The sequence below is a fragment of the Henckelia pumila genome, chromosome 3 (genome assembly GCF_033568475.1).
Source record: "Henckelia pumila isolate YLH828 chromosome 3, ASM3356847v2, whole genome shotgun sequence".
Lineage (NCBI taxonomy): Eukaryota > Viridiplantae > Streptophyta > Magnoliopsida > Lamiales > Gesneriaceae > Henckelia > Henckelia pumila.
This window is the reverse complement of record NC_133122.1, coordinates 41021670-41092247: the sequence shown is the minus strand read 5'-3', so window position 1 is coordinate 41092247 and position 70578 is coordinate 41021670. Positions and strand designations below refer to the sequence as shown.

Genomic DNA, 70578 nt, shown 5'->3' with positions numbered 1-70578 from the left:
CATACTTGAGTTGTTGAGCACTTATTTTCTTAACATCGAATGGTCCTATCCGTAAGTGTGACCCATACTTATAGTGCGACTGATCAGTCTAAGAAACCATCGTACGAGGCTGGTGGCGAACCACCCATACATAAATGGCAGAAACTGCCCATACATAAATGGCAGAAAACTGCCCATAAATGGCCACACTACTTCAATTTCCACCTAAAATATTTTATTTGCTCAACCATAGAAATTAAATCATAGCATAAAAATTGATTTCATGAATGCATGTACTTAAATAAATTGTGTGTCCTTCATATATATTTAATTTAATTTTCTTACTAACATATAAATATTAAAATAACTTAAATGCATAAAAATAATTAAATATATAATCAGGACACATGCAATTTTCTCATGGATGGTTCTGGACTGCTGGCCTTACACTCAAGCCCATTAACTTAAATCTGGCCCATTAACATACTTAAGCCCAATATCTTAACTTTAAGCCCAATTAATTAATCTAAGCCCAATTACATTAATTAAGCCCATTAAAATTACACTAAGCCCAATAACACTTAAACTGGCCCATTGGGCCCAAAAACCCAAAGACTGGCCCATTAACTTTTATGGGCCCAAAAGCCCATAAAATTAATGGACTAACTTAATTAAAATTTTAAAAGTCCAAATAAAATTATTTGGGAGTCCAAATAATTTTATTTCAATTAAATTGACTCAAAAACCCATTATTTCATAAAATATTTTAAAAATAAAAAGACTCGAGCCCGGCCCACCAAACCCGGACTCGGACCCACTTAACCCGACCCACTAACCTACTGACCCGACCCGGACCCAGGAACCCGACCCGGACCAAGCCTAACCCTAGAACCCGAAATCCTAGCCTACCTACCCCTTTCGGCCGCCGAGGCTTGGGCAGCAGGCCTTCAACGCCTGCTGCCGCCCTGCTCCGGCCACGACCGGCCGGAGCTCCGCCGGCAGGACCTTCCCAGGGTCCTGCCGGTTCGAGCCACACCAGGCCCCTGACCCCATGCACGCCCAAACCCCCAAGCCGTAGCCCTTTCTCCCAAACCCTAAACCGTGCGCAGCTGCAGCCTTCTAGCCAACCCCGTTCGGCCGAGCCCTTCTCAGCCCCAAGCCCTGCCATGGCTCGATCCTTAGGCACCCTAGGACCCCACCTGACCAAACCCTCAGCCCCGAACCAAGCCATGTCAACAAAAAAATTTGTGAATTATGAATCATGCGTGCAAACAAAAATCTTTCAACAAGTTTTCTGAAAAATAATTAAAAATTTTCGGTGCCTACCATAGCCTACATATTATACACTGATATAATGTTAAAATGAGAAGAAAATCATGCCTTTCACCGTAGAAATCGATTTAGCACGCACGTAGGACGTTTCCGGGACGACGGGCGAACACACCTTCGAAGCTTTTAAAAATTTGAGCTATGGAACCTCCTAGGCTTGAGGAAGACGATGAAGATGGAGAATGGAGGGGAGGGAGTGGCGGCTAGGTTGAGTGATCGGTTTGGTGAGGGATGGGTTTGGGTAGATTAGGTTTTGTTTTAATTAAAATAGGTTTTAGGATAATTAAAAGGTTTAAATATAAAATATAAATTTTAAAACTCTAACTTTAAAGTTAAAATCTGATAATTTAAATTAAACATATGAAAATCCCGAAATTATAAATTAAGGGAATTTTAAAAATACTAAAAAGTCAATATTTTGGCTAATTTTGGATAAAAATGGACTCCAAAAATTAAATAAAATTAAATACTTAAAATTTTGAGATAATAAAACTCAAAATACTATTTTAGGGCTCTAAAAAGGCTCATAAAATAATTTGGCTAGAAAGTTGTCATCTCGTCCGTCCACGGTCCAGTCTACGCGATCAAATAATAAAAATACTAAAAATTATAAAAATCACTAATTATGGGTTAAATGCTTAAAAATAAATTAAATCATGCATAAATAATTCACATAATTATTTAACCCATAAATCATAAATTTAATTAATTAAATATCCTAATTATGCAGGCGGATTTATGTAATTAAAAATACCGGGTGTTACAGCTTGAGCTTGTGAAGGACTATGATTGTGACATTAGCTACCATCCGGGTAAGGCTAATGTAGTAGCAGATGCTTTGAGTCGAAAGTCGTCAGTGGTATCATGTTTGACTGTATAGTTACCACTACAGACCGAGATTCAGAGGTTTGGGTTGGAGTGCTATCCGAGCGGCCATGCACCGAGCTTGTCAGTGTTGACGGTGCAGCCAGTTTTGAGAGATCGGATTAGAGAGGGACAGTCCACTGATGAGGAGCTACAGCGATGGAGACAGAGAGATGAGGCCAGAGGTAGTCTCTTGTATACAGTGGAGGATGGCATCGTTCAGTACCGTGGGAGGATGTGGGTACCGAACGTTGATCAGTTGAGAGCCGAGATTCTAGCAGAGGCTCATGCATCTCCGTACTCCATTCACCCCGGAAGTACGAAGATGTACCGAGACTTACAGTTATCGTATTGGTGGCCCGGGATGAAGAGTGACATCGGGAGAGTGGTGTCAGAGTGCTTGACTTGTCAGCAAGTCAAGGCAGAGCATCAGCGTCCAGCAGGACTTCTTAGACCTCTTCCTATTCCGGAATGGAAATGGGAGAATATTACGATGGACTTTGTGGTTGGCTTACCGAGGAGTGCCAGAGGTTGCACAGCGATTTGGGTGATTGTAGATAGACTCACCAAGTCAGCTCATTTCTTGCCAGTGAAGACTACTTATACTTTGACACAGTATGCAGAGCTTTACATCAGAGAGATTGTTAGACTGCATGGCATACCAGTGTCTATTGTGTCAGACAGAGATCCGAGATTCACATCTGCGTTTTGGAAGAGTCTGCACACAGCTTTGGGGACGAGGCTTTTGTTCAGTACAGCATTTCATCCCCAGACAGATGGTCAGTCTGAGAGAGTGATCCAGGTTCTCGAGGATCTTCTGAGAGCTTGTGTCATCGATTTTCGAGGATCTTGGGAGACTAGACTGCCATTAGTGGAGTTTACCTATAACAACAGCTTTCAGTCGTCTATAGGTATGACTCCTTATGCAGCACTTTATGGGAGGAGATGCAGATCTCCGGTGCATTGGGATGAGGTTGGTGAGAGGATTTTGTTGGGTCCAGAGATTGTGCAGCAGACAGCTGACATCGTGACGCAGATTCGAGAGATGATGAGGACTGCGCAGAGTCGGCAGAAGAGTTATGCAGATGCCAGACGACGCGATTTGGAGTTCGCAGTAGGTGATCACGTATTCTTGAAGGTGTCACCTATGAAGGGAGTAGCGCGTTTTGGACGGAGAGGCAAGCTTAATCCGAGATATATAGGGCCATTCGAGATCTTGGAGCGAGTGGGCACGTTGGCCTATCGTTTAGCTCTACCTCCAGGGCTAGCGGCAGTGCACAACGTTTTCCATGTATCCATGCTTCGGAGATATGTCTCCAACCCGTCGCATGTGTTGGATTTCGAGCCCTTACAGTTGCCACCGGATCTTGTATACGAGGAGAGACCAGTGCGGATCTTGGCTAGAGAGGAGCGGAGGCTTAGGACACGGGTCATACCGATGGTCAGAGTCCAGTGGCTGAATCACTCGGAGGAGGAAGCTACTTGGGAGACCGAGGAGGATATGAGGACTCGCTACCCGGAGTTGTTCGGGTAAGTACTTTAATTTTGAGGACGAAATTCAATTTAAGGGGGGGAGAATTGTAACACCCGGTATTTTTAAATACGTAAATTCGCATGCATAATTAGGATATTTAATTATTTAAATTTATGATTTATGGGTTAAATAATTATGTGAATTATTTGTGCATGATTTAATTTATTTTTAAGCATTTAACCCATAATTAGTGATTTTTATGATTTTTAGTATTTTAATTATTTGATCGCGTAGACGGGACCATGGACGGACGAGATGACGACTTTCCACCCAAATTATTTTATGAGCCTTTTTAGAGCCTTAAAATATTATTTTGAGTTTTATTATCTCAAAATTTTAAGTATTTAATTTTATATAATTTTAGGAGTCCATTTTTATTCAAAATTAGCCAAAATATTGACTTTTTAGTATTTTTAAAATTCCTTTAATTCAATATTTCGGGATTTTCATATGTTTAACTTAATATTTCAGATTTCAACTTTTAATTAGAGTTTTTAAATTTTATATTTTATATTTAAACCTTTTTAATTATCTTAAAACCTATTTTAAATCAAAACCTAAACCTAATCTACCCCAAACCCCTTTAGCCGATCCCTCAACCCCTCCATCAGCCGCCACCCTCATAAATCTTCATCTTCTCCACCGAGCAAGCTCCAAGAACACCATAGCCTCGGTTTTTGAAGGTTCAAGTCGGTTGTCATTGCCCCGTCGTCCCGGACTCGTCGCCTTCTCGTTTTCTCTACTACTTCGGTGAAAGGCATGATTTTTCTTCTTGTTTTTAACATCATATCAGTATGTATTATGTAGGTTAATGTAGGCATCGAAATTCCTTTAGTAATTTTTCAGAAAATCCATTCGGTTGTTCATGGTTTGCGCATTGTTCATGTATTTCATAAGCATGTTCACGTTTTTCCTCTCCATGCTTGGTTCGGCTGATGGCTAGGGTTCCAGGGGTGTGTGTACGTGGTCTGGGCTTGGGTGGCTCGAGTGGTTCGAGCCAAACGAGCCCAGGTTGTCACCATGTTCAGCCGAGTGGCAGTTTAGGGTTTGGGAATTGGAGGCTTCGGGCTCGGTTATGGGAGTGCATGGGGCTCGAACCATGGCATGGTTCGAACCGGCAGGACCCTGGGGAGGTCCTGCCGGCGGCGCTCCGGCCGGTCGTGGCCGGAGCAGGGCGGCAGCAGGCGATGAAGGCCTGCTGCCCGAGCCCTCGGCGGCCGAGAGAGGAGTAAGGAGGAGGGGGTCGGGTTCTAGGGTTAGGCTTGGTCCGGGTCGGGTTCTTGGGTCCGGGTCGGGTCAGTAGGTTAGTGGGTCGGGTTAAGTGGGTCCGGGTCCGGGTTTGGTGGGCCGGGCTCGAGTCTTTTTATTTTTAAAATATTTTATGAAATAATGGGTTTTTGAGTCAATTTAATTGAAATAAAATTATTTGGACTCCCAAATAATTTTATTTGGACTTTTAAAATTTTAATTAAGTTAGTCCATTAATTTTATGGGCTTTTGGGCCCATAAAAGTTAATGGGCCAGTCTTTGGGTTTTTTGGCCCAATGGGCCAGTTTAAGTGTTATTGGGCTTAGTGTAATTTTAATGGGCTTAATTAATTTAATTGGGCTTAGATTAATTAATTGGGCTTAAAGTTTAAGATATTGGGCTTAAGTATGTTAATGGGCCAGATTTAAGTTAATGGGCTTGAGTGTAAGGCCAGCAGTCCAGGACCATCCATGAGAAAAATTGCATGTGTCCTGATTATATATTTAATTATTTTTATGCATTTAAGTTATTTTAATATTTATATGTTAGTAAGAAAATTAAATTAAATATATATGAAGGACACACAATTTATTTAAGTACATGCATTCATGAAATCAATTTTTATGCTATGATTGAAGTTCTATGGTTGAGCAAATAAAATATTTTAGGTGAAAATTGAAGTAGTGTGGCCATTTATGTATGGGCAGTTTCTGCCATTTATGTATGGGTGGTTCGCCACCAGCCTCGTACGATGGTTTCTTAGACTGATCAGTCGCACTATAAGTATGGGTCACACTTACGGATAGGACCATTCGATGTTAAGAAAATAAATGCTCAACAACTCAAGTATGTATGTTATGTATTATGTTATTTATGTTTATTTAAGTAAGTTATGTTATGTAATTTTTAAGCATGCTCATTCATGTATATGTATGTATTAGTATTGAATTGATTTAAATTATTTTTAAACCCTTGTTAGTATGCATGTTGGGCCTCTAGGCTCACTACACTGTTATGGTGCAGGTGAGTACGTAGAGGAGCAGGTTACTCCTACCGGTGGTGAGGATGTATGAGCAGCGCTGCAGTAGCCCCGTGACCGTGACAGCTTCTGAGTCACCGTGCATGTTGCCATGATACATTTTGATTATTTTATTTATGCAGTATATTTTTAATTATTGTTTTGACTCAGATGGTTATTTAAAAGAATGCATTTTTCTTAAGTATTTAATTATTTATTTATTTAGTCGTGTTTTTATTTTAATTATTTTATTCTGTGCATATATGTATGGGCATATATGTACATATATTTGTTTAGTAGTATAAAAAAAAAAAAAAAAAAAAATTTTCCGCATATTTATTTATTAGAGAGTTAGGGTCGTTTCATCCCGGGTGGGCGAGTATAAAAGCCCATTCTGGGGGGCAAAGGAAGATAGGACTCTAAAAAATGGACAAGATATTCGTATATTTTGTATCTTCACTTACTTTTTTCGCTCGAGAATTTACCCATCCCCGCTGTCCCGAGAGGCTAATACCATCTTTTCGGGTCCAATCCATCCGGGGTATCGTCATCCCGGGTGGATTGGACCCGAAAAGATGGTATTAGCCTCTCGGGACAGCGGAGCAGGTTCTAGCCCGACTATCTTTAGGAAGTGTGATGATATCACATACCCGGGATGACGATACCCCGGATAGATTGGATCCGAAAAGATGGTGTAACTACGACATGTTAAAGAACCCGGGACTGGGGGGCAGTAACCTGGGATCTGCATGAAAGGCTTAACCTGGGAGGTCTTAGCATCCGGACCGATACAGGAGATCGAAAGGGGCCTGGGAGCTAGAACCTCCCGGAGTAAGCCTTCGGAAATTAGGAAAGGAAAGGAACACCAGTGGGGCCCCGGCCTTTCTATTTTTAGGGCTAGGAAACGGCCACGTTTATTTGAAGTATGTCAGGGTCAAATCACAAATCCAATCATTACTAAACACGAGCCAAAAGAATGGGCTCTGTCCGAAAATTATGGGGGTCTAAATCACACGTGATAACCATCTTATCACCCTAAAAGTTGTCAGTAAGGCCATACCCAGTAATCATTGAGGTCCCGGGTGGGCGAGTATAAAAGCCCATTCTGGGGGGCAAAGGAAGAGAGGACTCTAAAAAATGGACAAAATATTCGTATATTTTGTATCTTCACTTACCTTTTCCGCTCGGAAATTTACCCATCCCCGGGTAGTCATTTTGTGATAATCACATCAATTACTTATCTGGATATGTTAATTTCAAAGTCAACAATAATTAATTTTACTTTATATTTCTGTTAGATTCAATAATTTTCAGTTAATTAAAATATTTATTATATAATATACTATTTAATTTATTTCAATGTTTTCCAAAGAAACGAAATGAGAAATTTGAGAAGGGTACACAAAAATTATGTAAATAATTTTAAATAACCAAATTCATAAAAATAAAAAATAGACATTTTTATTTTCTAAATATTTTTTAATTAATTTTCAACTCAAACTTGTTTTTTAAACTCAAAATTTTCTTAATATTAAGTGAAATTTTCAATTAATTAAACAAATTGTATTTTTTTTATCATAATTACTATTTATTTGAATATTTTTTAAAAAATACATGATGAAAAAATTGCAACGTATGCACAAATAAAGTTTAACTAAATAAAAATACTTATTTTTATATTATTCAATTTATTTAAATATTATATATACATATATGATTCAATCAATATTATCTAAATATTATTAGTTTTAAATAAAATTCTAATACAAGTGATAAGGGGTAGAATAGCCATTTTTGCTTATTTAATAAACAATTGACCCTAATTTGAAAATTGATATGCCAATTGAGCCATTAATATTAATTCGTGTACCAATTTGTTATTTGATCAAAAATTCATGTATCAAATAATTTTTATTCTATTTATTTTTAAAATAACTTTTAAAACTTATAAAAATGTTTATAAATATTGATCTAAACGGAGCCTCAGAAGTCAAAAAGATATTATGTTAGTTTTATTTGGTTGAAAGTTTCATTATCCAAAAAAATATTTTAACATAGACAAGTATATTTTTGGTAATGTGCTAATCTCTTTGTGATTTTGATCTTATATTATCAAATTTTAATCTTGATATGTCATATTTTTTTTGTTTTTTTAATTATAATATTTTTTTAAGGCAAACAACATGTTTAGTGTCATATTAATACTCCAAAAAAAATGATTAAAATTATAAATATCATAAAATATAATATTAATAACATAAATATCTAAAATAAAAAAGAAAAGCAAACATATACAATAAAAATACAATTTTCCCTATTTTGATAAGTAAGAAGTCAAATTGTCACATCAACTTTTGTTTGAAAAAAATCTTAAAAAAAATATATAATATCCCACGATAGGAAAAAGAACCTTATTTAATAAATTTTTTTTTCCAAAGCATAAGTTTGAAAATTTGTCCCACTCAAACCAAATTCTTTTGAATTTGATATAAAATAATATTCAATGAACATTGTGCCAAAGACTAATATTTTAGAAAGGCAATTACCATACATTCTGATCATCAAAATATTTTTTTATATATAACAAATTAATTGTTCAACACATATCTGGTCGTAGTGCTATCGTATTGATCTCATTAGTTAGTTTTATACATTTTTATTTAATATAGAGTGTATTATGTAAGTTAGTTTCACATGGTTTATATCTGTAATAAAAATAAAATTTTTGATATAAAATATAATATTTTTGTATAAGTAGAGTTGGGTCGAAAATCACTATTATAAAATTGTGGCGTAAAACGCTTTTGTTGAAGTTTTTTTGTTAATTTAATATAAACTTAACGGTGTATAACTATTAAATATATCATGAATTATTTTTCATGTAATTCTAAATTACCAAACACAAGCAATTAAATTTTATGTATTGATATTTCGGTCGTAGACCGTCGTTACTCGCTTCACATGAAACAATAAATGCGGCCGTCAAAAAATAGAAAATGCAGAGTCAAAAGAAGGCAGCGAAGCAGACAAGAAACAATATAAAATGACTCTCCAAGATCAATATATCCTTAATTTGCTACGTGGATTTCTCCAAGATTCTGCTGGTATCTGGTAAGAAGTCCGTTTCTCTCTCCCGCCACTTGATTCCAACACTCGAGCTATGTTGTTTTTCGCTGGAAATAACGTTGTTTCTTGATGGGTATTTGAATTCTTTTTTTTGTGTTGTGTCTCATTTTGCAGGAGTTTGTTTGTTTTATCAAAGGTGGTAAAGAAATATGTCTTTCATTGGTGGCAATGGTCCTGGGGTACTTCAGAAGGTGATGCTGCTTCAGTATCATTGATCTTTCTCATTTTAGATCGCTTTTTTACCCATTAATCTGTATGTTTAGCTAATGAATAGTGGATCTGATTGGACAATTTGGCCTCGAATGTGGTCTTATCTGTTAGATTGTTAGTGATTTCAGTCAATGGTTGCAAAAAGATTTTTACTTTCCTTTTCCTTTTGATGCAGGCTAATGAAATGGCTGTTTCGATAGTTGGAGCCACAGGGTTTATCGGTAAAAGATTGGTGAAAAGATTGCTTGCAGGTATACATACTGTCACTCCACTGATTGCTTATCATATAGTGAATGTGTATAATCAATTTTCTATGCATCGTCTTCGAATTTCAGATGATCACCGTGTTCACGTCTTGACGCGGTCTAGACCAAAGGCCCTGTCATTTTTTCCAGGTAAGTATGTAATGAAGTTACATTTTCTTGATATTCCTTTTAATGTTCTTTAAATTGATTAGCTTAGCACGAGTTTCATGATTTGTGATTGTCTTGTGAAATGCAATAGTTAAGACGAATCTTGTAGTTTCTGTGGCTATTGTAGAGCTTTTGTGGTAAAATAAGAGAAGCTGCTTAAAGTCCCTTGTTTGTCTGCTCTTCAAATGAGAAATGAAAAGCTGGTCACAATCCTTTTTTAGTTACAAACCAAACAAAGGATATTGAATTTATCTAAGAATACAACATTTGGTTTTCCAACATCATTTTTCAAAGTTCTTTCTCATTTTAATGGATCCTCAAAGTTCGTCTAGTTTCGTGATTGTTTCTCACGGATTATGTAGTCGAGGAGTTTCCCAACGTGGTAATCGCGGAGCAGCCAGAGTGGAAAGACTCCATTCAAGCTTCAACGGCAGTTGTGAATTTGGCCGGACACCATATAGCCACAAAATGGACTCCTGAGGTATGTTTGTTGGGGCTACCCAAAATAAAATTTTGATTTTTTTGGTTTGATGGTGCAATGGGTGAGTTCTTCTGTGCTTTCAAGTTCTCTAGGTGACAGGTGCTTCTTTTTTCTTGCAATAAATGATTCTTAAATTGCTTTGAACTTTTTTGCTGTTCAATTTGAGTGCATGATAACACGTGAATAACCTACACCGCACGAGTTTGTTTATGAATAAATTGATCTTAATTCATGTTTAAAGGTGAAGAAAGAAATCAGGGATAGCAGGATTATTACAACCTCAAAGGTTTGCTTCATTATACTTTAAATTTTTGTTAAGTCGTGAATTTGATACCTTTGAATGATGGTATGACCTTGTATTTTATATTTGATAGCTTGGAAAAATCGAATTTTGTAGGTCGTGGACATAATTAATAGTTTACCAGATGAACTTCGTCCAAAGGTTTTTATCAGTTCATCGGCATGTGGCTACTATGGTATGTTTGAATTTCTAAGTTCATTTAAGTACTTTATGTTCATTCGAAAAATTTGTGATATCCATTTTCTTTTGAGAAATGAGATATGAAACCATCAATCTTAAATGTTTATCACGATGACTTCTTATGGAATAAATGCAATGCTAACTCTCAGGCACTAGTGAAACTCTTACATTTGATGAACAAAGCCCACCAGGAATGGATTATTTGGCTGAGGTAATTGAGGCTAAAATTTTCGAGGGTGATGGTTTTCATGAATTGTGTTAATTTTTGTATAAACATCAATATCAATATCCATTTATATGCATAAGTGTTTATGGTTTTCCAGGTTTGTAGAGAATGGGAAGCAGCTGCTCACGGAGTCGATTCAAATGTTAGACTCGTGGTATTGCGTATTGGTGTTGTACTCGGATTAGAGGGCGGTGCTTTAGGTCTGGTTTATTTCTTTCTTAAATCCTTTTTAATTTTCTGCTTGGCTTTAAAGTGTGTCTTCTTGTTGCATTCTGAATGCATCTCTTGAATCCGATACACTTGCATGAACAAATCTACTGAAAGTTTGGATGAATCCGTTTGAGTTTTCTTGGATTTGTAATCCATGAAAACAAGTGTAATTCATCAAATCTTCAAGTTTGTGTTTGATTCTGCTGCTAGCATCCTGGCAAGTGTCTTTTACACTATTCATACAAATGGTCTTGAAGTTACAGTTGATGGACTTTTGCTGAATCTCTGCAGCTAATATGATACCTCCCTTCAAGATGTTTGCCGGTGGTCCAACGGGCTCCGGAAACCAGTGGTACGAACTACGACCCCTAAACTTTGTCTCACAAGCAAATACAGAACCAGAAATTCGATGAGAGGATTACAGTAACTATTAAATGAAACTACATATCATATTATCATATAAAATGTTTTTTTTTGGGAAGTGGGAAGGCCAAACCAGTACTTAAGAAACAAATCAACCACCTGTTTGAGTGAAGCATCCGTCTCCTTGTTAGGTCTTCCCCTGCTGTTTGTCATTTGTGAACGCAATATTTTGGGTTTAGAGAGGGTTGTATCTCATGATCTTGTATTCGCCTATCACTTCGAGTTGCTTCTCTGGACGCCATAGTTTCTTGTTTGTTTGAAGCACAATCCCACCTTTCCTTGTATTCAGGTTTCCATGGATTCATATGGATGACCAAATAGAGTTCTTCATTGAAGCTATACGTAATCCTGCTTATACAGGTGTGTTTATTCCTCTAACGCTTTCTTTTCCTTATCTTTCCCTTTCTTTTTTTGGGTTGTGCACTTGTTTGTGTGGATGATCGACAAATTTTGACGGAGTAACGAGTGTACTATTTCAATCGATAGTATACTTAAATTAATAAATTAAAGCGATACTCAAGTAGGAGAAATATGATTTTCTTCTTCCTATTTATACTTGGGTGGAAAATCATGTTTCTGGCATAAAAATGGTAAGATCGAGATTCTTTCTCAAATCACGAGACTCCCAAAAAGCGCGAAATTCCCATGTCGAGGGACCACGGAGCTGTGGGTGTACATGGTTCAATCCGGGGGCAGAAACTGTGAACGGACTTGGCACGAACTTAACATGGACTAGGACTAATGCATTCATGCTCAAATTCGTGCAACTTTGTCAACTCTATGTTGTTATTTCTTTGGGACTCCTTTGATGTGTGCTTTGGTTTCAGTTCATGAGGCTCGATATTTGTTGACTTCTCTTCATATTTATCTCATTTTCTCCTTCTTAATCAATCTACACACTTTTTCTCTCATTCAATCCCTCGAATTTGCTAACTTACAACATCTAAAATGACAGGAGCCTTCAACACCTCTGCTCCGAACCCTGTTAGGCTTTCGGAACTGTGCACTCATCTGGGATCGGTCTTGGGTCGACCCTCTTGGCTACGCGTCCCGGCTTTTGTCCTCAGATTTGCTCTCAAAGAAGGTGCATATGTGGTATGATCTCCTCTCTCATTCTTCCTATGTTTAAAGTACTTAAATCTTAGCTGATACATTACATTGATATTTGGCACTGGTTTAAGCTTTTGGAAGGGCAAAACATGGTTCCCAAGAAGGCGATGGAACTCGGGTTTGTGTTCAAACATCCCAATGTGAAGGATGCTTTGAGAGACATCTGCATTCGATAGACTGAATTTGGTATTTGGAGTTTACAATAGGGACCTTCCTACTGGAAATTTTTGCATTGTGTGTGACCAATAAAGATTGATTTATGTATGGACTCTTCGTGTAAGTGTGGCCTTTTACGCAAATAATCTGGATTCATTTTAGGGGCAGGAGTATTATTTATAAATAAATTTTTTCGAGCCGGGCTGAAAAATATCTGTTTGTATTCGAAATTATCGCATTCAACCGAAAATGAACGGGCTCGAACTTGAAATCGAATTCAAATTATTGTATTCAATAGTTTCGCGTGCTTTAATATTTTATTAAAATATAGTTAAATAAATATATTTCAAATGTTTGTTTTCAAATAACTCGCGAATGAGTTTGAATATTTCGAGCCAAAATCGACTTGAGTCTTAATTTGAACCAAATTCAAGCCAAGAACTCTAAAATTTTGAAGCTTCGTTCGCACCCCTGTTTCAAACAGGGTGATGCCAAAGCCCAAATTACTCTATTTTTGTTTGAACTTGTTTTTCACCAAATCGGTCAAATATATTCTAAGCCAAATTTGAATACCTATTATTTTGTTTTTTATAATTTGCGAGCTAGTATTTGTGCGTACACATATATGTAGAAAATAGTAAATATAATATAAATTTATATAGCTGAATTTGTAATTTTTATTTTTATAACCTAAACTAAGTTGGGAAAGAAAACTACTACACTACCAAAAATTATTTATATAATAAGAAAGAAATAAAATTATAAATGAATAATTATTTTGAATAATTTAAAAATATTAATTAATTTCACTCCTTATAATTAGGAGGGGAAGTCCAAAAAAATCTCTAATAATTAATATAGTAATAGATGTGTGAATGCGCACATAACTGTGTTAAAAAATTTAGGGATGTCAATTTAAGTGGGTTCGGCCCGAGCCGAGTTGATGAAAAAATTATTTAAAAATTTCTCGACCCAAACCCGATCCAACCCGAAAATGATCAATCCGATCCCGTCTAACTCGACTAACCCGATTCAATCCGATTTATTATTATTTTTGTTATTTTTTTAACAAAATATTTAAATAAAAATTCAAAACACATGAAAATCTATTATATCAATATACAATAAACTTTTTTCAAATATACAATATATGAAATGTAGCAAAATTTTTTTAATTTTATATATAAAAAAGAAATAATAAAAAATTTTGAGTCATCTCGGGTTAACCCGAACCCAACCCAAACCCGATTAATTTTTTCGGGTTAGCTTTCGCGTCAACCCGAACCCAAAAACCCCCCGACCCAAACCTGATATTTTTCGGGTTGACTCGTGTCGGGTTGATGGGTTGTGTTGGTTTTTGACACCCCTATTAAATATGTTCAAACCATATTTCAATAAGGTTATATCACTGAGTTACAAAATGCACTATGTTCAAATCATATTTCAATAAGGTTATATCACTAAGTTACTTGGTTACAAAATGCATGCTTCTAAATTAGTCAATCCAAAAATGCACAAGGAGATGAGGTTTATAATAGGAATATACAATCAACCACTCAGTGAGTACTTCTTGCCAGAGAAGGCCTGAAATTTTGGTTCTTCTTTCTTTGGAGACTCTTGCTTGTTGCCTTTTGAAGTGCCCTACAGTAAAGAAAGACCGCAATCAAAATATGAAGGGATTACAAGAACAATGGTTTTTAAAATTTTTCTTATTTTTAGTAGCTCCAAAACTAATAATCATTATAAATAAATATAGTAAAAATGGAAATATCTATGTTGGTTTCACGTGACTGAGGGCAAGATATGATGAAAGGGGAGGGGGATTGGAGACCTTTGAAGCTTCACGAGAGCGGTCTGTATTTGAACCAAATACGAGCCTCCCTTGAGATAGGCGATTGTTATTTGGTGAACTGGAACTGGATGTCGAAGCTTGCCCACTAGCAGTGGAAGCAACAGTTCTGACAGTTGATGTAACTGGTGGAGGCTGGGTTTGCAGAGGTCCCCCATCTAACCTTCTCGCAACACCAAAAAAAGGACTGAATTTTGGTCCAGTCTCAGTCGAAGGCTCCAGACCTGCACAACCCATCCAAAAAAGGCGTCAAATAGTTAGAGCTTACACCAAGGGAATAGCTAGGAGTAGTTCAAGATAAACATCAACACATGCCCTTGATATGATAATTCCAAGAAGAGTGCCTGTCGATAGAGCCATCATCAGAATTGTACCTTCTGTTGGTGATTTGCCTGTTGGAATGGACATTGCAGGTTTCTTGGGTTCCTCGTAATCAAGAGGAGGAGCAAAGTCCACTTCACAATCCGTTTCAATGATACTTACGGCATTAGAAGGCTTCGTCTCGATGATATCTATGTAGTACTTTCTATTATTATAGGCTACCATGATACTATCCCCAGTGCTTAAGCAAGAAAAATTCCTCAGCGTCGTCTCCAAGCTGCAAAATTTTTTTTACATGTGTATCAAACTTGGGTCTTTACTATAAATAAGAACACTAAGGTTTTCATAACACAGCAATGAATATGTGCGTGTATGTGCAGGCTAGATTATGTGTCCCATATATGTTGGAACACTCACATAGCTTTTAGATTAGAGATATCCAAAAAGTCCTTCGTGTGGGGTTGCAATTTCACATATGTTCCCTTGGGAAGAGTCACGTTTTTCACTCGTACAACATCCCCTTCTTGTAATAAGAGATTCTCCATCATCTGCAAGATGACATGAAAACTAAGTGTTGTGTCCTGCAAAAGTTGTAACACAAAGAGTTGTTTTGGACCTACCCAGTGAGGCATGTACATTGTGCCTTCTTCTGCAGTGAACTCCAGAACCCCACAGTGGGAAGCCCTCTCGGTGTAAGCATTTTGAAGCTCAAATAACATAGGATAATCAATATGAAGTGATACTGCATGACAAGGGCAATTGTCAATCCATATTAAACCTACTACAAAAATAAAATATCAACAGAGTATGAACCACACAGGAAGAGAGAACTAACCGAGACGATCAAGAGCTGATGGAGGCATGATGACTGGAACAAGAATAAAAACAAATAAAAAAGAAATTAGCCAATGACATAAAAAAAGAAACTTGCCAAATGCCAACAACTGTACAACCATAAGTTGTTTTACCTTTGCCACCATTTTCTATGTGAGACTGCAAAAGTAAGAAAGTGGGAAAAATTATAATCTTCCGAAATTGAATAAATGGACAATAAGTAATGTGCAACATAAAGTCACAATATTAAGCGTATAACTAGTTCTGTTCCACAGAAAATCTTGAATATCAGAGTACGTAATCAGAGATACAAGAGTGCAATATATTGACTCTAATCGCATTGGTGATTTTCAAAACATGAATTTTAAATCTTTCAACTTTATTTATTTTTCTATTCAAAACAACACATTTCAAATCCTCAATTATATATAAAAGTCACTTAGGATCTATTCTTCTTAATCCAATTTCCAAATAAAATGCTTCAATCCAAACGAAACCAAAGAGTTTTAAAGGGAAGCCTTCCAACCTTGTCAATAAAGGAAGCAGGATAACACCGATAAGCTTGCTCGAATGATGCTCCATGGTATGATTGGTATCCATATTGATCAAAAAACTGCATCAACAAAATCAGTAAAATTGTAAAATAAATACATCTACGCATCTACCAGAAGACCTTATCACAGCCACCACAGGAGTAGAAGTAAAGTTTACGAAGTCAAAGATTTCTCCACAATCCCATTGTGTCACGATGTAATTAAGGAAGTGTTTGCAACCGATTATGAATTTGTTAATTAAAAACCCTAATTTGTCAAAAAAAAAATCCATAATCCTATATTTTAGAAAGTTGCAAACACTAACACAAAGTACCAGACACCAAAATCAGGTATGTGCCTATTCCTATCTTAAATAATCAAACAGATGGTATCCCCATTGGTTTCCATTAAAAAAACAGATCACTTGCGATGAAAGTTAAAACTGTCTGATACCCTAATACCAATTATTTGTTTATCGTCAAAATCGATACGAAAGATTGTGAATAAATCAAAATCAGAATTTTTCGGTTCCCAATTCATACCATGTCCATGTTTAATTTATCTCAGACAACAGCAGCACGTGCCGACTATCTCAGTTTTCCCGCAAGAAGTACAGAAAGTGCCGCAAATTATCAACTCAGGCGAACGATTTGAATGGTAAGTGCGGAATCCCAAATTCAAGTAGATTCTTTAGGTTTTAGGAAACTTGAGAATCCACGATTTGATTGCATTGCGAGAATCAAACTGGAGGGATATATAAAGACGAGAGTGGTTAGATATCGAGGAGGACTCTTCTTGAGCACGGGGGATTTGATTGGGCCAAGATTTCTTTTAGATAACACAGAGGAGTTCTTCCCGGGCCGGTGGACAGTTGAGATTAATTGGGCTATAAACCCGATTTCCATTGGGCCAAGATTTTGATCTCGTTCTGAAAGCAAAGCCAATTTTAAAATTTATAAAAGACAAGACCATTTTTTGTATATTAAGATATTATTATATATTATATTATCTATTCCTATATATTATGTAAAACCCCTTAGTGAGGTCTTTTGGTGTTTCCATTAAAATAATATATAAATAAAAACAAAAAACATACACACAACCAGGGGCGAAGCTAGGATTTTTATTCAGTGTAGGCATCAATATACTATAATTAATAAATAAAAAAGAGCACCGATTAATCGATAGTCGAAAATAATATTTTTTAAGGTTTGAACACATGTCTATACATAACCAGTAGCACCTGTTAATTGATGTTAAAACACCAAAAATATGACGAAGAACATAGCGTACAGAATTTTCAATAAAAAAATTTTGATAGAAAATATAAACTCTACATTCAAAAATATGCAAAAATACATTCTCGATTGCAAAAACAACACACAAATTTAAAAAAAAAATTGAATGATTGACTAACAATGAGAAAATAACCGAACCTAAATTTTTCACAAAAAATTGAATGATTTACTAACAATGAGAAAATAATCGAACCTAAATTTTGGTGAAATTTTAGATTTTATAAACAATATGGAAGGTGAAATAATAAGAAATATGAATTGAAAGAATTATGTTAATCAAAGTGTACGAAATTTGTGACTTGTGAGAAGAAAACATTGTAAAAAATTTTAAAAATTTGAGCCTAAAATTTGGATATAAAAATTATTAAAAGAAAGATATTATTGTTTTTTTTATCCGACATCTAAGCATGTAATTATAATAGGTAAAATTTTTAAAATTTAGGTAAAAAAAATTATATACATGCATATCACATATGTATATACATATAATCGCTTTCTTCCAATATCTCATTTTTTTCCCTCAATTATGATTTTTTTTCTTTTTTTTTTTCATGTAACTATTTTTTTTATTTTCTCACCAATTTTTGTATTTAATATACAATATAATAATTTTATTTGGCAGTTTTATTTTATATATAAATTTGTTATAAAAACGGATTATTAACACGCAATGCATGCAACAAAGTGGCTAGTTGTATCTATGGAAGCAATCTAATTTCGTGAAACGGATTTATGAATCGACTTGACTCATGAAATTTCAAGTCATGGTTTTTCGATTTTTGACCGGTTCAGTTTGATAGTTAAAACGATTTTTCAAGTACGGTTTTGAAAAGACGGGTTATGATAATTGATTTTTATAAGTACATAAAGGTATAATTTTTTTAAAAAAAATCTTCATTAAAAATATAATAATGATAATGATCTATACTATTATATAATATGAGATGGGCTCGGATTAAATAAGTTTGAGGTCATTGTATAATTTTTTATAAACCAAAAAAATAATTACAAAACCACTCCGTCTTATTTTTATATAAAAAAAAAGGTATCATAAAAGCTAAAAACCCATTTAAGTCAAAATTTTTCCTTCATCTACAACTATCATATACCTAATATAATATGTTTTTAAAATTTATATGGACTTTTGAATTTTTAAATGATTATATCTCATTTAACATAAAAAAATATTATACAAAGTATTTTTAAATTTGATACTTCGATATCAATCCTACAAAAATACAATATTTTGGGATATTTACTCTATAACCTCAAAGATCATTCACACGAATTTTTTTTCAAAAATATAATTATATTCCGTTCACATCCATTTATTATGTTACACACCCTAATCGTTCTCAACTACTAATATAATTATAATAACATATAAATAGCCAGCGTGAAATAAAAGGGACTTTTTCAAGAAATGAACACTCACTGGAAAATGTACAAGGAATCTGATTTTACCACAAATTATTGATCAAAAAACAAAACAAATCATACAAATCAAAACAAGATATATAAAATAAGACCATACATGCACAACTTAAAAACCACAACAAAAACACATTCTTTCGTCTTCAAATATGAGAGCCCTTTATCCAGAAAGCTGCAGACTAATTTTAATTTCTTGAAATCAATCAAACAATGCAAATATCGCTATTGGATTTTGAAAAAAAAAGTGTTTTTAAGGATGGTGAGGGGGAAGTGGTGGGAAATTGAATCCATATTTAGGGTGGTGGAAATACTTTGGAGGAAGCTTAGGCAGAGGAGGAAGCTTGGGGAGAGGCGGGCATGGTGGCTTGTACGTTGGAGTCGCCGGAGGAAGCGGCTTCACTTCCGGAGCCGGCTTGTATACGGGAACCGGCGGCTTAACTTCCGGAGCCGGCTTGTAGACGGGAACCGGCGGCTTAACTTCCGGAGCCGGCTTGTAGACGGGAACCGGCGGCTTTGGCTTGTAGACCGGAACTGGGGGCTTTGGCTTGTAGACCGGAACCGGCGGCTTTGGCTTGTAGACCGGAACCGGGGGCTTTGGCTTGTTGTAGACCGGAGATGGGGTGTAGACGGGGGCCGGCGGAGGGAGGGGTTTGACTTCCGGCGGGGTGTAGACGACGGGAGACGGCGGTTGCTGGTGGTGGAAGAGAGGGGGGAGAGGGGGGTAGGTTTTGAGCCATGGGTGGGTGCTTAGAGGGGGAAGTGGGGGCCATTGGTAGCCTTTGAGCCATGGGTGGGGGGTGAGTGGGGGGAGAGGAGGCCAATTGTGGCTTTTGAGCCAGGGGTGGGGGCTCAGAGGGGGGAGTGGTGGGTAGTTTAAGAAGGTTTTGGAAGCACACGGGGCGGTGGAGAAGTAGTGTAGATTCGTGGATAGTCCGAAGGTTTTTGTGACGGCGGTTTGGGATTTGAGCGAGATCTTGGCGGCGGCGGCGGAGGGGCAGGGAGCGGAGGCGGAGGCGGCGCTGTGGAGCTGGGCGTAGCAGTTGTGGTTGGGTTCGTGTGAGATTGAGATCTTGAATTTGCCGTCTGTGTCGATATCAGCCTCGCCCATTCTTTGGGTTTCGCCATTTTCCAGCTTGCAGTCCACGCTCACACGAAGCCCTGCATGCAAATATTTAGTTTAAATAAATAAAACATCAAATCTCTTTACAAATTTACAAATTCGTTTGAAACTATATATAGACATTAAACTTCTAGTGAAGCGAACAAGATCTTCTGAAACGGTCTTATGGATCCATCACATTAATGGTTGATTCGACTCATATATACAATAAAAAGTAATGTTTAATTTTCTAGTCTAGTTTGCATGCTACTGCGTTAGTCCGAAGTTTACCCAGAACGCACCAAAAGATAGCGGCTGCAGGTTCCCACGTCACAAAAAAAGGTAATATTTTTAACATAAAAAGAATTTTTGTGTTAAAAGATATAAATATATTCAAACATTCGGATTAACCGAGAGGATGTGTATATATATATATATAATATAAAAACCCAAATAGATGTGCATAACATTTAGCCTATACATATAGTAAAAGATCATATTATATCGTATAAGATGGATGCATAAATTCAACATAGTAACTCTTATATAGAACACAAATAATCAATAAATATTTAGATGACTAAAAAAAATACATTTTATCGAACTCAAGAAAATGTACGTTTGATCAAAACATAACTCGAAACTCCCCGTGCATGGCTTGTGTCAGATATATGCATGGAATTATCGAATGTAGCTAGCTGAGTTACAAATAAATAAATAAAATTTACCTGAAAATGCCTGAGTGGATTTAACGTTGTACGTCTTACAATCAGCACATTCTGCAGTCCCTACAACTTCCACTGCCACTGTCTTTTCATCCGCACTGCATAATCCCACTGCAAATATAATTAAACACACCAACGAAATTATGCCCCAACGCCCTCTTTCACAACCCCTCATTTTTCTATATATTTTCTAATTTTCTCGAATGCAGGTTTTGCAGCACAGAGTTCTTGGTTATATAGACCACATGATATATTATATGCTATAATTTTATTGGAAGAAAAAAAAATGAAAATAACACGGACATAAATTAATGGTGTCACATGAGTTTAGGTCCCATATATTGATCATAACTCCGAAAGACCAAAATAAAAAAAAAAAATAGTGTATTAGTTGGCAGACTCGGGGGTTATAATGACCGGCGATTTGGTATGGTTTTTAGAGGCTAAACCTCGTAGTTTTAGAAGAAAAGGGATGGGATTTATGGAGTTAAAAGGAGGGGGAAATGTGGGCACATGCACAGCTTAGCAATGGCCTTTATTATGCTCATTGAATGAGACTCAACTGCTCGTTTCGTCTTGTCTATCTGTAAACCTACTTGCCAACTCTCTTAAAGATCAGTAATGACTTCAAAAAAAAAAAAAAAGACACTGAAAGCTTTCAAGGGCATGGGTGAGCATAGTTTAAGCATTATCTTTCATCTCAATTCAAAACAAAAGTCGTGATGAGACCGTCGTCTCATGGATTATATTTGTCAAACGGATATCTTTTTCGACCATGAAATGATATTACTTTTTCATGAATTATACATTGATCTGATCGATCCGTTTCACATATAACTGTTTGAAGACCTACAAAAATAATAATAACGGACGGATGTGAACTAGTGTTTTCAATGCTCAAGATTACTATTATTTGTAGGCTATGCCTAGTTCAAGATTAGCATTAACTTGTGTCATATTTTTTGCACTCACCTGCATTAAATTGTAGCTTAAAAATATAAATTGTGCTATTATGTAATGCATGGAATATTGTTCCTAAAAAAATTATTCAGTATAAAAATGAATGAGTGTGTGAATTAGGAGCGTTACGTGCGGTGTTTAATTGGCCCACATTATTAATTTGAAATGAAATATTAAGACGTTCACGGTTCACTAATTTTAAAGCGGGTGATCATATATAAGAGAAACTTAGTATTGCTTATACGTTATAATATTATCCAAAACTATATGGTGATATATAATGGGCAATGCTATTTTTTTTATTCAACCAAAAGATATATAATTGCTTCTTATCCATAACGCATGCATGTTAGTTGCATTCGTTTCCTCTCAATTTTGCTTATTTTGTATTTTGTTAATTGTTAGTCTTCAATTCACAATATTAGTTATTTTTCTAAATAATTTATCAACACCGTTCTTCTCATCTGATAAAAAATTATTTTAGCCTCTCATAGTTGAATTTTCTTACTTCGTCTCTGTGTAGAATACATTTCTAAACAAATTATTGTAATATTTTTTTTAAATTGGTTAATATATATATATATATATATATATATAATTTATTTTAATTTTATTTTAAAATAGGGGCTTATCGACCTTGCTGTCTATATATTTATATAAAATAAACAACATTATTATTATATTTAGATCAAAATATCTCTCTTCATCTATAATTATGTTTTTTTTCCAAATAAATATTATTCATACGTCAAAGTACCTATAGATTCAACAAATTATTAACATCAGGCATTAAATATTATATTATTTTCCGCGGACAGAATGTGGATGTCATTTCTCTATGCATCAATTCAAGCTAAAAGATCTAATACTTTCCGGTTTGGAGATTTAAATGTGATATTAATGAATTTGGTGTGGCAGTTAGAATCTTTAATTGTTTGGCACCGAAAAATGTTTTTCTTTTTAATTCAAAAAAAAAATAAAATTGGACATTACAAAATAGTTTGATGTGATTTTGCATGTCCCAAAACGAAATGTATTGGTACCATAGCTGAATGTGGATATTATTAATATTAGGAAAAATTGTTTTTTTGGTCCTGTATGTTTGTCATTTTGCGATTTTAGTCCTTTATATTTTCAGATTTTAGTTTTAGTCCGCTATATTTATTTTTTTTGGCAATTTTAGTCATTTTTCTGACGTGGCGCTGATATGACACCAATTCAGTGCTGATGTAGAGCTGACGTATATAGTGTCACGTAAGCATTTTCGAATAAAAAAAACTGAAATTGCAAAAAATCAGAACATGCCGGACTAAAACTGAAATGTGAAAACATAGATAACTAAAATCGCAAAAGGACAAACATACATGACTAAATTTACAACTTTCCAATAATAGTTGACACTCCGCAACAAGAATTAATTTAGTGGTGAATGGTACCGATAATAAATGTCATAAGTTCAAACTTGATTATTCTTTCATGTGAATCAACCCCATTTCCGGTCAATTTAATATTTTTTTCCCCTTCAATTTTGAAATATATAATTTCCCATTATCGCGTTTAGATGGAAAGATTTCAAATCCATAGATTTTGATTATAATTTTTATTATTAACTTGAACAATACGTTAAAACTTTTAAATTTATATATTACTTGTGTATTTATACGTTAAATATCTGGTTTGAAATTCTTTCGTCCAAGCACAAATTTATTCTCACATTATTTTCGCACAAGTTTTGCTACCATTAATTCATGTCTATTTATCTGCTTGGGGGTTACTTTTGTTTTCTTTGTAAAACAACTAACAAATTCTAACATATAATTAATTTTGCTAAACACACACACACACACACTATATATATATATATATATATATATATATAATTAATGTGAAGGGACAGAGCAATAATTTGGGTTGATGAGAAAAATTACGTATGAAATCTTAAATTATTTTCTCAATAGAAACAACGTTGTTCCTTCTTAACCCTAGCTAGGAGCCTAGGAGAGCCATTGATGGTTTAAATTTTAAAATTTAAATGGTTACTGTTGGGTAATGAAGACCAACTTTATATTTTTGCCCTCCTTTAGTTTCTAAATAAATGTGAATGGTTACATCAAAAAAATTAGGATGTGAATTTATACATCAAAAAAATTTAATCACTACATACAGTGAGCATAACCAGGTCATATCTTAATTCATACATCATCCACCAAGACCACTACATCAAAATGCAATATATTATAGAATCATAGCCCCAAAGGGGTGTCCAAGTTGGTGAAGTAGGTGAACTCTTGGCTATAGGTCAGGAGTTCGATTCCTCCTGCCAATACCTTCTTGGACACTAGGCTGTCACACAGGGCTTGCCTAGTGTGATTTACCTGACTGTCGTAGTTTGCAGACTATTGCGTTAGTTCGGAGGTTTACCCAGAGCGCACCGAAAGATAGCGGGTGCGGGTTCCCACATCAAAAAAAAAATATTATAGAATCATAATTCATAAGTTTGATTTCCCCCGTCATGACCACTAAAAATGCTAATGGGAAAATAATGTCCTATATCTCAGACAAACATATCATCGTCTTAAGTGTATCTAAACCTTTTTTTTTAGATTACAATTAATATATCCTTCAGAACGTCCAAATTGATTGAGTACATAAATTTGTTATTTTATTTTTTTTGAAGAAATAGTATTCAATGCTCACAAATGTCAATTACAATATTACGAAGCCAATCTGGAAAACCAAAATAAGTTCAAATAAAGAGACGAATACATAAATTTTAGACCATCAATTTCGATTTTCCATACAAACACATTCTCATGCGAACCTATCGAATAAGATTTGCCGAATATTTACTTGGCTAACATGCAATTGCATTAGCCCAAGTATCTACGTAAGTCAAAAGACAGATGCAAGTCTTATCGTAATTAAAATTAAAATTAATTAAAAAGAAAAAGATAAACATGAACATAACTTGAAGTCTATGGCACGAAAGAATAAATGGCATCGTAGAATTTCAAATTCCACTGATCAATATTCAACAAAATGGTTATAATTTAACTGACAAAATGTGCATAACCTAAAAAATTGCTTTAGCAAAATTGTCCGCTTTCAGTGTTAAGTGTGTTACCACCTCTGTCATTTTGGTATATTTCAAATGGCTCCATTTTCAAAATTGTCTAAAACTAAAAGAAATATATAATGTAAAAATTATTTCCTCATACTACATCACTGAAGCGAAACCGCCGGACCTTTCGTCTTTCCTCGAATATTCGGATCCCTAAGCTTTCTTACAAGAATCATGGTCCCGTTGAATTGCTTCTTACCATCTCAACTGTTTGAGAATGATTGCCTACTTCTTCCTTAATTTAGTGGATGCAGACCGAGTATATGAAGTGCCCTGGATACAAAAAGGAACCAGATAACAATGTCAGAATTTGGTCAAGCCTCATTGTGAAGTAAAAATCACAAGAAACAAGGTATCAGGAATACCAAAAAATATCACTAAAATGAAAAAACATAGGTCCGAACTCCGGATAAACGGACTGAATAAATATTATATATGGTGCTGTTACACAAACCTGCAACCATTCATCCATTGAGGTGTCAGTCGCCCTAGTTCCAACTTCAACCTTTGGGGCCGCTTTCTTGGTTTTCTAATCAGCAAAAGAAAAAATGTTGTGATAAAATTGTAGATGATAATAGATTAATTATGAAATACGTTCAATCATCCTTGATCATATGCCTGCTGATTCAACACAAACAGACAGAAAGATAAACGCTTCAATCCAACTAGAGTGAACAAATTGCAACGGTCTGAAAATAACAGGTGACCAATCCATTATTGCATAAAACACAAACTATATAAACAAATTTCAAAAACATGATTAGGACATATTCTAAAATCTGAAGATAATTATAATTTTTAAGCAAACGCAGCAAGCAATTTTCAACCACTGTTGGAACAATGGCAGAAGATCAGTCGAATGACAAATAGGTTTCAGGAAATAAAACAAAACAAAGGCAATCATTTCACTCAGAATAGTTGAGGCTAAAGCAAATAGAAATATAGATTCAAAATAATCGTTGCCACCGAAGATGGGGATGATCGCCACATGATCAAAATGACGTAATTGTTCATGGCAATAGCCAGAAACTCATGAGTTTAATTTCGGCCAAAAATAAAATCATTTGCTGGCATTCTGGTCCATAGTAACATTCTGGATTTCTGGTATAAACACAAGATTGTACTGGTAATTACTAATAGGTAAAAAAAGAATATAGTAATTACCTTGGAGAATTGTTGTATTTGGCTACGTATCCAGAAAACGAGAAGACCAATAAGCGCGATTCCCAAGCAAAACAAGAAAACTGACTCAACACTGAGTAATCCACCCGCTTCAGTAACTTCAATAGTTCCATTATAGAAAGTACTCTGGTACGGATTTTGGTCAATCTCATAGACAATTGTCCCCACAAGATCAAATACACCAGGCTGCAGAACATTAATAAAGATACTATCACCAACCAAATGCATCTAAAAACTTGACTAGTACAGTTTAACAGTTCCAAAAGCTTACCTGTAAGAACTTGCTAACAGCGTATATATAGGGGAAAGTACCTTGAGCTGATGGAGGAACTGACGCATTGTTAAAAGCCTGGCATAGGAAACTCATGTCAAAAAAAAAACTTCAATCATAATAGTACAGAAGTGTCATTAGATGATCAATACCCAATTCTACATCTATCACTGAGAATAAATATCATAAATATAGAACTACAACAGGTTGAACAAGGTTCAGTTTCATATTTCCTCTGTTAAAGGGGAATCATAGAGACCTGACCAACAACAAATCAATGCACCATAAGTTAGAAGAGGACATGGGGTGGGGTTTGTTGTCCAGCAGACTTTTTCTCTTTAAATAACAACAAGATCACGAAGTGTATAAGTACGATAGAAATGTCAAGTTTTCTTCCCCTCTATCTTCAATCGTCCTGATCACAATGAAAAATCATTCTCATCTATCTAATTTAATATCAAATTTAAAAACTAATAAAAAAATTTGCTCAGAAGAGAATAAGTATATCTTCGGTTTAAAAAATAACCGCCAGATAACCAACGAGACAAGAACAAGAGCACCTATATCTAATAACAATGAATATTATTTCTAAACTCTCAAGATGGTTGACCACATAACATCGAAGAACAAGAGCCATATATTTTGAATATCATTTCTCACTAATTCCATAACAAGTGAAATGTGCTCGCATTTGTTATAAGCAAAGAGCAGCATAAAACGTCATAATCGAGAAAACGAACATGGTACCTGAGCAGAAAGATTCTGCAACAAATAACTGTGATCATAAGCAAGATATACACTGGCCTGGATCGCAATAACATTAATACTTGACTCCCCTGTTTCACCATTCAAAAAATGACAAGAAAACAAAAGTTAAAGATCAGATTGCTGTTTTGAATGACATGCAAGTAAATAATTAGAAGAGAGAAAATAAGAGGATATCAAAGAAATGACTACCCCCGGTTATCTGGAGAAAACATTTCTTGGTTTAGCAAATTACAAATAATTACCGTCATTTTTTAATCCGACTAAAAGTTTGCTTTCTTCCCCTGCCGTAACCACTGAAAATGACAGAAGAACTTATCACATCATTATTTCTCATCTATATGATGAAAAATTTCATCAAATCTCAACGAAGAAAGAAAAATTATTTATAGAGGAGGCAAGGTTAACAATATTCAAAATAAATATACCAACATTTAGAGGGGTTTTGGGGGAAAACACAAACAGTTTCCACCCAAGGAGCTGGACTGAAACTCCCACTGCCAAAGTCTTGGACATCCTCACCAACAATTCCAAGGTCATCCCCTCCCTCGATCACCGATGCAACAACATCTGCATCTGGGTCTGGCTCACATCTTGCAACTACCAAACCATAAAAATATCAGTCAGAAAACAGGTTGTTCTGATTATCGCCAATAAAGTTCAAGGGGGTTGTTCACCTAAAAGCAACAACTCCCAAATTAACCACTTCACGACTGACGTCCACAAGAACTACACATAATAATTAAAGTAGCTTTACCTTTATCATTTACATTTTACTAAAGTAAAGGAAGAAGATAAATATCTAGTGTCCTAGCAAACATGTGCATTTAAATACTGGATAAACATGACACCTTTTACCTTCATTACATATCCGATCAAAATTCACACAATGCCAAACTGAAATGCAAAAGCCAACATATATCCTCAAATGGAAAATTCAGCAGTCACAAGAGGAGAAATTGATCGAAGCAGAATTGAAAAATAAAAAAATACATCGATGAATAAATAAAAACAAAATCTCGATCTAATCAAATTTCACTTCCGGTACATCGAAAAACAAGAAAACATCCGAATTCAGTCTCAAGAGTAAATCTTTCTTCCATGCATATGGAGGCAAGAGGCAAATAACAAGAGCCCCCCATCCCAGCACCAAAAATAACCGAGTTCAAAATTGAAGCAACACAGAGAAGGTGGGCATTGAAAATTGAAAGGGATCTAGATCCGAAGTGCATACCTTGTGAAAAAGAAGAAGAGAAGAGAAGCAAGGAGAGTATCAAAAGAACCCTAGTTGTCATTTTCTTGTTTGCTCCGGAGACGGGAAAGAAGCAGACTCCGTGTGCGTGCCTGTGATTTTTCAAGAGTCGGACGAAAGTATAAAGGCCGGGGGCGAATTTGATAAGGAACGCATTTTGTTTAGGGCCTATTCTGTAATAAAAGGTTTTACATGGGCTAAAATGAAATGCTACAATATCATGTTAAACTAAAATCTTATATAAATCAATGCTCATCTTAACAACAATCAGTTGATGTATCTACTTACGTTAATATACTCATTTGACTACTTTGTAAATCCTACTTTTAGAATATTTTTAATTTTTAATGCTTACTTTTTTTTTTTTTTTTAACGTGATAACCCGCAGCCGCTACTTTTCGATGCGCTCTGAATAAACCCTCGAACTAACGTAATAGTCTACAAGTATGAGAACTGTAACATCAAGTTTCAAAACCCGAAAACTTATCCAAAATTTCATCATCATATGTTATATTTGAAGACGGTGATTCAAGTAATCTTTGTAAACTCTAAAATTTTGTTTACTAAAAAAAAACTCGTAATCACATGTTTTTAAAGTTTTCAAAACTTTAGAACTCATCGATTTCTTGATAATTTTAAAAAGGGATAATAGCCAAAATAGTCCTGTAAGTTTGCTTATTTTGTGATTTGGTCATGTAAGTATTCAATTTTGGGTTTTGGTCCAGTAAATTTAGTTATGTTTTGGTTTTTAGTCCTTTTTTATTTTACCAATATTTTTATAATCGGATCAATGATCAAATCAATCTAACTTAAAAAAGCGGTTCAACCGGTTAGACCGTTTTAATTGAACGATCGGATTGAAAAACTGTTTATATAATATAATTAACAATATATTTAAAATTATAAAAACTTAAAAAATTTATATAAATATAAAAATATATATTTATCGTAATTTTTGAAAACTAAATAACTATATAAATAACTATATAAATATATTCAAAATATTAGTTATAGTTATAAGTTTTTTTAAATAATTAATTAATTAATTAAAACATTCTAATATTAATAAATAATATTTTTAATGAAGAAAAAAATCTAAATAATCATGCATATATATAATAAAATATTAAATTAAGTGTTTAAAATAAAAAAACTAATTTTTCGGAAAAAAATTCGAAAAACCAGTTTTTCGATTCTTGATCGATTCTGCCAGTTCAACCGTTAAAACGGTTTTTTATAGTGTTTTGGATCAGACCAGTGACCGTTTCGGGTTGAACGATATAGTTCAGTTTTAAAAACATGACATTTAAGTGTTGATGTCACAACATACATATCATCATTTCTCAATGCAACGTGAACATTTTTAGCTGTTATGTTAGTATTTTTTGATGTCACGTCAAAACTCTACGAATAAAGGATTAAAAACCAATTATAACTTAATTTATAGGACCAAAACCCAAAATTAAATATTTATAGGACCAAAACACAAAATGAGCAAACTTACGAGACCATTTTGACTATATTTCATTTCAAAAACATATTTGGTTACACTTCATCTAACTTCACGATCTCAAATTTAACACGATGTTTGTAAATCGAAGGCCAATTATACCAATTTTTTCCCCACCTAAAAAATTGAGGAGTGCATACCTAAAGGCTATACCATAGTCCATAAGGGTATCTTTTCCAACACTTCAGTTAATAATCCACAGCAGTATTAATAAACGATGAAATAAATGCTAAGCTAGACGTTTCATATTCCATCCCATTTTCGGTGCACTTCAATTCAAAGTCATTTCAATTTTTTTTAGAAAATTTTATTAAAAAAGGAAACATAAATAGTATATATAATAATAAGAATGTCGTAAAATTCATAACAAATGCCTTTTTGGGAAATATCAAGGATATCTTGATAATTCGTTAAGTCTCTTAAACAGTAATAAATTAAATTCCAACAGATATGAAAGTCTCGATTATATATAAATAACTCTTTTTGTTTGTCTTATCATAATACTAAACAATGTTTACTTATATTTACAAACATATCTTTGTTAACTAAACCTAGTAAAAGTGTAATTTATTTGAATGAATTAAAAGGAAATAAATAAATAATCTATACGATATAATAATGAATAAGATCTTCATTGTATTATATATATAATATGAATAATGCTAGAGATACAATATATATTGTGTATAACGATATTTACAATAAATATATAATGAAATTTTATTATTATATCGCGATATTTTACATTCAATTTATAATAAGATTTTGATAAATGAAATTTTTATATTAAATTTTTTTTATTATATTAATTAATATATAAATTTAATTATACATATAACATTCTCATATAATATATATATTTGCAGTAAAGTTTATTTGCAGTAAAGTTTCTTGGGGGCTCTGTGAAGTGAACACGTGTACAATCTGACGCAATATTATTGCTGGTGAGCTCGAGTCCCAATGCAATTTCGCCCGTCTGTTTCCCAATCCTCAGACTCGCTCGTACCCGAGGAAGATCGAATTTCGTTCGGCATTTTCTTGTTCGCTATACGTTTCATGTTCTCTCCGTGAGTGGTGTGTGACAGCTTTTTACGCACGCACATACTGGGACACTCATTAATGTGTGTTTTCTGGTTCTTGATGTGACCAACCTCGTGTTCTTCACGTATATCTTTCATACCCTTCTTCGCATTTTTGAATCGATTTGGGTTTCTCGACGGGCACACTGTGGCCTGCTTTTGTTCTCTCTCTGAATCGGGTCGTCATCGGATACGAACGAGGTAAATTATCTGTGGACTAATGTGGGTTTATGTGTTTTCTTGCTTTTAAACATTTTGCCCGGGTTAATGTGTTTCTAGTTTATCGATTTTGATTCATGCATGTGTAGACGGACGGGTACTATCTAGGGGATTTGAGAGTTACATAGGATGGTGGGTTTTATTTCGCCGTTTCTTAATTCTGTGGATTTTCATACCTTTTCCTTGTTTATGATTTATGATTATGATATGATTTATGAAAGTATCCGTACGGAGGAAGATGAAGGAAATGAAATTAACTGGTCCAAAAGAAAATAGTTGAGGATCATTCTGAAAAGTAAAGCAAAGTAAATGAGGTTAACTTTGTTATCATTTACTCATCAAATTTTATATCAAAAGTTAGCAATAAAAAAGAAGGAATTGTCTTCGGTTTTGGAGATGGAACATGGTTTTTGTTAATGGGTTTTGCTTGAGTTGTCCTTATAGTTGATACTGAATGATATTTGTGTGTCTGTGTGGTGCTTGTGGGGTGGGGGGATGACACAATCGTATTTGTGTAATACCTAGCTGGATCTTGATAGATGCACATTACGGATTGAAATTTTAATCTGCAAGTGGGAAATTTTTAATTAGGTATTTAGGGCTTGCAAGAATGTCTGCTCTTTCCAGATTGTCAAACCTTTCCTGCGATGTATCACAAAATGGTTGTATCAAGACTGTTGATTCATCAAGCAGTGTTGTTGAGTTGGATGATTTTGATTTTTCAAAGTTACCCGAGCGGCCACAAAATTTGAATTTAGAAAGACAGCGATCATTTGATGAACGGTCACTCAGTGAGATGCCAATGGGACTTTCGCCTCATCCCCCTTCTAGAGCGGAGAATTTTAATCGAGCTTTTGACAATTTAGACAGTGTATTTTCACCTGTTAAAAGATCCGGATACGCGACTCCGCTGTCCCAATATGGTTTCGGGATGAGCTGTGAGCCAAACCCCATGATAGCAGAGGCTTGGGAAAATCTAAGGCGATCGCTGGTGTACTTCCGAGGTGAACCTGTTGGAACGATTGCTGCATTTGACAATTCTGATGAGAAACTCAACTATGACCAGGTGAACAGCAAAAACCATGGTACTTTCTTGTTGATTACGCCCACTGTTTACTCTCAGATGCAATATTATGGTGGATTTGTAGGTTTAATTTCTTTAAATTTCATGATTTTACTTGCTGGTTCAGCATGACACATTTGGCTAGAGCAAAACCACGGACAAACTGTATAACCTGTTTTATTCATTACCATATAACAAACAAGATCATCTAGGTTGCAACAAGCCATATAAAAGTTCTCCAACGCCAGTTACTAAGGTTTTCCTTAATTTCCGAATGTGCAGGTTTTTGTCAGGGATTTTGTTCCTAGTGCGCTGGCATTTCTGATGAACGGAGAACCTGAAATAGTAAAAAATTTTATCCTCAAAACTCTTAGGCTACAATCATGGGAGAAAAAAATCGATAGATTCCAACTTGGGGAAGGTGTGATGCCAGCTAGTTTTAAAGTCTTGCACGATCCGGCCAGGAATACCGAGACATTGATAGCAGATTTTGGTGAGAGTGCAATAGGAAGAGTGGCTCCGGTTGATTCTGGCTTTTGGTGGATCATTTTACTAAGGGCATACACCAAGTCTACTGGAGACACTTCCTTGGCTGAGAGGCCTGAATGCCAACGAGGCATGCGTCTGATACTCAGTTTATGCCTCTCAGAAGGATTTGATACATTTCCAACACTCCTTTGTGCCGATGGCTGCTGCATGATTGATCGTAGAATGGTGAGTTTCCAATCTTTATTAAGTCTGTTTTGTGAGTATTTTACCTTTGTCCCCCCATTTAAGTTTTATAAGAATTTATTGTCTTCAATAGCAGCACGAACTTCATTGGCAAATTATGTTTATTGGCTTGAATATCTGGTTTCATGGGGATCATCCACATATCTTCGTTTCTTTTCATGCATACAATTTGCTGATATTCATTTGTTTTAGAATTCATGAAGAATCCCATAATCAGTTCTGCTTTATAATGAAGGTCACTAATTGTGACATGAGCTTTTTGTCCATTGGATATATTATGAAATCTGGTGGAATTACGTCATCAATGAAGCTCAATTATAGTGTTCAAGAAGATCGTTCATACTTACAGCACCAGTTTATCTTGAATTTGGCAGTTTAGTAGTTCTTTTATTGTTTTATCTTTTATTCTTAGTTTAGGTGATAGTTGACATGTCTGCCTTTTCCCATGGCAATTGGATTGAATCAAGAAAATGAATAATACTAACCAATTTCTTATCATTTTCTTCATCAGACCAATAATTTCTTCTCTGGTGAATTTTTCCGCCTTTTTGTACTAAGGGTCTCCAGTTATATAATTCTTTGCAAATATGCGCTCTTGTAGGGAGTATATGGATACCCGATCGAGATACAAACTCTTTTCTTTATGGCTTTGAGATGCGCCATGGTTTTACTGAAGCACGATGCTCAAGGGAAGGAATTCTTAGAAAGAATTGTTAAGCGTCTACATGCTTTGAGCTATCACATGAGAAGTTACTTTTGGCTAGATATGAAGCAACTTAATGATATATATCGATATAAAACTGAGGAGTATTCCCACACAGCAGTCAACAAGTTCAATGTCATGCCTGATTCTCTGCCAGAATGGATTTTCGATTTCATGCCAATGCTTGGAGGTTACTTCATTGGGAATGTTGGCCCTTCAAAAATGGATTTCCGTTGGTTCTGTTTAGGCAATTGTATTGCAATACTTTCATCGTTAGCGACACATGAACAGGCTACGGCAATTATGGATCTTATAGAATCACGTTGGGAGGAGTTGGTTGGAGATATGCCACTTAAAGTTTGCTATCCTGCCATTGAGAGCCATGAATGGCGGATTGTGACGGGATGTGATCCTAAAAATACTAGATGGAGTTACCATAATGGAGGATCATGGCCAGGTACTCTCTTCATTTTGAAAAATGGTGCCCACAAACTCTTCCAAGCTCTCAAAGTCTGTTGATGTGAATCTAAGACTTCAAAAACTAATCTCTCTCACTTTTTATGATAACAGTGCTTCTGTGGCTCCTCACCGCGGCATGCATCAAGACAGGACGGCCCCAGATTGCAAGACGTGCCATTGAACGTGTTGAATCCAGGCTATCAAAAGATGGTTGGCCAGAATACTATGATGGAAAGCATGGCAGATACATTGGAAAGCAGGCTCGAAAATACCAAACATGGTCCATCGCCGGCTATTTGGTTGCAAAAATGATGATTGAAGATCCATCTCATCTGGGTATGATCGCGCTTGAGGAGGACAAACATCTGAAGCAGCCAGTCTTGAAAAGATCGGCCTCGTGGACTACTTGAACTTGAAACCAATTCGTCTCCGGTTTATTCATTAGCTCCCATTTTGTCAACGAGTGAAGCTTCGCTTTACTGGAGCCAAATGTGGATCCCATGTTTGAAGTTTAGCTTTTGGTAAGATAATTAACGAATTTGTAGCATGAAGGGATAATTTCTATTTTCTTAGGGAACATTTATCATATTTTTTCAAGTCAAAATGTTTTTTTTTTTTTTTTTTTTTTTTACTTCAGCTCCATTCTTAGTAGTGATTCACAATAATTTTTTAAACATTTTCAAACGCTGCCTTGAACTATTTTGCCCCTCGTTTAACAGTTGTTATCATCATATTACATCCAAAAATTTTAACAATTTATTGATAAAATAAAACCTAATAACTTAAGTCAAACAACCACTTAATACAACCAATTCATAGCCTTTTAAATGCTGTTTTATCACATTAGTGATTAGTCTATCGACCTGAAAATATTAGGTCTTCGCCAGTAATTTATTAGCTTTACTAGTAGATGGTGAACTTAGTACAAACGTACGATATCATAATCTATACTACATTATCCACATTTTTTTTTTGAATAAAGTTAGATTAAGTAATCCACATTTTTGTATTATAATAAAATAATATATTGGATATTTACTTAATAATCATATTTTTCTCAAAAAAAATCACTATTATTCTCTCTGGATTTTTTTTTAAAAAAATTAAATACCTTTTTATACAATACTTAACGGGAGAATTATTTCAACTTGGAATATTTTTTTACCTATTAAAAGGGAGATTATGTTTTTTTCTCAAAAAAGTTCCCAATTTTAATCGGATATTTTAACCAATAAAATAAAAAAAAAATGGAAGCAGACCACATTTCCTTAATTATTTATTCCTCGCAGGTTTTCACAGACTTTCCATTGAAGAAAAAAGTTTTTCCGTCAAACGAAAAGGTTTCCTTTGAATTTCTACATTATATATTAGACAGCCAACGAAAAGCGCACACACACACAGGGAAGATGAAGCCAACGAGAAGGCCGATCAAAGCGGTGTCGTCTTGGGTGCGGCGGCAGCCTCCCAAGGTCAAGGCATTTCTCGCCGTTGTTAGCGGCATGGTGGCGCTTGTTCTCCTTCGTGCAATTGTTCATGATCACGATAACCTCTTCGTAGCTGCTGAGGCGGTTCACTCGATTGGAATCTTGGTTCTTATTTATAAACTTATGAAGGAGAAGACTTGCGCTGGTAATGGGTTTTTTTGTGATTTATGTGTTTGTTGGTGTGGGAATCGTTGTTTTTAGGATTTAATTTGGTGGGATTGATCGAGGGGTGAAAAAGTTTGGGACTTAACTGATGAGGGATGATTATGTTTTCATTATATTTATGGTATCTGTAATTCGAGTACAGCTGAACGTTATGGATGGGTTTCGGTTTTCTTCTGAATCTTGTCAGTTTTTCCATTCATTTTTTGGTATTTTCGTTTGTGAAGGACAAAGTGCACTTTTAATCCCTTTTGCCCCCTTTTACTAGAAAAGGTATTGTATTGGGGGCTAGTTGTGTGCTAACAAGCGCCGTTCAACTTCAAGGAGGAAATAAGCACTAATTTCTGTTGCATCCCCTATTTCTCTATAAATTGGGATTTTAAATATTAAGGAAAGTGAAGGCTGCAATTCTTAAAAATCACTATCTTAATATTTAGAGGCCTTGTATTGTTGCTATTTATGATCTTTTTTTACCACAAAAATGTAATGTCCATTTCAATTATTCTCTTTGATTTGCTTTTTGTGTCTCTCCCTTATACTCATGGTGTCTAGTTTTTGTTGAAATTGTGGCAGGGATTTCACTCAAATCTCAGGAGCTAACAGCTATATTTTTGGCTGTTAGATTGTATTGCAGTTTTGTCATGGAATATGATATACACACGGTGCTTGACTTGGCTACACTAGCCACAACCTTGTGGGTTATTTATATGATTCGTTTTAAACTAAAGTCCAGTTACATGGAGCAGAAAGACAATTTAGCTCTGTATTATGTGGTGAGTTTTACGTGTGAATGATGTCATCCTTTTCTTATTCCTTTTCTTCCACGGCTTTGATCTTGTGTCTCAGTTTTATGGAAATTAGTACACCATGATCAAGAGTTACTTGAAAGTCAAAGCCCAAGACTGTTGGCTGTCATTGAGTTTTAATTTAGTAGAAATTTTATTGAAGAAATAATGCTATCAAGCACAAGAATTAAGTAGTTCAATCATAAAGGTCTACGTTCATGACACTGTTGAACGTTAAAATGGCTGAATTGTATTGGCCTCACTTAATTTTGAATAGAATCTCGAGTCTTGACCACTTTATATATAGCTAAAATATTTATGATAGATGTGGTGGGAAATTTTTCTTTGCTGTAACCTAATCATGATCAAATTATATATATTTACATATATATATATATATATACATATTTACACACACACAATTATTGAATCTTCCGAAATACGTTCTGTGAATTCTAACATCCATGAGTTGAACACGGAAATCAGAATTGAAGTTGATTTTTAACAGCCCATATGTCTTTGCAGTTGCTTCCTTGTGCAGTCTTAGCTTTAGTAGTACACCCCTCTACTTCGCATCTCTTCGCCAACAGGATTGCTTGGGCTTTCTGTGTCTACCTGGAAGCTGTTTCTGTGCTACCCCAACTTCGCGTAATGCAAAACACTAAGGTTGATTTAACTTGAATGTTGCCGTGTTATATGCACGATAGTTTATGTTGCTGCCTTAAATTTCACTATTTGTTGTGCATGTTCTTGTATAACATTGTAACTTCTCAATGCCAGATTGTGGAACCATTCACCGCACATTATGTGTTTGCACTGGGTGTTGCAAGGTTTCTGAGCTGTGCTCATTGGGTTCTCCAGGTTTGATTCACAAACTTTGCCACAAACAATTGTTTTAAGAATTCTCTAGACCATCCATTACCTAATCAATATTCTAAAATTCCATCATTGATCTTAACTTTTAAGAGAGTTTTGAAGATGCTCGATGGGTGCATGAGCATAATCATAGTCACCGAATATGTAGATATCAATATATCATATCCATTTTAAGATTTTCAGAACAACAGTGTTCAGTGGTCTTGTCACTTGTGATCCTGATATGGAAATAGGTTGGTTGAAATTATATGCTTATATCATCAACAATAAGTATTGTTTTAATCATAAATCGTCTACATAATTATCATAATATGTCACCCCTGTTATGGTAGTTAAAGTTACATACCTTTCCTCTTGTTAAGATACACCGAATTGAATCCTAGTATCCAATTTGTAAGGTAACTTTTCGGATTAATAAGATGAAGTACATCTGGTCATCTAGCTGTAGCATTGCCATCAATATTTCCCATTTGTCTTTTCCAGGTCTTGGACAGTCGTGGTCACCTGCTCGTGGCATTAGGTTATGGACTATGGCCTTCAATGGTTCTTATCTCAGAAGTCGTTCAAACTTTCATCTTGGCCGATTTTTGTTACTACTATGTTAAGAGGTGTGCAGCCTTCTGCCCTTGTATATTGCATTTTGTGTGTATGTGTGTCTTTAGCATCGTTTCATCGTGCTCGATTTTGTTATTTTGCAGCGCTTTGGGAGGGCAGCTTCTCTTGCACCTTCCTTCCGGGGTCGTGTAGTCAACATTTGCCAGACTAATTCAGTTGTTTTGGTGCACGCCTCATGGTTGATACTTGGGTGTTAAAATATGGTGGGTAGATATGTCGGGGTGTCGAGGTCGATTCTGCCAGAAACTGTGTTGGAGCCATTGCATGTGCCGTAGTTTGGTTTAGATGGATTTTTCTGTAAGAAACACTTGAATTCTAAATCAATGATCACCATCTTTTCTTGAACTTTGTCGGTAACTAACGGGGAAAAAATTTATACCTCCGTCCCATTTTTGCACTTAATCTTATGAATTTCGATTATAATTTTAGTGTTAACCATGAAACATTGAGAAATCTCAAATTCATAATTTAATTATTTACACATTACTTAGATGGATTAAAAATGATTCCAATTCATCATTTTATTAGATGAACTCAAAATATATCCTAACTACCGTGAATTACCATATAAACATAAAAAAATAGATTTGATGTTTGCGGTGTTACTTTTTTAAACAACAAAAATGCATTTTAAATTTATTGATTTGAAATACTTTCATTCAAGTGAAACCTTAGCTTTTTTGAGATTTGAGATTTGTATTTCGTATCTTAGCTTGAGCATTTTCAAGGGCTAATTCATGGCTAATTAATGGTCCACTCGATATATTTGTCATCTGCCTCGGTTATTATACTCGAAACTTAGTTCATAAATTCCTGAATTGGCAATTATTTCTTGGAAAGAGACTTAAAAAATTAATAATAAAAATTATATTATTAAAAATAGTAAAAGATGCAGTTATGGAGTCACAATGATGGAAATCCCAGTTAAGCCAAGGATCATGTTTCGTATCAGATATTTTTCGATTACGGATAATTCGGACAATTAGTTGAAACATCAGACATAACTAAAGATCTTTTCCCATTCTTTAGAGTTTCAAACTAAAGTTGGAAAGGGCAAGCAGGTACAAAATTTATGCAACAATTACAGAAACAAAACGTACGCATGCTTTAACCTTCTAGATACATACCATAAGCTAATGGAATAGAGTAGCATAGAAAATGATATCATTATATTACAAACAACATTTATATGCTCCAAATGATATGATCAAATTTCTGAGAAACTCTTGCCGTTGATGAAGTCCACGACTTGGGTGACTGTTTGATCGAGTGCCAGGGTTACTGCCGCCAAATTTTGCAAGAATTCCTCAGCTGTTGGCTTGTCGCCGTCAATGATATCAGTCACAGCCTTTAAGAATATTACAGGCACTTTCAGAAGATCCGCTACATAAGCAACAGCAGCTCCCTGAATATGCAAGACAAATCAACTATGACGTCCTTTGCATCAATGGGTTTGGGCATAAAGAAGTCTATTGTGCATCTAATGTACCATGTTGTCTACAAGGAATTTATTCTTCTTGTAAAAACGTCCCTAAATTCACTCCGGACCAACCAAAAAATGAATTTCATATCGATTCTCTGGCAACAAGATTGATGTTAAAGCATCATTTATTGTATACTATTTCCGCTAATATTCTGACAAAACAGGAAGTTTCATTTCTTTTAATTTCAAAATAAATACAATTCTATTTATGACAAAATTCAAGTGGAAGGATGTGAATCAATAATGTCCTAGAGAAAATTTGTGAAAATAAACTGAGCAAGGCTGAGGTGAGAGCTAGTAGATTCAATTGCTACAGATGTGATTCAATTAACTTCTGGCATGCAACAACTGCATTTGCAGAACATTCTTTATTACGTTACATCAAGCGACATGATAAGCTCAAAACGTTATGCCAACCTCCATATCTTTCACAGTTGCATCATTTGCAAGGATTGCTGCTTCATCCGCTGCGGACATATCCAAAGAATCACCAGTAGACAATTTGCCAACCTGAAACACATAAAAGATGCTATTTTATCTGCCGAAATGTTATTTCCTTTCATATAAATATCATTGGTGACAAGACACGGTATGCGCCTATCAAGCAATATATTCATAGTTGATTAGAGAAGACCATTTAGGGGAAACTTTACTGTCTACACTGCATCTTCTAAATTTCGTACATGCAAAGATTAATTCAGAAAACAAAAACTAGAAACCAAATCTCAATTCCTGTGAACACTCATACAATATTGGAAACACAAATAGATACCATCGACTTAGTCATTGTCAAAGAACCATCGAACATGCAAGGAAAGATCTGCTACTCCATTAGATTGAAAACTCAAGCCCATAAGATATTTTACAGTTGAATAAAAAAAATAAAGTTCAAGCATTGCAGAGACATGTCAAAGAGAAAAATTACCGATCTAATCAGAGACTATGACATTTATAGTTCTGAGACTTCTGATAAAGGAACTTTGAAAAGAAATGAGGAAAAAAATTTTAAGGTTCAAAATGATCATCAAATGAGCTCTGCAAGTAACTAACCTTCAAGTTCAGCTCCTTGGCAAGGTTGGGGGTGTAGAATGCTTGACGAGAGCCGACACCATACAGATCAAACACCTGGAGGCAAAAAAGAAGGCTCGTGAAGATCTGATGCAAAAATTAAACTTCTTCATTCGGGAAACACACTGTCCATAAACTACTGTTGCATGTTTGCAACCAGAAAACACCAGCAATGCATTATATCATTGATCATGAGGTAAAGGTCTTATTGACTTCCATCCCCAAAGATTGAGAAAGTGAGCAATAAATAAAAAAGAATTTACATCCACTTTCTCTGAGGTTTAGTTTAATAAAAGAGCACTACCTCCTGTTTAACAAAGGACACCTTGCTCCACACTGTTCCAATTATACAGTTCGGTATGTGGAAATTAATTGGCATTGGCACCAAAGCAATTATATGAAATATTAATCTCAAAGTCAACAGTGAAGTGGTTTGTCTTAATTCCATTACACACACCCCTTTAGTCACGCATGTATGCAGCATGTAGCATAGACCAAAAACTTTAGAGGTTTAATATCATTTTGGGAAAGCATGACACTGAAATCATTAAGGTGAAGCACCAAACATTTCCACAAGTGTGTAGGAATTAGAATCGAAACATTCTGATACATGGACAAGTGAAGTAACCAGTTCGGGAAATAATCACCCTATCTCCAAAGAGGAGGACCTTCTTTCATCATGTTCATATAAATAAATGACAAAAAAATGAGGAAAATATGAATGCAGAGAACTTACAGGGATGGGAATTCTTCTGTCATGGAATGCGACATCCGAAATAAGAAATACATCTCCTATGCAAGCACCTTTTGCCTGGTAAATTCTAGATATCAATGCAAAATTATGTTGAGAGTAATTCATTACCTGCTCTCTAAAATTATATTGTGAGTAATTTCTTACGTGCTCTCTACACAGAGAGCACGTCTGAGTTTCCCTTTCCGCTTCAGAAACATACAGATCTAAGTTCTGAAACAACAATTTAACTGCTACTTTACGTAGTACAAATCTATGTCAAAGAAAAGCAAAAGACGAGTACAAAGTTTGATCAAGCAAGATGATTATATTCCTCAATTGAAAATGTAGTTAAATTTCCGAGGATCAGAAATAAATTTTTACTCAGAAAGCACAGAATCAGTGATTCGAAAGGTATATAAAGATAAAGAAACTGGAGAGAAGACACTCTCATGTACACCCAACTACAGATATAAGTGGAGCGTAAAAAATATCAGCAGCAGCTGACCAATCCTGATAAAGTCAAAAGTGAGGTTCAAATATTACAAATATTGAAATTTGGAACAAGGAGAACCATAAAATGTTTATCTCAAATACCTTGAACCCTCCAGCAGTGCCTGCATTTATTATAATGTCTGGCTGCAATGCTTGAACTGAAGCATAAGTCAGAAGGGATGCAGACACGGTGCCTACACCATCAACACCTGAAAAGAAATAGCTCATGAGCTCAGTAACAGAAAATTCATGAGTAGTATCAGCCGAAAATCTTTAGTACCAGTACACATTCCATAGAAAGAGGAAAATTACACAAGAAATATACACTAACGTGATCAAAAGCTACATCAAGAAAAGAAACAGAGTACAGACCCAATGTGTTGTCTTTTCCAGGGCAAACAATGCTGATGCTCAAATCTTTATATTTACCATGATACCTCACCCATGGGACCCCCTTTGGGAACCTGCATTATTTAAGACACGGAAGGAGGAAAAAAAAGAGCAAATTTATGGTGAATTAACTTCTAAGAAATAACAATCACTGTTGTAAAGTTTAATAGAAAATAATCAAACATGTAGAAAAAGTGAATCACCATTCAAATAATCAAACTCACGGTTTCACACACATACAGTGTAAATCCTACACTATGTAACTTGTGACAGTAAGCTTAAACTGATAAATTCGCACCGATTATCAACTAATACAAACGATCAACAAGTTACCAACTTCCTATTCCCCATGCAGATTGCAGATCAAGAAATGAACTTTCAACTCCAAATCAAATAAGCAACGGAAATTAACGAAAAGATCAATCAAAAAGAAGGCGTACACAGAATCCAGGTCCTCTGTGAGCTGGAACTTATTCACTAGAGGTGACGCCTCCGTCTGCATTGCTATACGCCATTTTCATCGATTCAAAAATATTTTTAACAAACACAGAATTGAAATCAGTATGCTACCGTATGAAAAATTCGAGCAAAAATAACTGTTGCAAAAAAAAAAACTGAAAATTAAAAAATATATATTGAAAAAGAGTACCGATAACCAAGAGTACATTGGAGATGGGGCTTTGAGAAATTGAATCCTCGTGAACTTCTATCTCAGCTTTTTCATCGTGGGGAGGAGCCATTAGATTATAGACTAATAGTCAACTTCAATTCTTCGAACCTCCTGCCCGCCGATGAGTTCCCCGATTGAATCAGAAAGCTATGAAAAGCATTTCAATGCTCTTTCCCCTCCTTTGACGAGGCCAAACATAATAAATGCGATTTTGTGAATTTGCCTCAAACTGGAACTAATTTATGATTAACGAACCGGAGAGGACACACGGAAAATGAAGGAATGTGGGAGTTGGTGGGCACGCTTTTATGATTACGCTATTTATGTTTTTTTGCACACGAAACGATTTTTGCTTTTGGCAAATGGGGTGGGGTGGATTTGATTTGAGAAAGGTGCGGTGCTTTTATTCAAATTTTTTTTTTAAAAAAAATTACTAAAATTGAACTCTAAGTTATTCAAAACAAAAAAATTTAGGTCTGTTTGGACGTGTATTTTAAAAATATTTTTAGTATTTTATAAGAAAAAAAAATTAAATTATGTATTTGAATAAATGTTTTGTAAAATTATTTTTTTAAAAATGTTTTTCAAGTATAGTTTTTATAGAACAATTGAAAGGTGTTTTTAGATGTTTTTAAAATGAAAACATGGAAGACAAAGTTTAAAAACATGAATTTTGAAATATTAAAATATTTTTATAGAATAGTTGTTCAAACACATATTTATTCTTAAAACAACTTCAAACATATTTTATAAAAAGTTTTTAATTTTTTTTTTTTATAAAAACGTTTTATAAATACATGTCCAAAGTCCAAACATAAACTTATTATCTTCTCCAAACGATCCTTACTTTATTTATTTTTTTATATACAGAAATGACACTTGCCTCTCAAGTATCTTGAATGTTGGACAAATATAAGTTTGGCTCAAGTCCATAACCAAGATGCCCCCACATTTTTGTAATGTTTTGAAGTTGGAGATTTGAATGGAATCAAACTTTTGAATGTTCCCAAGTAAATATGTAGTCCATTGGACAAGTCGATTTTAATTAAAAATATAATCAACCACGTTTCCTTATTTAATTTATATATTGTTCTTTGGATTTGAGATCAATTGACTCCAAAAGCTAACTAAAAAAATAGGATTATCCAAATATATACATAGAATCTAACGGGTTGTCAATTGTGGGCAGCCCAAGTCAACACATAACTGCGGTTTTGTCTCTAATATCATGTTAAGATTATGAATTAAATCTAATTCAATCCAAGAGCTAACTAAAAATGGATGATTGTCGAATGCTATATATAAACTCTCACGAGCTTTATTTAACCGATATGGGATGACTAACAAGACGATTCCACGGGTCGATTTGTAAGACAATCTTCTATTCAGATCACTCGAGAAAATATTACTTTTTATGTCAAAAATATAATTTTTTTGTTATAAATATGAGCAAAATTGATGCATCTCATCAATCATCTCATCAAAGACCTATTCATTTGGGAAAATAGCGATTCCAATTATTGACATGGCATGCGAAACAAAATTCAGTATGAATTCTTTTTTCAGGCACTGATACTGATGTATGGATTGACTTTTTTTTTTCCCGGATTAACTTGACTTAAATCGACACAAGCAAGGAAAGAAAAATGCAATCTCTTATTCTTATTACCATTCACCACTTCGCACTACAAATCTTCATAAATCGACATCTTTACAAAGCAAATGACAGGATTTCTACATATTAAGAGCACCTATAGCAAGCTGGTACCTAGAGCTAAAAGTCAATCTCCTTAATAAACAACATAAAACAGATTGCATGGTTACAAAGAAGATCATGAATTGAACCCAATTTTTTATAAAAAAAGATATGCATTAAACTTCAAGTGAACTTGGAGTTTGCATGCCACTGGTTCGACGAAAAATTACTGGACTGAAAATATATCAGAAACCAAAAGACGTCACGTAGGTCAAGTAGAGTACGGCCAGAAGATGAGGAAACTGGCCATGGAAAGTTTTTTGTCTTGGGACACCGTTCGGGAGCATCGGAAAGTTGTCCGGAGGAGGCATTTGGCAGTTCTCACCATTGATATACATTCTTCTTGGAAAACCCCATCCATTTCTTAGTGTGAATGAAGTTGGATCTTTTTGCAGAAGTATCTCGGTCGTCACGGAGCCCAGTTGATCTTCATCAGCTTGCAAGAGTTCGGTGTTGTAGAATTCTTTTCCCCAGAAAAGGGCTACGTCTTCTGCAACACGTCCATGGCATGAGAATTCCCATATCTCCAAATAAGAACAAAGATGGGAATTCTTGAGAAACAACAATGACATATGAGTGGCTTTTAGATTCACGTAGACTTCTATTACTATATTGGATTGTTTTGAACTTTGCTTGCTTTGATCCTGAGTTTGATATATAACTTTCAATATAGTATCTTCACTTTCTACTTGTGATCCCATGCTTAGAATGATGTTGGAAGATCATAAATCAAGGCAGAGTCAGAAAAAAAAAAAAAAAAAAAAAGAATGAGTGATTGAAAACTAAAAGAGTTTTTAGATGCAGCCTGTATCTGAATAGAAATTTCAACCCCACTACAAGAAATTCTAACATAGAAGGAAGACTATTGCCCCTGCTAATCACCCTCTCCGTGGCTCCATCCGGCACATAGTAACTGGACTCATTCCCATGTTGTGAAGTGAATATAAAGTTGCTCCATAGAAAAAAGTACCTGGGACACCAATAGTTGAAAGCTTTGTACTGTTGAAGCTGTAAACAGAGGCGGATAGGCCAAAGCCAGGATGTTGAACTAAGACATTCCAGTTGGAGAAGTTTCTCCCGTAGTTGTAGTTGGATACTGTTAGTTTCACTCTCCAATGACTTTCGTAGTTGTTCTTGATGTGCCAGTGAATCCGAAGAGGGCACATATGGTTTGTGCATTGAACTATATCAGTACCAAGCGAGTTTGAGGAGACCAAGCCTTCTCTGCACGAAAGAAGTAAACAAACACGGATGAAATTAGAAGCGTGAATTTCTGTAGCATGCCCAGAACCGTTCATCTATTAGACCATACTCAGACAAAATCAACAATCCAAAGAAATTACAAACCTAACACATGATGTTGCATTTCCATTAGCGTCTTTACATCCACAGCTGCAAGAAGAGCAGTTTGTGATGGTGGGATTATAGAACGTTGAAAGCGAAACACAGCAAATAGGTGTTGAGTAAGCCAAATAACTGGAGTATGTGCATCTCGACTTCCATGTCCCTACAAACCACAATTCTATCATCAGGACAGTACCAAAATGTCCTGGAACACAAACAAAGAGCTTATGTTCTTCTACGGGACCGTATTATGTACGCCTTTTATAACTTACGCGAAACTTGCTCATCTCTTCGTCCTCCAATGGCTGAATAATGTGTTGGACTAGTTTCCATCACCGGGGCACAAGTATAACCAAGTCCTGGAGCCATGAGCGTGAGATTCAGTGGCTTGTAACCAGTAGTATTCTGCTCCAAGTTTCCAACTGTAAGCTCAAAGGATGAATTAGACATGGAAGGATTGATGGCCCAAGCAGTTAGAATCCCACCACGGCAGCAACCATCAGGTCTGTTTTGCGACGTTGAATCTGGCGAATCCGGCATCAGATCAGATATCACAGGGTCTGGCTTGCAAGAATGTGGTACCTGGTTGAAGGACGAACAATTTCCTTTTTCAATGGCAAAAGCACCAGACATCGACAAAATAACCTCGTTTTTTGCCCATGTCCAACCCAACCTCCAACCTGGATTCTCCACATGACGATATTGGTAGTAATTTTGGATGGTTACTCTGGCCTGCGAAAACAAATTACTCAGTTATTTGGACAAAGAAAATAGTACATTCATGATTACAAATAGTTGCTACACTAACCACATAGCCGTTAGGCACGTACGAAAGCACGTCAAACGTGACAGTAATGTTTCCATTTGGATCCAATGGATCATAGCAATCTGCATCAAAAGACTTCAGGTGAGAAAAAAGGACACGCCAGAAAAAACATAATTTCCCATATGCAGCACTTTTTGAAGAGGAGAAGAAGCCTTAGAAAGATTATATGCCTGAAAATCTGCAAGTTGTCATTAAAAACAGTAACATCTGCACACAACACCATACAAGAAAGGCAAATGAATCCATTGTTTAAGACAAGAGTTGAAATGGACAGCAGCTGTTATAGACCAGAGAAATGGAAAAGATCTTCAAGAACCGAAGTGTCGACAAAGATAATGATCTAAATTACTTGCTTATCTATTCCAGCTAGATATTTTCTTTGCACCATTCTTGATTGGAAGATAGAAACAAAGCACAAGAGACGATAAAAATTAACAACTGCAGGCCTCCCTATTGTGTTTGCACCATCTGTCCTGAGAATGTGGATACATGAAGGCGGATTAAGCAACATAGTGACCTAGTACACAATGGATATCCTTAAAAAGTTAAATCTATTATATTGTCTTCGAAATTCCCATGAATATTTTCTTGAAATAAAAAATTCCCAGGAATATATTAAGTTTCTTAGGAAGCAAAACTTCACGCCGAAGTAGAAAGATTCAACACAATGATTCATCACAATCCAAGTGCGTGAAAAAGACATGATACAGAATGGGACCCATTTCTCTACAAGATTCTGAAATAATTATACAAATATATTGCAACACCTGAAATGTTGAGTTTCCCGGCTGTTCCTCCTTATTTTGAAGCATCGCACGAACTTTGTTTGAGGATCGAGAACAAAGAGCAACATTTTATGGCGCTATATTTTCTTTCAAGCATTTCGTCGAACTTTGTATCTATATGAGCAAAAATAAAAAATGTCAGTCGCCAAAATGTTATTCATTTTAAGAAGCAAACCACAAATATACATATATGCTATTACTTTATGCATTTGGAGCTTTAAAAAAAATTACGCAAAATAAATTATTAAAATGTGCAGTGTATTTTTGTAGATATGCTCATGAAATTGATATATAAGTATCGGTTGCGTACGTTTCAGAAATCAACTCCCAGTAGTTTTAATAAAAAAAAATAAAAAATTAAAGATCTTTATTAAAATTAAAAGGTATGCGTTATTGTTTGCAAGTTTTTCCATAAAAAATAGTGTTCTTCTAAAATTTAAACTCTTTAAAACTTATTCTCAATAGGAGATTATAGTTTAATACATACATAGATATAGATTTTGAGCAAATTGGTGATAAATCCCCAACCCCAAAATTGACATTGCATTAGCTCGATTCTTTGCAATAGCTCCCTAGGACCACCAAACTTGAATAATTAAATGATAAATTCTTGTACTTGATTTATGCTTATTTATGCTTAAAATATAAAGCCTTTATACTAAAATCTGAAGATTTTGTGTTTAATTATGATACAAAGAATCATGCGCTAAAATAATATCAGAGCTTATAAAGTTTCCGGATCCTCTATCGTGTGACCTGATGCGAAACACGGCTCTCCGTACGGAACGACCACCACCATGGGCCTTAACCTAGCTGGTGCTCTGGTTAGCTAGCTGATAGGTATCACATGTGGCATCACCCTATATAACATAATCTCATCCTTGATAACCATAGGCTCTGAGTTGGGGATCTGACACAAAATGGTATCAGAGCCTTAGGTCAATTATTCAGACGTAATATTATTCGTTAATTCATACTTTTCTTTGTTGGGGAGAAGATTTTTACAAAAATGACTTCAAACGAAGGTTTGAATCAAGATGATTTTATTCATATGAAATCATATAAACAAGTTAATCTATTCGCAATAGATTACTTACAACAGGTTGTGATTAATGCTCTCAATTTTGAAGAGATAAAGAAAGATGATTTCTAACTCTCAATTTTAGAGATTACCCCAGATTCCTATAAACTCTCCGGAGATCTTAGAGAAATTCAATAGACGGATATTACTGTTGGAACACGTTTTTAGATCATAGATCTGATACCCGGTGCAGCGAAAGTTTAAAAATTTTATATGGAACGATTCCATATCATGGGTATCAAATTCTAACGATTAAATTATGCAAGTAAAATAATAATAACAATTAATATTTTACCTCTTCAAGCTATGGCTTGATTATGGACTCCAACAAATTAAATCTGCTCTTGTTGTAAATTCCAGGAACTGATGACTTGCTCGATCAATTTCCGGAATTAGGTCCACGAACAGAAAACTAAAACCCTCTGATTGATTGCTCAAGAAATCAATCAGATGTTTATCAAAAAGATTAAACAGATTTGATATGTCAATTCAGAATGTAATTTTTCATAAAAATCACAGACTGAATTCTCTAAAAAAGGAGCAGAGGAATTCGAAAATTCCCCTTGGAATAATCTGTGTGATTTTCGAAAAATCCAAGGTTGGAATCAATTAGTATTTTCGAAAACTACACACATATATATATATAATTTATAGACTAGATTAAGTTATAACTCTATTAGGACACTAACTCCTTAGGGCCCATGATCCATAACTTAAGCCCAACAAGCAAAGCCTGTTATTCTAGAAATTAATATAAAATTCATCATGACTCCAATTGATAAACTGATTTCACCAATGTGCACAGAAATCATTTCTGCACCTTTTAAAGTCAAGATAATTTTTTTGAATCTGAATTCAGTGATTTCCAAAAATGCCCATCCCTATGTCATTTTAGGAAATTCCACTTCCTTTAGTTAAGAAGTCCAACTTCTCTTTCATTAAATTTAACTCTTTAAATTTAACTATCTTAACGGGGATTAGTAATCCATTACTTGTGTGACCTTCAATGGTTCAGGGATACAGCTAGCCGTGGGCTCACAACTCCTTGTGACTTGGAACAACAATTTTCAACTTACCCATCGAATCATGGTAAGAGCGCCTAGCAACATCGCCCCATGATTCCTTAGGTATCACTGATAGTGCCTGCAAGAACCAGTAGGTTTTGGTTAGCGTACAGTACGGTCCCTTCATCCATATATCCCGATCGAATCAACAACCATTGGTACATCGAGAGTCGTTCGAGATTCGATAACTATGCAATGCATCTTGAAGATCAAATAGTGACATCGCATGTGCTACTAGGAAACCAAGTAACCTAAATCACATCGAGTACTCTGGCCAGATATTTGTCACACTAATATCTCCTCAGATCGCATAGGATATCCACACTCGCAAGCGTGTGGTGAATCCTTGACAACAAAGCATCGACTCCTATATGTGTCGTAACTGTACCCAATCATGATACCTGATGACCCTCATAGAGTCGGTAAACGAGTCAAAGTACAGTACTAGCATATAGAGTCTCCATGATGTTTCAAGTAATAAAGACTAATGGTGTACAACCAAAACCGTGAACTTATCCACTCAATTAATAATAACCACTTGGAAAGTTCGAATAGGATAGTTCGATCATTCATCATATGAATATCCATTTGCATGCTTTGAATATCTCTATGTTCCATACCAATGAAACGTGGTACTCGACATCGCAAATGCTAGTCTCAATCTCGAGCGATCTTTATCCTTATTTGCGGACGGCTCAATTGACTAGGAACTTTTTAGAATATACAGTGACTATAAGATGTGTTTCATTATAGTGATCTCTCTTTATTCACTATTTCATCTTACTTACGCTATAGTATATTCAAGGTCTTTATCAAAACAATAATAGTATATCACAATATAACATTATGAAGAAAGATAAATAAAATACCATTAATGAATGTAAATTATATTAAACAAAGATTATTTACAATAAGAGACTCTCAAAGCCCTTAGCCACAACTTGGCTAGCGGGGCATCAACTCTTTTAATCTCCCACTTGCCCTATAGCCAACTAGTCATACTACGTAGTCCCATTGCTTCGCGATGTTTGTCAAACAATGGTCCTGACAAGGGCTTAGTAAGTGGATCAGAGATATTGTCTGCAGAGGCCACTCTCTCGACAGTGATGTCTCCTCTTTCCACGATCTCTCAGATGATGTGGTATTTCCTCAGTATGTGTTTGGATCTTTGATGAGACCTTGGTTCCTTTGCCTGAGCAACGGCACCAGTGTTGTCACAGTACATCGTGATTGGACCAACAGCTTCAGGAATTACGCCCAACTCTTGGACGAAATTCCTCATCCAAACGGCCTCTTTAGCAGCAGCTGATGCTGCAATGTATTCTGCCTCAGTGGTGGAATCCGTTGTGGTGTCCTGCTTGGAACTCTTCCAAGAGACAGCACCGCCATTGAGCATGAATACAAATTCAGAGGTTGACTTCGAGTCATCCACGTCACTTTGGAAGCTAGAGTCGGTATAGCCTTCCAATTTCAATTCTCTTCCTCCATAAACCATGAATATATTCTTAGTCCTTCTCAAGTACTTTAGAATATCCTTCACAGCTTTCCAATGCATTTGATCGGGATTGGCCTGATATCTGCTCGTGACACTCAGAGCAAAGGCTACATCCGGTCTGGTAGATATCATCCCATACATAATACTACCTATGGCTGATGCATATGGTATGTGTGTCATTTTCTCTATCTCTTCGTTAGTCTTGGGAGACATAGACTTGGATAGAGAAACTCCATGACACATAGGTAGATGTCCTCTCTTGGACTCAACCATAGAAAACCTTTTCAATATGGTGTCGATGTAGGTTGCTTGAGTGAGTCCTATCATTCTCTTAGATCTATCTCTATAGATCTGTATTCCTAGAATATAGGACGCCTCACCCAAATCTTTCATCGAGAATCTACCTGATAACCATATCTTTGTTGACTGCAACATCCCTACATCATTCCCAATGAGTAGGATGTCATCAACATAAAGTACTAAGAATGCCAGAGCATCCTAACTACTTTCTTGTACACGCATGGTTCCTCCGGGTTCTTGATGAAACCAAAATCCTTTATTGTTTCATCAAATTTTTGGTTCCAACTTCTTGATGCCTGTTTGAGACCATAAATTGATATCTGAAGCTTGGATACCTTATGCTCGCTTCCCATGGATGTGAATCCCTCGGGCTGCATCATATAGATTTTTTTCTTAATGTTTTCATTAAGAAATGTAGTCTTCACATCCATTTTCCATATCTCATAGTCATACCAAGCTGCTATGGCAATAAGAATTCTTATGGACTTGAACATTGCGACTGGTGAAAAGGTTTCATCATAGTCAACTCCTTGTCTTTGAGTATAACCTTTTGCTATCAATCGTGCCTTGTATGTCAGTACCTTACCATCAGGCCCAAGTTTTCTCTTGTAGATCCATTTACACCCTATTGGAACAATTCCATCGGGAGGATCTACTAAAGACCAAACTTGGTTTGTATGCATCGAGTCTATTTCCGACTGCATAGCTTCAAGCCATAAATTCGAATCTGCATCAGAAATTGCTTCCTTGAAGTTTCTTGGATCACATCCAATGTCGGGTTCATTTTGATCCCCTTCAAGAAGTAGACCATATTGAATGGGAGGTCTAGAAGTCCTCTCGAATCTTCTATAAAGAGGCGTGTCGTTTAATGGTTCCTGAGGTGTGGGATCGTTATTTTGTATCTCGGGTTCTTCTCGAATTTCTTCAAGTTCCATCATATTGCCTTTCTTATCAAGTAAGAACTCCTTCTCCATGAAGGTGGCATTTCTCGAAACAAACACTTTTGTTTCAGTAGGATGATAGAAATAATATCCGATTGAATTCTTCGGATATCCTACAAAATAACATAAGGTGGATCGACTATCCAACTTATCTCCCACTGTCCGCTTCACGTAAGCAGGACATCCCCAAATCATTAAGTATGAATACTTAGGAGCTTTTCCATTCCATAACTCGTATGGAGTTTTATCCACTGCTTTAGTGTGGACATTGTTCAACAACAATACCGCCGTTTCAAGCGCATAGCCCCAAAACGAAGGTGGGAGCTCAGTGAAGCTCATCATGGATCGAACCATGTCCAACAAAGTTCGATTGCGACGCTCCGAAACACCATTAAGCTGAGGTGTCATAGGAGGAGTCCACTGAGAGAGAATCTCATTCTCTTTTAGATAGTCCAAAAACTCGGTACTTAAATATTCTCCACCTCGATCCGATCGAAGTGCTTTAATACTTTTACCTAGTTTATTTTCTACTTCAGCCTTGAATTCTTTGAACTTTTCAAATGATTTAGACTTATATTTCATCAAATATAAATACCCGTACCTAGAATAATCATCAGTAAAGGTAATGAAGTAGGTGTGACCAAATTTAGTACCAATACTAAATGGGCCGCAAACATCTGTATGGATCAAATCCAACAGATTTTGACTACGCTCAGGTTTTCCTTTGAAAGGAGTTTTAATCATTTTCCTTTTAGGCAGGACTCACAAGTTGGTAGAGAGTTAATATCAGACATATCAAACATGCCCTCTCCCACTAGCTTGTTCATCCTCCTTGAGGAAATATGACCTAGCCTAGCATGCCAAAGGTTTGCCGGGTTTTGACTATTATTTTTCCTTTTATTTGTTGTTGCCGGTTTATCTACATAATTAATTGGAACGTCCACTAGTAGAATTTATGCCTTTTACTTCGCATATTAACTGAAGTCGTAGATAGATAAGTACCGAAGTAGATGCACGTGAAGTAATAGGTACCATTTTACTTCGCTTAATAACCGAAGTATTAGGCATGAAATTACCGAAGTAATAGGGTACCATTTTACTTCGCTTAATATTGGACCGGTTCTGAAGTAAAAGCATGCCTTTTACTTCAGCATTTACATTATGTGATGAAGTAATATAACATCTATAACTTCGCCATTTACGTTGACTGACGAATTAAATGCGCGTATTTTACTTCGGAAGTTTTCTTAAGTGACGAAGTAATAGAACATATATGACTTCCGTTGATTCATTAAACGACGAAGTAATAGAACATATGTGACTTCAGTATTTACATTGAGTGATGAAGTAAATGCTATATTTAACTTCAAATGTTATGTAACTTGGCGAAGTAAAAACATGCCCTTACTGCAGCAGTTTCATTAATTGACGAAGTAATAAAGTACATATGGCTTCGGCTTTTACATTGATTGATGAAGTAAAAATATATGTATCACTAAATCAACATTAAACAATTTTAATTAGATACAATAACACCATTAATATATATATATATATATATATCTGAAACGTAAAATACACTAATTAGATTGATAAATTATCCATCCAAAAGTACATCCATCAATAAAAAATTATGCATCCACGAGTATTTCTACAAAAGATTGATAAATTATCCATCCAAAAGTATATCCATCAATAAAAGTATTATGCATCCCAACGTGCATATGACCAATTTATGAACCTACATAGGAGTAGACGAATTCGCTCCATTCACTTCTAATTTCGTCAAATTGAGCTTGGTCGTAATATTGGTTCCTGATGGATCCTGAATATTGAAATGTAAAAAAAATAAAATACATTAGAATAAAATTTAAGATCGAGGATTCATATTTTCCAGTTCACAAATAAGGGTAACGACATATGCAGGTACTGATCACAGGTTGTCATTGCAACAGATGATTAAATTAAAACATTACTAAATTGAAAACACAGTACTCTATCAAGGATACATATATATTTGTCATTTCACAAATAATTCCAACAGCTAGCTAAAGAAAACAATCACACTCAATTGATGTTAACAATGTAGTGAACCATAGCTTGTCCACCAAAATCAAATCTTAGTTCACTAGGAACATCCATTATCGCAATAAGCTAAAGAGACTAGGGGTGGGCGCTGGGTCGGGTATTGTCGGGTTCGGGTTTATCGGGTCGAGTACCCGATTAGTCGGGTAGTCATTTAGACTACCCGAACCCTACCCGAAATTATCGGGTACCCGACTATCGGGTATCCTAAAAATTCGGGTAACTTCGGGTAGTATACCTTCTTGTACCCGAAATCTTTGTTTTCTTGAATTTGGAAATAAATCATTTATAACCTTCACGATACCATCTTTTATGCACCTCTCTATACTAATCAATTGAAAAAATGAAAAGCTTGAAGCTTCAACATAATAGATCTAAAGAAAAATTAAATAAAAGTATTTGTGGGTCTATAGCATCACAAGCCTTGCCTCGACCATTTGCAGCACCAATTATTGAAATTCTTGCAATCTTATTCCTTTTTCATATTACGTTTTTGTTTTGGAAATGAGTGCTAAATTTGCAGAAGTAGGGAGGCAGAGAATGCGAGAACGAATGGACAGGTGGTGAGAGATAGAGAAATAGCCAATAAGTGCAGAATCAAATGCCCAGAACATAGAATAGTCGCACGAAATACCATTGAACCAATCCAAACTAGAAACAATAATCCATACATCATAGAGCAATCGCAAGTAATCTCAGACAATTTTGATTCCAACATTTATCAGCATGGAATAATGGCCTTTTTCGTACAAAAAAATATGATATAAACCAGCGAGCAAGTACAATATGTCAATATCTCTGAAAAAGAGTTGTTTAAAAAATAATTATAAAACCCTTTCACCACTAACAGTGCTAAGACAGAAAGTTTGGAAAGAAGAATGCCAAAAATGCCAACTTCAAAACAGAGCCTACCATAAATGCCAACTTCAAAACAGATTCCAACTTCAGATTCATTTATGAGCAACTAAGTAGCAAAAAAAAATGGAAACAGATTTTCACGTAAACCAAATCATAAAATGAAAAGGAAACTCACCATTTTATCCAAATGTAGATTTTCACATTCAACTATATCTTTCATATACTTCATCACACAAAATCCGCATTCAACCGAACCACTTTGTTTTATATTACCCTACAATGAAATAAAAAAATATTTCAGCAATAAGTTTAGAAAAAAAAAACTGAATTAGGTAAGCAAATGAGTAAAGTTCTCAAATATAATATAACACTAAAACACCATCCCTAGTCCCTATAGTACAGTACTTTAACGCTATCAAAATATTGCAATCACATTCATGTTTTCATATGTAAGCACAACACATACCGTCAATTGTTTAAAAAGTGGCCCTCTAGGAATACCTCTTGAAGCATTGTACATCTTGACCCCACTACATTTGATAAAGTCAAAAATTATTTTTTTTTTCATATGTATAAGAGAATTGATTTGTCAACATAATCTACTACCTACTTTGTCACTATATTTTTCCATTCCTCATCTCGATATCTGTTAGTAGTAGAGTCCAGCAAATAGATCATATTTTTATCTTCATTGACGATAGTCAAGATCCAATGGTACCTGCAAAAAATAAAAAAAATATAACATTGACTATCATGCAGTATGAATTTTTATATAATTAAAATCATACCCAGTGTTGTATGGGATGAGGCATATGCTGTCTCTACACACTGCTTCCAACTGGTTAGCAATATGTTGTGATAAGTGGTTGCCATCTCTGTCAATTGGGAATGTAGGTATGTGGCCAGGATCCACAAATGAAATACTATCAGCCCGGTTTGCTTCCTTCAAATATTTATAGAGGTGACTGCAATAAAGATTACAAACACGATGAGAAATCTTTTCAAGAGTGACAAGGTCCAAATAAAATATTTAATATGCAAACATTGAAGGTTAGACACAAAATTACCCCATATAAACCAAAATATGTCCGGCACCTATCTCTCTCATCTCCATAAAGGATATGATATCTTGTCTCAGCAACCGTGATCCTTGAGGACGTCCAAACATAGCATCATCAAACTTCACGTAGATGCTGTCATATTCATCCATCAACCTAACAACATACGAGTATATATACTTGCATGCCATGGGTAATGTTTTTTCAACGTCCTTGAACTTCTCACGCTGACCAACAACATCCGAAATAGCAAATGGTTGCTGTCTCTCCTTATACAGAGCAGCAAGCAACATTCTTATGTCATGAACAAGACATGTGCTTAAAAGAAATCATAATGCACAAGCAAAGAATAAGATGGGAGTGAACAAAATCTTCAATACGAAATCATATTCCCGATTATTAATCAAAATGCATCTCTTCATCTCAAATAAACTTCAACCAATGATCTACACATGTAGAGTGCAAGTGTATTATTCGTGAGAATATTTCTTATAAAACCAATAAGTATACAAATCAAGACAAATGCAAACTATTTTTCCTTTAATTTTGTAGATGGAGATCATACAGACACACACACATATATATTCTAAATGTTAGCAATAAAATCATCTCCTCTCCCAATTTTCATAATTAAAAATCAGTATACTTGGTCACAATACCTTTTTCTTTGGAAAAATTACCAACTCTTTAGGCCAACCAACAATGGCTCCAATTGCTTCAGTAACGATTGTTGGTCCAGACTTAATTGGGATTGGAAGCATTGCTGTTTCATCTAACACAACATCAGCAGACACCTTGAATTTCTCTTCCCCAAGTGGAACATTGTGAATCATGACATTTGGGCCTCCTTCTGATATTACTGTGCCATACGCCACCACATTTTCACATTTTTTGACAGCAAGGTGTCATTTTTTACCCTTTAAGAATAATAAATTATTATATATACATATGTAAAATGTGATTAAAAAAATCAAATTTCTCGTGAAACATATGAATATCGAACCTTCATGTCAGGAGGGCCGCATTCATAAAAATCTTCCAAATCCTTTGACAACTTTGGGTCCATATCATTCGATTGTTTTTTCTTTGGACATTGAATTTCTGAGGACTTGTTTGATGCTACAATCTCAGAACTTCGATCATTGATGATTGGCAAAACACTAGCAAGTTGAGCCTTCAACTTCTCTAATTCAGCCTTCAAAAGTCTAGTCTCCTCCAATTGTTCATTGATGTTTTCCGTCGTAGTTTTCTGGAATGATTCCCTCTTTTTTCTTGGAGTCTTAAAAAAAACGTGAGGTTTTACAAATCCTCCCACACCTCGAACCCTTCCATGGTGTTCCTGACTTCCTAAGGCAGTGGTTAAAACATCATTCATTTCAGAAACCTTGAATTCTCCTTTTTCCTTTTTCTTCAATAAGTCATCCTACAAATGAGACATAAAAAATCAATCGAAAAAATTTAATATATCTAGGGAATATGGTGATTGATAAAACTAAGCATTTACAATTTTTTCAGCAACTTCTTATGTGTCCGGACTCGTAATGATTCCAGATTTGTCTTCACGAGCTTTACGCCAAAGAATCGATCTATCAACTTCTTCGTCTTCAGCAATTATGTTTTTCTCCCTCTACAATCCCAAAATTTTCATCTTACGAACATTAATTACTTTCTGAAAATGAAAAATAGAATGATGCATAGCTTACCAGTTCAGCCTCCAATCCGATGTAACCCTTACGAGACATTTTGTGGTGATATCTACAGTGCATTGTTCGTTCTTTTTGCTTTTCGTGAGTAGCCTAAATCATTTTGTTCATAAGTTTAAGTATGGAATTAATATTTTTTAAAAGAAACATGAAAATTGTCATCAAAGTACCTCCCATGATGGATCTAGTCTCGCATCCACAAATGCCTTCCAATCTGCTATTGGGAGTTGATACTGACTAGGCGGAGAAATCAATTTTTCAGGATTATCTCTGTTAGGCCAAACAAATCTGCTGGTCAATTTGTTTTTGAAATCTCGCCATTTCTGAGCTGCTGAACTCATCACCGAAGACTGACTTTCTGGCGCTAGCTCGAAGACATTCTGCAACAGAAAATGTTGGATTTTATTTCATATGATATATACCATTAGGTGAAACTGTACAATAAAATAAGAAATTTTCATCAAATAGGTAATTAAGGTTGAAACAATTTAAAGTTTTACTATTTTTCAGAATTGGTTAGCTGGATCTAATCATAAAAAAACATGCTACACTATCATTATTTTAGTAATAAAGAAGTTCCAGAAATAATCAATCATCACTGACCGAGTACAAAGTAGAAGCATACACATATCATGCCTAAGATTACAACAAGAATTGTGTAATGCATAACTTTCAAAATGTCAGAATGACAAAGTATAATGAATGGATGCAATTAATTTTCATATTTTCCTTAAGCTATCAGACTAAATTATTCTTAACAAAATCAGAAATAAAGGAGGAAAAAAGGCAACATAACAAAATAGTTATGGTCCAATTATAAAGGGCGAACAACTAAAGTCAGCTTATGGATAATCAAGCAAGATTGTAATGTCATTATTGAAATAAAATCTTGAACTCACCGAGATCTCTTCCCACACTTTTTGTTTGATGTTTTCTGGAACATCAGGCCACGATTTTATATTGATTGGCACCATAGATCTAGCAATGGATCCAATGTATGATTGTAGTGCCCTACCATTTGCATTGTATGCTGGCCGCCCCATATCATCATAATCGATCTTCGTTTTTTTCCCCATCTTGCAGTTGTACTTACTTTAGCCATCAATGTAGGGCCTCGCTTCTTTTGAATATTTACATGATGTGCTTCTCCATCAGTAAGCCCAAGTTCCTCTTCATCTCCATGATTTTCATCAACATCTAATTCTTGAAGCTGCTCAACTGAAACTTTCTTTTTATGTTTTCTTTGACTCATTATATATGTTTAACACTGCATAAATGTTTTGAAAACAAACGTTAAATAATAATGATAACACAAATGTCATAAATAATAACAAGAATTCAAAAGACACAAATAATAACAATAAGACAAAATAAATAAATAAATAATAACAATAATAATAATAATAATAATAATAATACTTATAAAAGGTCATAACATATGTTTTTACAACACATAGAGTGTCTTTGCTTATCCATAACAAAACATGGCATAAAGTACAAAACATCATTTTTTCTTGTTCGTTTCCCAGACACCCTCGTTTTCCGCTCTAAAGTATCTTTCGTGAACAGGTATATCATGAGTCTCAACATCATCAATTGGTCGAGACTCTGGAATACTATTCCAACCATCATCCTCCCCCTCATAGCACCTATTTGGCACTGGGAGCACAATTGACCATCCTTTTTTTGATGGGTCATCAATATAAAAAACTTGATTGACTTGACTTGCAAGGGAAAATTCATCATTCTTGTGCCCTCTTTTGTTCATGTTGACCAAAGTGAAGCCACATTCATCGTTGTTTATTACTCCCTTATCATTTGCAACTCAAGCGCACTTGAAAAGAGGAACTTGAAATTGATGATAGTCTAATTCCCATATTTCTTCAATTACTCCATAAAAAGACACATCAGCAATCAAGGGATTTTTATCTTTGGCACTACAGACAAGCATGGTGCTGGCAACTAGAGAAACCCCACTGTTTTGGCAAACTCTATCATCATCCCGCGCCTTTGTTTGGTATAAGTTGCCATTTATCACGTAACTACTGTACTTAATGACTTGCGCGCGTGGTCCATGACCTAGCCATGTCAATGTCGATGTCGTTCCACCATTGCAACTATCTATTTCAGCAGCCACCTAACATGTATTCAATTAGAAAAGAGTGATTAAAATACTAGATAAAACATGCTCACCGCAAATTCTTTAATAAATATTTTTTCATCTAACTAACCTTTGCGCGAAACCAGTCAATGAACCTCTTATTGTGAGCATCTTGTATCCATTTTTCATCTTTCTCTTTTTTCGGAAACATGGACTTCAAAAAGGTTTTATGTTCACTGTGGAAATATTATGAATAATATTTTTTAATAAACATATTTTGATAGTCCCAAATGTGCAGAATTATATATTAATGAGTTGAACTTACATTATGTAGGGAGATACTTCTTCTGTATTTTCCAGAACAGTCAAATGTGCTTGTTGCATATCACTTTGCGGCAGTACAATTGGTGTTTTGCATGCTAAAAATCCAGGAACATTGGATTTGGGGTCTCGGTTTGATTGAGGGACCCCAACAGGATCAAGTCCGTTGAGGTATTCAGAACAAAACTCAATTGCTTTTTCCGCTGAATATCTCTTAACAATGCAACCTTCAGGATGTTTTCGACTGCCAACATAACTCTTAAACACCTTCATGCATCTTTCGAATGGATACATCCACCGAAAGTAGACAGGTCCACATAATCGGACTTCTCGAACAAGGTGGATTGTTAAGTGCACCATAATGTCGAAGAAAGATGGGGGAAAATACTGCTCCAATAAGCAAAGTGTAACAACCAAGTCAGATTGCAGCTTATCTAACTTGGCTACATATATAACCTTGCAACAAATATCTTTGAAGAAAAAACATAATCTTATGATGGCGTATCTAACATGTTTTGGCAACGCATCACGAATGAGTATTGGTAGGAGTTGCTGCATTAGAACATGGCAATCATGGGATTTCAAGCCAGTCAACTTCAAAAAAGAAAAAAGGAAAACCCAAATTTATGTTCAAAAAAGGGCATCGTATTCATGTAAAAAAAGAAGAAAGAAAACATCTTCCAAAACATGTAAACCCGGACCTTTTGCTTTCGAAATATGGCGTTGGCGTCGGTTCCCGGCGGTGGTTGATGGTGGGCGGCTGAAGAAGAGAAAGGGATCGAGCAGGGTTTCTTTTCCCGCAATGAAGAAGAAAGGGGATCGATCGTGTTTTGTGATGTATATTTTACCAAGTGTTGAAAAAGTTAGAAAGAAAAGTCATTGGAGTTAATATTTTTAATCCGGTTCATCCTTTTACTGCATCAATTATAATTAAAAATTTTAATTTATTACTTTTTACTTCATCAATTATAGTATGCTGAAGTAAAATACTATCCAAAATTATTAGTGAAGCCCGGGTTTTTTAAGTACCGAAGTAGAAGGTGCGTTTTTACTTCCTTCGTGTTATTAGCGAAGTTGATTGTCACATTTTACTTCGTAATTATTAATTGGCGAAGTAAATAATGGCAAAGTAAAAAGCGAAAATTCTACTAGTTGTCTTTTAATTTTAAGTTATATAGATCGTTTTTAAATTGTCCATTTCAAATCAAACATTCATTCTTGTAAATATTGCAAATCACATTCGCAAAATTGCAAGAAAAATCTTCTCTATCAAGAATAGAAATAGAAATAATATTTTAATAAAATCTTGGCACAAATAAAAAACATCTCTCTCAAAATATAACTTAAAATTGTTTTGCAAAATCAAACAAATGTTTCCCATAGCTTTGGATTCAACTCTGGAATCATTCCTGAGCCTTAACCGGGTCTAACCCATCCTTAGCCTATTACTACTTGTCATCATCTGCAACTCATTGCAAATGTGAGATCTACATCTAGTATCTAATACTCAAGAAGTAGTATTAAGTGAAACATTTATTTCATTATAAAATATATCCTTAGCAGTTCGTAACTACTTGATATATAAATTCTTTGCAGTTGCGCTTCCAGTAACCGGGTTTCTTGCAGTGATGGCAAACTTATTTAGACTTGTCCATCTTTGCATGTAATATTTGGCCTTGAGATCATGGTCCTACCATTTCTCTAGTTCGGCCAACCTTTCCGAAGTTACATCAGCCGGGGCTGTTTTCGGAGGAGCCTTTTCTGGCACGTAGAAAATCTTCTCCGAACTCAGGACAATCTTTTAACTTACGGAACCATTCCGTATAGTTTGCGCCAGTCAGTTTGTTTTGTTCGAGAATTGAGACATGTGGATTATGAAGATTCATCATAATGATATACTGAGATGAAAGCAGATAATTATCGGTGATTGCTTAATTAATTTACTAAGACAAAAAATATGACGAGATTTATTTTATGAATTTCACTCCCACTATTTTAACGATTTCACTACCCTCTAGTGAAAACGAAAAACTATTTTCTTTAGCGGGAACATGAAGTCCAATTGACAAATCATAGTTCCGAATAATATCAGCCAATCATAATTTTCAAAAGTTAGAGCCCAATTGCTTTCAAAGCAACCCCCATGTTTTTACCTCATGTCCAATAAGGGCCCAATAATATGACGCCGTTTATTGTGACATGTCAAGATGACCCATCAATATTAACTTGTGATGGACGATCGCCATGTGGATCCCCAATAATATGAGCCAATCCCATGGGAGTTCCATCCAACTTACAACATGTGTCGGTCCAATGTACAACTTTTCGACGAACGGCCCCCCCAATAATATGAGTCGGACCGTGCTCGCGGGTAGCATCTCATACATTGATCGTTGATGGAAGGTAGGAACATTTAAACAATATTTAAATTCCCTTTTGTTTATCTTGATATCAATTTTAAATCATATTTAAAATGAGAGATTTTAATTTTGAAAATTGTCTCATCTTTAAATAATTTGTATGTTTGCATGATTCATGCAATTTTGTCTAAACATGCATACAACAATAATATCATATATTATATAAAGGATGATCGACCCCAATAACTAATCGACCCATGGTTGCCAATCATGAGTCTAAGTCCAATCCTAGGTGATATGCAAGTATGCAATGCAATCCTATTACATTGAACTTCCAATTTACATTTCTTCGGTATTTATTGTCTGTTGGGCCCACCATTGTCTTCAAATCTTTATCTCCCACTAAGTCTAATAAATTTACAATAAATTTCGATGACAAGTAGGGGATACATATTTAAGGGTGGGAACGGACCATAAACCAGACCCACTTTTATTACAAATGACAATCAAATTGGGCCATAAACCAAGCCCATTAATAAAACCCAACAACAATAACAAAAAGCAAATGTAAATTTCCTAACATACACCTACAAAATTGGTCATGGCAATCGATCATCCTTTATCCAATATTTAATTCAATAATTAAATCATTGGATAACATGCAATGACAACATAATTAAAAGATAAAATCAAATTTTATCTAATATATGCATAAGATCATATCTTATCATCAATTGTACCAAAATAATTAATTTTATAAAATTTAATTTAATGGATAAAATTTATAAATTTTCCAAAAATTCAAATTTATCCAAAAATCAATTTTAAAAATTTCGGACTCAAACAATTTGACCCGATGCCTCGTGGATCAAAAACAATTTTCGATCGGACCAAAAAACTAAAATTTCAAAAAATTAAAATTCTAATTAAAAAATCAAATTTTAATTTTCCGGGCTGCCCGGGACGTTCTCGGGCAGCCCCGCCTCCACGTGGGACAGGGCTGCCCACGTGGAGCTGGGCAGCTCGTCGCTGCCCATTGCCTGCTGCCCTGGGCAGCGACAATCGCTGCCCTTGGGCAGCGCCGTGTGCTGCCCTTGGGCAGCGACGATCGCTGCCCGTGTTGCCCTTCAAAAAAATATTTTAATTTTAAATTTTGTTTTGTTTCAAACACCGAGGCTAAAAATTTTGTACAATCGATTAATTTTAATCGTTTGATCTGAGAGCAACCTGTCTCTGACGCCACTGTTGGAACACATTTTTAGATCATAGATCTGATACCCGATGCAGCGGAAGTTTAAAAATTTTATATAGAACGATTCCATATCATGGGTATCAAATCCTAACGATTAAATTATGCAAGTAAAATAATAATAACAATTAATATTTTACCTCTTCAAGCTATGGCTTGATTATGAACTCCAACAGATTAAATCTGCTCTTGTTGTAAATCCCAGGAACTGATGACTTGCTCGATCAATCTCCGGAATTAGGTCCACGAACAGAAAACTAAAACCCTCTGATTGATTGCTCTAGAAATCAATCAGATGTTTATTGAAGAGATTAAACAGATTTGATCTGTCAATTCATAATGTAATTTTTCATAAAAATCACAGACTGAATTCTCTCAAAAAGGAGCAGAGAAATTCGAAAATTCCCCTTGGAATAATCTATGTGATTTTCGAAAAATCCAAGGTTGGAATCAATTAGTATTTTTGAAAACTACACACACACACACATATATATATATATAATTTCTAGACTAGATTAAGTTATAAGTCTATTAGGACACTAACTCCTTAGGGCCCATGATCCATAACTTAAGTCCAACAAGCAAAGCCTGTTATTCTAGAAATTAATATAAAATTCATCATGACTCCAATTGATAAACTGATTTTACCAATGTGCACAGAAACTATTTCTGCACCTTTTAAAGTCAAGATAATTTTTTTGAATCCGAATTCAGTGATTTCCAAAAATGCCCATCCCTATGTCATTTTAGGAAATTTCACTCCCTTTAGTTAAGAAGTCCATCTTCTCTTTCATTAAATTTAACTCCTTAAATTTAACTATCTCAACGGGGATTAGTAATCCATTACTTGTGTGACCCTCAATGGTTTAGGGATACAACTAGCCGTGGGCTCACAACTCCTTGTGACTCGAAACAACAATTTCCGACTTACCCATCGAATCATGGTAAGAGCGCCTAGCAACATCGCCCCATGATTCCCTAGGTATCACTGATAGTGCCTGCAAGAACCAGTAGGTTTTGGTTAGCGTACAGTACGGTTCCTTCATCCATATATCCCAATCGAATCAACCATTGGTACATCGAGAGTCGTTCGAGATTCGATAACTATGCAATGCATCTTGAAGATCAAATAGTGACATCGCATGTGCTACTAGGAAACCAAGTAACCTAAATCACATCGAGTACTCTGGCCAGAGATTTGTCACACTAATATCTCCTCAGATCGCATAGAATATCCACACTCGCAAGAGTGTGGTGAATCCTTGACTACAAAGCATCGACTCCTATATGTGTCGTAACTGTACCCAATCCCGACACCTGATGACCCTCATAAAGTCGGTAAACGAGTCAAAGTACAGTACTAGCATATAGAGTCTCCATGATGTTTCAAGTAATAAGGACTAATGGTGTACAACCAAAACCACGGACTTATCCACTTAATTAATAATAACCACTTGGAAAGTCCGAATAGGTTAGTTCGATCATTCATCATATGAATATCCATTTGCATGCTTTGAACATCTCTATGTTCCATACCAATGAAACGTGGTACTCGACATCGCAAATGCTAGTCTCAATCTCGAGCGATCCTTATCCTTATTTGCGGACGGCTCAATTGACTAGGAACTGTTTAGAATATACAGTGACTATAAGATGTGTGTTTCATGATAGTGATCTCTATTTATTCACTATCTCATCTTACTTACACTATAGTATATTCAAGGTCTTTATCAAAACAACAATAGTATATCACAATATAACATTATGAAGAAAGATAAAGAAAATGCCATTAATGAATGTAAATTATATTAAACAAAGATTGTTTACAATAAGAGACTCTCAAAGCCCTTAGCCACAACTTGGCTAGCGGGGCATCAACTCTTTCAATTACAGCAATCAGCTGTATGAAATACATCGGCAAATTGAAGAAATCCTTAAGAAACAAGAAAAAATTCTTGGAACTCTAAAGGAACTTCATAATAAAATCATAAAACTAGAACACAGTTCTGGTTCTAGAAAAGGAAATACAATGTAGTAACCCAGATACCATTTTAAGATAATAATATGTTAAAAATGATTAAGGGTTGGTAATTGATCTATTTCGGAGTGTTATTGGACTTCAGAAGTAAAATTTGGGCTTTTTCATTTTGGGCCGGATAGTAAGTTCCGATCCCGGATAGTAAGCTCCGATCCCGGATAGTAAGCTCCGATCCCGGATAGTAACTCCGATCCTAGAACGGAAGTTCCGATCCCCAGCTGTCAAAAATGATCGATGACTCAGTCGCGAGTTTTGACAAGTGTCGGTCATAGAGCAGATCGGAAGCTCCGATCGTAGATCAGAAGTTCCGATCCTGGCGTGGCAGACATGCACGCAATGAGCTGGATCGGAAGCTCCGATCCCGAAATCGGAAGTTCCGATCCTGGCCGAGAAATTTGGCTATAAATAGGGCCGTTCAGAGTTCATTTTCAATTACGAATTCCCGAGTTTCCTTCTTCAGTTATATAGTGTGAGTTATACACTTGAGGGCCCTATCGGTTATAATAGAGATTCTGGATAACCAAGGTGTGGTTATAGTCATCCGGGACTAGCGACTCCAAAGGGCTAACTACGGACGAAGGTATGGTCCGGGAATCTATTTAAGTTTTGGGAGTACTTATTAGCTTAGTTAAGGCTTATAGAATTTATGTAGTGATACGGTGAACTTTTGAATATAGGCTTGGAACCTAGGATCCTATTATACTTGAACTAGCCTAGAGGTACGTACACATTGACTGAGATTGCCAGCGAGTATACATGTTTATATGTTGCATTTATTTGGCATTATTATATGGCATGATGTATGATTTACCGTTTTCTATACTCATATGTCATGTGCATATACACGTTGAGCCTATTCCTTGTTATACCTGACTATAGAGCCGCTCATCTCTATACTCGATAGTCTATCACTGAGAGTACCGCGACGGCGGGGGCATTTATGTCTGTCTACTCTGGTGTACTAGACGAGTGTGGTTGCACCCAGAGGTTGATCCGTGCGGTGGCAGCACTCATATGGCGCCGGTACTAAGCATGACTTTTCAGATGACCCTGTACCAGTCATCATGTTGCATGCATTATATACATATGTTTACTCATGTCTATGTACTGGGCGTAGCGCTCACGTCCTAGTTATTATCTTGGACACCCTATTCCATGGGGCAGGTCGCAGGATGGACGGAGCTGGTAGTTCAAGGCAAGACTAGGGAGCAGGAGCTTTGAAAGTTTTTATACAGCACGATTTATTAGCTGTATAATGTTTACTTTTAAGAATTTCGATATGGTTGTATCACTACAGATTTAAGCCTGGATTATATTACTAAGCTGATATGTAAATTATGGATTATGTTTCCGCACGTTTTTACTCTGTTAAGTATTTTGCTGTATTAAGTTTAATGCATGCTATTAGTTGCCAGTTAGTAGGTGATTCCAACCAGGGTCTCTACATTTTTGGTATCAGAGCATGCATAGATTTTGGGATTAGTACTTGGGATTTAGTTTAGTCTTGAGTAATTCTTGCGCATTTGGGATTTTAATGTGCAATTCTTTTCAGGATATGGCTGACGAGAGTCACGGTAGTGTTGGCCAGGGAGGTGGTCATCATCATCGTCGCCATCATCATCAGGATGATCAACATCGTCATCATGAGGGTAGACGTCGCTACTCTATCAATAAGTTTATGCAGGTAGGACCGAAACCCTTAGTGGGAGGCGAGAATCCTGAACAAGCTAGAAGCTGGATGTCTAAACTTGAGAGCACGTTCCGAGCTTTTGAGTGTACTGAGGAGCAGAAACTGGAAGTTCTAGAATTCGTTCTAGAGGATAGAGCACGTTTTTGGTGGGATGCCAAGGTTGCTCAGGCACGTACTGAGAGAGGACAGGTGACTTGGGGGGATTTCTGTCGGGAGTTTCAGAAATTATATTTTCCTCCGGCTGTTCGCCAAGCACGATCTATGGAGTTGCTTACTTTGAGGCAAGGATCAATGACTATTGATCAGTATCAACAGCGATTTCTTGATCTGCTACCTTTCAGTCCTCATATCAATGAGAGTGATGCGTCGAAATATGATATCTTTCTGCAAGGCCTGAACCAAGATATCTACTCTCAGGTTGTCGTCTGTGATGACCCGGTATCTTATGAGACTTTGGTAAACCGTTGCCGTCTTGTGGAGACCAGCAACAGGCGTGGACAGTTGATGATGCCAGCACAGCCTAGTGGATTTGTTGAGCCTCGAGCTCAATCTGTTGTGTAATCCGGACCTACGTCTTCTTCTACTCCTACTACTTCATCTGGATCTCGTGGTTCACGAGATATGTTCCGTTTTGGAAAGAAGAAGAAGAAGGAGGAGTTTTGTAGCCATTGTGGTGGGAAGCATCCTGCAGCTTCATGTCGGAGAGCTACTGGTGCATGTTATATTTGCGGTCAGCAGGGACATCTGCGGAGAGATTGTTCTTAGTGCATGGGTTCTGCTAGTGGATCGGGATCCCAGGTTGGATCTCAGACTTCTACTTTTCCACGTCAGCAGCCAGCACCACAGAGTTCTTCTGGTTATCGTCCCCAGACTCAAGGGCAAGTGTTTGCTCTGTCTCAGGAGCAGGCTACTGAGGGAAGCGATCGCATGTTGGCAGGTAACTTCTTGTTATGTGGTATTCCTGCACTTGTATTAATTGATACTGGAGCATCGCATTCCTTTATTTCTAGTCGCTTCGTTAAGAGACATAGATTACCTTACGTATCATTAGATATGGATTTAGTTGTATCTACTCCGTTGGAGCAGAAGGTAGTAACTAAGCGTCTAGTGATGGGTTGCCTTTTGGAATTTGAGGGTAATGTGTTATCGGCTAATTTGATGATATTAGCGATGACGGATTTTGATTGTATTTTGGGAATAGATATGCTGACTTTGTATCACGCTACTGTGGATTGTTATCAGCGTCTGGTACAGTTTCATCCCGTTGAGGGTGATAGCTGGTACTTTTATGGTGAGGGTGCGCGACCTCCGATGCCACTTGTTTCGGCTCTGAAGGCATGTCATGTCTTGGAGTCAGGTGGGGAGGGCTACCTCATCTATGCAGTTGATATGTCCATGAGTAGTACGGGTATTGATCAGCTACCGGTTGTCAGCGAGTTTCCTGACGTATTCCCTGATGAGATTCCTGGTTTTCCTGGTTCGAGAGGTTGAATTTGGTATTGATCTAGTACCAGGAACTACGCCTATATCCCGAGCACCTTATCGTCTGGCACCGTCAGAGATGAGGGAATTGAAACAGCAGTTGCAAGATCTGCTTGATAAGGGATATATTCGTCCGAGTGTTTCTCCGTGGGGAGCACCTGTTTTGTTTGTCAAGAAGAAGGATGGATCGATGCGATTATGTATTGATTACAGGCAGTTGAATCGTGTCACCATCAAGAATAAGTATCCTTTGCCGCGGATTGATGATCTGTTTGATCAACTACAGGGTACTTCTGTTTATTCGAAGATAGATCTGAGATCTGGATACCATCAGATGCGGGTACGAGACTCAGATATATCTACGACTGCTTTCAGGACCAGATACGGGCATTATGAGTTTCTGGTGATGCCATTCGGTTTGACGAATGCACCGGCAGTCTTTATGAATCTGATGAATCAGGTATTTCGAGATTATCTGGATAGATTTGTCATCGTCTTCATAGATGATATTCTTGTCTATTCTCATGACAAGGATGAGCATGCACAACATTTGAGGATTGTTCTACAGACGTTACGAGATAAGCAGCTATATGCGAAATTGAGCAAGTGTGAATTCTGGCTTGATCGGGTAGTATTTCTCGGTCATGTGATTTCTAATGAAGGGATATCTGTTGATCCTAGTAAGATAGAGGCAGTGCTGAACTGGTCTCGACCGACAACGGTTGTTGAGATTCGTAGTTTCTTGGGTCTAGCGGGATATTACCGTCGGTTCATCGAGAATTTTTCACAGTTGGTCAGTCCTTTGACTCAGCTTACTCAGAAAGATGTTGCCTTCATTTGGTCCTCGGATTGTGAGGAGTCATTTCACGAGCTGCGTAGACGTCTTACTACTGCACCTGTGCTAGCTCTACCTTCTGGATCAGGAGGATATGTTGTCTATACTGATGCCTCTGGGCAGGGGTTAGGATGTGTTTTGACACAGCATGGACATGTTATTGCCTATGCTTCTCGACAGTTGAAGTTGCATGAGAGTAATTATCCAGTGCATGATCTCGAGTTAGCCGCC

At 35.8% G+C, this 70578-nt stretch overlaps 8 protein-coding genes across 8 annotated transcripts; 3 read left to right on the top strand and 5 right to left on the bottom strand.

Annotated features, from left to right (window-relative positions):
* The first annotated feature begins 8955 nt into the window (after positions 1-8955).
* LOC140887970 (epimerase family protein SDR39U1 homolog, chloroplastic-like) lies at positions 8956-12954 on the top strand. The gene is made up of 13 exons (XM_073295621.1): positions 8956-9083; positions 9213-9289; positions 9484-9559; positions 9644-9703; positions 10084-10202; positions 10444-10488; positions 10600-10678; positions 10833-10894; positions 11007-11109; positions 11411-11471; positions 11832-11902; positions 12498-12637; positions 12724-12954. The coding sequence occupies exons 2-13, from the start codon at positions 9248-9250 to the stop codon at positions 12826-12828; spliced, it is 963 nt and encodes a 320-aa protein (XP_073151722.1). The 5' UTR covers positions 8956-9083; positions 9213-9247; the 3' UTR covers positions 12829-12954.
* Positions 12955-14238: 1284 nt separating this feature from the next.
* Positions 14239-17096, bottom strand: LOC140891801 (uncharacterized). Its single transcript, XM_073300449.1, has 9 exons — positions 16888-17096; positions 16339-16425; positions 15947-15971; positions 15814-15846; positions 15599-15720; positions 15396-15526; positions 15032-15255; positions 14640-14881; positions 14239-14449 (listed from the first exon to the last, which is right to left on the bottom strand). Exons 1-9 carry the CDS (start codon positions 16894-16896, stop codon positions 14357-14359), a joined length of 966 nt encoding a protein of 321 aa, XP_073156550.1. The 5' UTR covers positions 16897-17096; the 3' UTR covers positions 14239-14356.
* Positions 17097-19040: 1944 nt separating this feature from the next.
* Positions 19041-21154, bottom strand: LOC140892119 (uncharacterized). Its single transcript, XM_073300870.1, has 2 exons — positions 20905-21154; positions 19041-20235 (listed from the first exon to the last, which is right to left on the bottom strand). The coding sequence occupies exons 1-2, from the start codon at positions 21074-21076 to the stop codon at positions 19328-19330; spliced, it is 1080 nt and encodes a 359-aa protein (XP_073156971.1). The 5' UTR covers positions 21077-21154; the 3' UTR covers positions 19041-19327.
* A 3665-nt stretch (positions 21155-24819) lies between these two features.
* LOC140891115 (translocon-associated protein subunit alpha-like) lies at positions 24820-28572 on the bottom strand. Its single transcript, XM_073299420.1, has 8 exons — positions 28435-28572; positions 27633-27800; positions 27446-27496; positions 27183-27271; positions 26436-26513; positions 26147-26350; positions 25437-25511; positions 24820-25255 (listed from the first exon to the last, which is right to left on the bottom strand). The coding sequence occupies exons 1-8, from the start codon at positions 28493-28495 to the stop codon at positions 25208-25210; spliced, it is 774 nt and encodes a 257-aa protein (XP_073155521.1). The 5' UTR covers positions 28496-28572; the 3' UTR covers positions 24820-25207.
* Positions 28573-30957: 2385 nt separating this feature from the next.
* LOC140887329 (probable alkaline/neutral invertase B) lies at positions 30958-34782 on the top strand. The gene is made up of 5 exons (XM_073294512.1): positions 30958-31242; positions 31852-32326; positions 32606-33037; positions 33657-34215; positions 34329-34782. The coding sequence occupies exons 2-5, from the start codon at positions 31871-31873 to the stop codon at positions 34625-34627; spliced, it is 1746 nt and encodes a 581-aa protein (XP_073150613.1). The 5' UTR covers positions 30958-31242; positions 31852-31870; the 3' UTR covers positions 34628-34782.
* Positions 34783-35517: 735 nt separating this feature from the next.
* Positions 35518-38484, top strand: LOC140887794 (uncharacterized). Its single transcript, XM_073295281.1, has 6 exons — positions 35518-35846; positions 36437-36636; positions 37174-37314; positions 37429-37509; positions 38008-38132; positions 38223-38484. The coding sequence occupies exons 1-6, from the start codon at positions 35624-35626 to the stop codon at positions 38269-38271; spliced, it is 819 nt and encodes a 272-aa protein (XP_073151382.1). The 5' UTR covers positions 35518-35623; the 3' UTR covers positions 38272-38484.
* A 656-nt stretch (positions 38485-39140) lies between these two features.
* LOC140890747 (5'-methylthioadenosine nucleosidase-like) lies at positions 39141-43220 on the bottom strand. The gene is made up of 8 exons (XM_073298769.1): positions 42955-43220; positions 42746-42809; positions 42288-42379; positions 42018-42124; positions 41427-41501; positions 40673-40747; positions 40040-40132; positions 39141-39544 (listed from the first exon to the last, which is right to left on the bottom strand). The coding sequence occupies exons 1-8, from the start codon at positions 43043-43045 to the stop codon at positions 39347-39349; spliced, it is 795 nt and encodes a 264-aa protein (XP_073154870.1). The 5' UTR covers positions 43046-43220; the 3' UTR covers positions 39141-39346.
* A 1696-nt stretch (positions 43221-44916) lies between these two features.
* LOC140888545 (COBRA-like protein 1) lies at positions 44917-47803 on the bottom strand. Its single transcript, XM_073296236.1, has 6 exons — positions 47669-47803; positions 46884-46963; positions 46348-46807; positions 46079-46238; positions 45702-45955; positions 44917-45221 (listed from the first exon to the last, which is right to left on the bottom strand). The coding sequence occupies exons 3-6, from the start codon at positions 46706-46708 to the stop codon at positions 44917-44919; spliced, it is 1080 nt and encodes a 359-aa protein (XP_073152337.1). The 5' UTR covers positions 46709-46807; positions 46884-46963; positions 47669-47803.
* Between the last annotated feature and the right edge of the window lie 22775 nt (positions 47804-70578).

Coding starts and splice junctions, on each gene's coding strand:
- LOC140891115 (XM_073299420.1), bottom strand. CDS start 28,495: ATGACAACTAGGGTTCTTTTGATACTCTCCTTGCTTCTCTTCTCTTCT. Junction 27,801..28,434: donor CTCTTCTTCTTTTTCACAAG/GTATGCACTTCG, acceptor ATGGTTTGGTAG/TTGCAAGATGTGAGCCAGAC. Junction 27,272..27,445: donor AGTCGGATTAAAAAATGACG/GTAATTATTTGT, acceptor ATGGTGAAACAG/GGGAGTCAAGTATTAATGTT.
- LOC140890747 (XM_073298769.1), bottom strand. CDS start 43,045: ATGGCTCCTCCCCACGATGAAAAAGCTGAGATAGAAGTTCACGAGGAT. Junction 42,810..42,954: donor CAATGTACTCTTGGTTATCG/GTACTCTTTTTC, acceptor AATGGCGTATAG/CAATGCAGACGGAGGCGTCA. Junction 40,748..41,426: donor ACAGAAGAATTCCCATCCCT/GTAAGTTCTCTG, acceptor TTTTGCCTCCAG/GTGTTTGATCTGTATGGTGT.
- LOC140888545 (XM_073296236.1), bottom strand. CDS start 46,708: ATGTCTGGTGCTTTTGCCATTGAAAAAGGAAATTGTTCGTCCTTCAAC. Junction 45,956..46,078: donor AATGCAACATCATGTGTTAG/GTTTGTAATTTC, acceptor TCTTTCGTGCAG/AGAAGGCTTGGTCTCCTCAA. Junction 45,222..45,701: donor TTCAACTATTGGTGTCCCAG/GTACTTTTTTCT, acceptor GACGTGTTGCAG/AAGACGTAGCCCTTTTCTGG.
- LOC140891801 (XM_073300449.1), bottom strand. Junction 15,972..16,338: donor CTGCTTCCTTTATTGACAAG/GTTGGAAGGCTT, acceptor TTACTTTTGCAG/TCTCACATAGAAAATGGTGG. Junction 15,527..15,598: donor CAATGTACATGCCTCACTGG/GTAGGTCCAAAA, acceptor GTCATCTTGCAG/ATGATGGAGAATCTCTTATT.
- LOC140887970 (XM_073295621.1), top strand. CDS start 9,248: ATGTCTTTCATTGGTGGCAATGGTCCTGGGGTACTTCAGAAG. Junction 9,704..10,083: donor GGCCCTGTCATTTTTTCCAG/GTAAGTATGTAA, acceptor CGGATTATGTAG/TCGAGGAGTTTCCCAACGTG. Junction 11,110..11,410: donor ATTAGAGGGCGGTGCTTTAG/GTCTGGTTTATT, acceptor GAATCTCTGCAG/CTAATATGATACCTCCCTTC.
- LOC140887794 (XM_073295281.1), top strand. CDS start 35,624: ATGAAGCCAACGAGAAGGCCGATCAAAGCGGTGTCGTCTTGGGTGCGG. Junction 36,637..37,173: donor ATTTAGCTCTGTATTATGTG/GTGAGTTTTACG, acceptor ATGTCTTTGCAG/TTGCTTCCTTGTGCAGTCTT. Junction 37,315..37,428: donor GCGTAATGCAAAACACTAAG/GTTGATTTAACT, acceptor TCTCAATGCCAG/ATTGTGGAACCATTCACCGC.
- LOC140887329 (XM_073294512.1), top strand. CDS start 31,871: ATGTCTGCTCTTTCCAGATTGTCAAACCTTTCCTGCGATGTATCACAA. Junction 32,327..32,605: donor AGAAACTCAACTATGACCAG/GTGAACAGCAAA, acceptor CCGAATGTGCAG/GTTTTTGTCAGGGATTTTGT. Junction 34,216..34,328: donor TAATGGAGGATCATGGCCAG/GTACTCTCTTCA, acceptor TTATGATAACAG/TGCTTCTGTGGCTCCTCACC.
- LOC140892119 (XM_073300870.1), bottom strand. CDS start 21,076: ATGAGGGGTTGTGAAAGAGGGCGTTGGGGCATAATTTCGTTGGTGTGT. Junction 20,236..20,904: donor ATCCACTCAGGCATTTTCAG/GTAAATTTTATT, acceptor ATTTGCATGCAG/GGCTTCGTGTGAGCGTGGAC.